The sequence below is a fragment of the Cajanus cajan genome, chromosome 9 (genome assembly GCF_000230855.2).
Source record: "Cajanus cajan strain Asha chromosome 9, NIPB_CcT2T_4, whole genome shotgun sequence".
In the NCBI taxonomy this organism is placed as follows: Eukaryota; Viridiplantae; Streptophyta; class Magnoliopsida; order Fabales; family Fabaceae; genus Cajanus; species Cajanus cajan.
This window is the reverse complement of record NC_138525.1, coordinates 22609972-22682060: the sequence shown is the minus strand read 5'-3', so window position 1 is coordinate 22682060 and position 72089 is coordinate 22609972. Positions and strand designations below refer to the sequence as shown.

At 32.0% G+C, this 72089-nt stretch overlaps 3 protein-coding genes across 6 annotated transcripts; 1 reads left to right on the top strand and 2 right to left on the bottom strand.

Annotated features, from left to right (window-relative positions):
• Positions 1-14361: 14361 nt before the first annotated feature.
• On the bottom strand, positions 14362-16407 carry LOC109816011 (nuclease). The gene has a single exon (XM_020380859.3). The coding sequence runs from the start codon at positions 16246-16248 to the stop codon at positions 14638-14640; it is 1611 nt and encodes a 536-aa protein (XP_020236448.1). The 5' UTR covers positions 16249-16407; the 3' UTR covers positions 14362-14637.
• A 12351-nt stretch (positions 16408-28758) lies between these two features.
• LOC109816012 (Cyclophilin-like peptidyl-prolyl cis-trans isomerase family protein) lies at positions 28759-36345 on the bottom strand. 3 transcript variants are annotated; one of them, XR_003805766.2, is made up of 11 exons: positions 36053-36345; positions 35346-35524; positions 35056-35154; positions 34845-34951; positions 34598-34739; positions 34112-34334; positions 32771-32813; positions 31847-32042; positions 31437-31577; positions 29501-29808; positions 28759-28867 (listed from the first exon to the last, which is right to left on the bottom strand). XR_003805766.2 is itself a non-coding variant. In XM_029274911.2 (10 exons), the coding sequence occupies exons 1-10, from the start codon at positions 36270-36272 to the stop codon at positions 29668-29670; spliced, it is 1491 nt and encodes a 496-aa protein (XP_029130744.1). In that variant the 5' UTR covers positions 36273-36345; the 3' UTR covers positions 29186-29667. The 3 variants fall into 3 exon arrangements, 2 of the variants coding, with proteins under 2 accessions (XP_029130744.1, XP_020236449.1); XM_029274911.2 differs by lacking the exon at positions 28759-28867 and having other exon boundaries at positions 29186-29808; XM_020380860.3 differs by lacking the exon at positions 28759-28867 and having other exon boundaries at positions 29186-29808; positions 32771-32810; positions 36053-36344.
• Positions 36346-56703: 20358 nt separating this feature from the next.
• Positions 56704-66067, top strand: LOC109816004 (U-box domain-containing protein 52). 2 transcript variants are annotated; one of them, XM_020380849.3, is made up of 8 exons: positions 56704-56934; positions 57464-57546; positions 57740-57894; positions 62585-62740; positions 62866-63097; positions 63455-63556; positions 64134-64562; positions 65049-66067. In XM_020380849.3, exons 1-8 carry the CDS (start codon positions 56775-56777, stop codon positions 65796-65798), a joined length of 2067 nt encoding a protein of 688 aa, XP_020236438.2. In that variant the 5' UTR covers positions 56704-56774; the 3' UTR covers positions 65799-66067. The 2 variants fall into 2 exon arrangements, with proteins under 2 accessions (XP_020236438.2, XP_029130742.1); XM_029274909.2 differs by having other exon boundaries at positions 56797-56938.
• The last annotated feature ends 6022 nt before the right edge of the window (positions 66068-72089 follow it).

The window sequence follows — 72089 nt, the reverse complement described above, 5'->3', positions numbered from 1 at the left end:
TTAACATGGAGTTTTCTCCAACAATCTTTAATGCGTCAGGGAGGGATATGTATAGTGGAAAATTAGAGCTGTCAACTCCAAAAACTCTAATGTCCCACTGCATCTGAATTAGTTTCTTCTTCAATCGTGGTAATATGGTTAGAAGCCTAAATATGGGATCATCCTCAGCTTCTGCCATATCAACATCATCAATAAAAGGTTCTCTCATTACCTCTTTACCACGATTGATAAAATCCTAAACAAATGATAAAAATTAGTTAAACAATAATAGAAATATAAGATTATAAAAGAACAATAATAGAATTATCTTTCCCCGTGTTGAAAGCGGCATCACCAAATGTCTTGGCCAAGCCAAGAATGTATCGGTTGCCTGCCCCACTAGTTGAACCTCTGTATTGGGCAAAGGCACTAGAGCAGCAACATCTTGAACATGGTCAACCACAACCCGTGTCTAGTCTGGCTCTAGAAGGACACCATGGATGGTTAAGCCACCCTCAAATACTCGATCAATAACCACTATCCGTGGGGGGTCATCCTCAACATATAACTCACACTATTTTGGTACATTAGTGTGAGTATGTTCCCCTGAGGGATCTGGAGCAGCACAACTCCCTTTAGTGCTGACTCGAACAACATCATTAGCAATTACATTCTGTTGTTGACAACGAGCCAGAATCTCAAACCTCTCTTCAAACTCTTGTCACATGTTATTCAATTTTTCTTGAAACTGCATCTTCATTCTCTACAAAGCCTCCTGATTGCAAGAGTCAACAGTATTGCTCCTCGGTGGTGGTGCACCAAAGTAATCTCGGAGACTCCAAGAACCACCAATACCACGCACACGGCCTCGGTGCTTTGGCCTTCTTATGGCCGTTTTGAGTATATCATCCCAACCATGGGGAACAAATGAGCCCTGGGTGGCCTGCTCAACTAAACCCTCCCGCAATATATTAACAACAAGTAAGTATACCCTAAACTACACTTATGAATTGAATGAGTTGAAATAGAGAGTGTTAGTATGTATATTTTAACTTACTATTTTATCAACAATGACCCTTGTAGACTCAGAAGTCATTTGCCCATCTGATTTTGTTTGAGTTGCTATCCACAACTCATAGCGGGGAGGTGGATCCACAAGGTCAGCAGACTCAACCCCTAATGCCTCTGCCCTAGCCTTCATGAGTTTCTTCTTTTTTAATTCATATCCCCCTCTTAACAATAGATGGGGTGCATCATTCTTGCTTTATCGTTCTTGGGTAGCTAGTCTTTTGGCCTGCAATAATGCAAATACGAAAATGAGATTAAAATATACCTTAAGTATTTGTGTTAATGTAAGAATTATCAATAACTAACCTGCCAAGAAGGGCCCAATCGAGTAGCACGAAATTGCATCCACTCCTCGTCATTAATCTAGTACTTTAGATAGGGAGTCTCATTTTTTCGCTTTCCAAATACATACTCCCATGTGAAGAAAGTCTTGAAGTCTCTCCACCTGGTGGCAAGGGCAGATAACATCTTCTTCCTCATGATTTCAGTGTTGGGAATGTCAAAATTTTTCTATCAAAATAACAACAAATAATAAATAACGTAATTAAGTTATATAATATTGAAGGGATGTGCAAGTATATACCTGAATATCCTGCCACATGAGGTTCTTGTCAGCCTTCTCAACGTCATCCCATGATGGAATGATAATAGAAACATGACGTCAAGCTATGACTCCCAACTAGCTCCTAAACTTGGCAGCATTTGGGCCTGACGCCTTGCCAGAATGAGGATTCACCTCAACCTATGTCCTCTCCTTGGCAATGTGTCCCGCTGTTAACCCAAACAATCGGGTGACAGATCTACCTTCCCTCCTGACACTATCAAACTCCAAATCTGCCATAACCTTGAAAAAATAACACTCTCATTATTAAAATAACGAATTAACTAAATAGACAAATAAAGTAAAAAATAAAGTTCATTGTCCGCAAATATAAAAATAAAGTATCTAATTAAAAATAAAGTAAATAGATAAATAAAGTTCAAGTAACTTAAGTGCAATATACTAATAAAACAACGAATAATACACAAACACAAAACCTATTAGGTTGGTATGTTTTCCCATTTTCCTTCATCATGATCACTTCGAATAACATGCATTTCGTCCACTTCATTATCCGTAATAGCACCAAATGATGTACTTGAGAAAGACGGTGTCTCATGCATATCTAGAGACTCGTCTTCGTGAGTTCGGTGCATGTTTCTTCCTTCGAGGACCACTGACAATTTGTAACGAGCATAAGGCTAAGGAGGGGAACCATCCCTCAAAAGCCAGCCCAAGAGGTTGGAGAACCTCCCGCCTTATAAGGCCTCCCTGGTAAGGAGACCTCCCCGATGTGGGACTTGTTACACAATTTCTCATTACACGAATCCCTGACATAAAAAATTTGCCTTGCTTGATATGCCATAATAAAAAGTTCATCCTTATAATCGACCTTGTTCAAATCAACCAAAGTAAACCCTAAATCATCTGTCCGCACACCCGTATTGCCATCAACCCATTTACACTTGAACACAGACACTCTAAACGTAATATAATCAATTTCCCATATGTCTCGTATGACTCCGAAATAACTCATGGATGTTGTAATGGGATTTTTATCTTTAAAACTAGCAAAGTGCACAGACTCAGCTTGAATTATAACCACACTATTTTGTACTCTACTTTTGTCATCTTCTATCTTTGTCTAGAAATAATATTTGTTAATGTCATACCCACTAAATGTAATGACATCGTTGTTAGGCCCACGAGCGAGTCTCAAAAGTGTATCTGAAGCATTAACCTCACCGTAAACCTTTTTCTTAAACCAAGCTAAGAAACTCTTGTTATGTTCATTCAATACTCATTTTTCATTCATTCGGAAGTGTGCTATCTTGATTTCATGTATGTGTTGCGATATGTAAGGAATTACTTCATCAATGTTGTTCAATATATACAAATGGGTTTGGTCAACTTCTGTTCGACTCACAGTTCTAATCTTTAAACTTCGAGTACCCCTACCAAAATTTTTCCCATCATGTTGAGTCTTAGGAATTCTTATTGGTTCTGATTTTGACATGTACTCGGAACAAAACTCAATGGCTTCTTTTGCAATGTACCCCTCTATAATAGAGGCTTCTGGCCGGTATTGATTCTTGACATATCCTTTTAAGATCTTCATGTATCTCTCAATAGGGTACATCTATCTAAGATAAACCGGCCCACACGATCGAATCTCCCTAACCAAATGAACTATCAAATGCACCATGATATCAAAAAATGAAGGTGGAAAATACATTTCCAATTGACATAAGATTGTGATTGCTTCATTTTCTAACTCATCTAACTTTAGAGGGTCAACTACTTTATTGCAAATGGAATTGAAGAATAAATATAATCTAGTAATAGCAACTCTAATAGATGATGGTAAAATGTTACGAATAGCCACAAGCAAAAGTTGTTGCATTAAGACATGACAATCGTGAGACTTTAAACCAATTAACTTCAAATCTTGAATAGACACGAGACTCTTAACATTTGAGGAGTACCCTTGTGGAACTTTCACACTACATAAGTACTCACAAAAGCTTTTCTTTTCTTTTTTTGATAGAGTATGACAAGCTGGAGGCAAGTAAGTGCGTTTTCCAATAAACTGATGATGTAACTCATAATGTATACCCATGTCTACCAAATCTTGTCGTGCTTTCACTCCATCTTTTGTCTTTCTTTTTATGTTTATCAATGTCCCAATTACACATCGCAAACATTTTTCTCCACATGCATCACATCTATACAGTGTCTAACATCTAACTTGCACCCATAAGGAAGATTAAAGAATATTGATCGTTTATTCCACATATTTTTCTCAGTTGACTTCTTTTGCGTCTTTTCGAACACAATGTTAATGTTCTTCACCCGCTCATATACTTGTTCACCATTGCGTGGTTTCGAGGCAATTTCATCCTCCTGACATCCATTGAATGTTTTCTTTAATCTACGATATGAATAACTACGAACTAGAAACTTGCGATGCCTAGTGTATGCAGTCTTTTGCCCATGTTTCAATTGGGTATAACTTGTGTTTTATTCACATATAGGGCATGCATAATGGCCTTTCACACTATAATCGCTCAAGTTACCATATGCTAGAAAATCATTTATTGTACAAAATAACATTGCACGCAAAGTAAATTTTTCTTCACGGTATACATCAAAGACCTCCACTCCTGTTTCCCACAACATTTTCAAGTCATCAATCAAGGGACTAAGATACACATCTATGTCATTTCCTGGTTGTCGGGGTTCTGAAATCATCATAGACAACATAATATATTTTCTCTTCATGCATAGTCAAGGAGGAAAATTGTAAATGACCAACAAAACTGGCCATGAATTGTGTTTACTACTTAAGTTCCCATAAGGATTCATGCCATCTGTAGCTAGACCAATTCTCAAGTTTCTTGACTCTGCACCAAATTCTAGAAATATTTTATCAATCATCTTCCATTGCGGAGAATCAGCTGGATGTCGATGAAATTTGTCACATTTTCTACCATTTTCATGCCATGTGAGGTTTTTTGCATCCTCTTTAATGGCAAACAATCTTTTAAACCTAGGTATTATTGGAAAATACCATAAAAACTTAGCAGGGAGACCCTCTATTTCTTCCTCACCACTACTTCCATCAGTTTTCTTTTTGAACCGCGACAATCCACATGTCGGACACACTTTCAATGTAGCAAAATCATTTGTATACAATACGCAATCATTAGGGCACGCGTGTATCTTCTTATACTCCAAACCCATTGGACATAGTATCTTTTTCGCCTCATAGTTGCAATTAGGTAATGTGTTATCTTCTAGAAGCATCTCCTTCAACAACTCCAACAATTCTGTGAAACTTTTATAAATCTAGCCATTTCTTGCTTTTAAACTAAACAATCTTAAAGTTATTGATAATTTTGTAAACATACTGCATCATGGATACAATGATTGCTCAAAATCAAACTTTAAGGTATCATACACATGTGCTCTTTCAAAATTTTCTTCACCAACATCATGTATCATCTTTTCTAAATTATTGTCCATCCCTTCAAAATTTTCAGTTGTTGACACCGTTGGAATGTCTAATATTTCTTCGTGCCATATCTATATTGTATAACTCTTCACAATACCAAATATAAATAGGTGATCACGTATTTTCCCAACTTCCTGACGTATCTGATTCAAACAACGAACGGATTGACAATAATATGCCCCTTTGATGAGTTTTCCATTTTCTCTTGCAAATTGCAAGAACTCTTCAACTCTGTTTCTGTACTCTTGACTAATGCGACGTGCATTCATCCAACTTCGATTCATTATCTATATATTAACACAAATTAACTATTGACTCAGTTATTCATAATTATTCTAACCTAAACTACAGACCTAAATAAAGGATATACAAAGGCAACGAGAAATAGCCTTGATGTAATCAAGATTTCAAGAGATACTAATTTCGGATAAAATCGATAGATACTTCTACTACTACGATGGTAAAATAAAGGCTAAATGCCTAATTTGGTCCCTCATAATAATTAAAAATTTTAATTTGGTCCCTCTTTATTTTTTGTTTCAATTTAGTCCCCAATAATTTAAAATAACATCAATGTGGGACTTCCGTCCAAATTCCACAAACGGTGTTAAATGTGGACGACTTGGATGCCACGTAGATGCATAGGTGGCAAGGTTTCCCCCTCCTTCTTTAATGCATCTGGAACGGTCCATTCTGAAACCAGAACAACCCGTTTTGCTTGCATATGTCATGTGTTAATTTTGCATCTGGAACAGCCCGTTCTCAAACCAGAACGGCTCGTTCCAGATGCACAATTAACACACAACGAGTGCAAGCAGAATGGACCATTCTGGTTTGAGAACGGGTCGTTCCAGATGCAAAATTAACACATGACATACGTATGTTTTCATTTAAAAAATATTCATAATATTAAATAATTTAAGTAATGATTTTATTTAATGATACAACGTGATAACTTTAGTTTTAGTACAACTTAAATTATTAATAGATCAATAAATACATTTATTTTCAACAAATTAGCTAATATATTAAGAAAGGATTTTCGAAACTAACCTCAAACGCATGCCCAATGCAATCGATCAGAAACTCAGGAACCACCCACTGATGTCCAAAAGCCGTTCGCCGAAAAGCACAGGCACCGGAAACGCCCAAACATAATCGAAGAACCCAATCGAAAATCGCATTGTTCTCTATTATGTACAAATATTGACGCGCGCGAAGAAGACGAAGTGGCGGGGGGAAATAAAAAGCTCTTTTACGTCGGACACAAGATACATCAGACGTAGATATGTTCAAATTTTACATCGGACCTCGTGGTATCCGACGTAAAAAACTTGATTATAATTTTAAAAATGCCACCGCATTTTTTTACGTCAGATTTTTATTTGTCCGACAAGAATACAGTAACGTAAATTCCATATTTTGTAGTAGTGATATGCATTTGACAAGTATACCAATTATCGTAGGTATTAAAGAGGACAAAAGTCCAAGTTATTGAATCTACAAGAACTTGAGTTTATAATTGTTTAATATAATTCTTACACTAAACAAATGTATAAAAGAAATTTTAAAATTTTTTAAATTGCAATACAAAATTTTATAGAAAACAATCTAACAAAGTGATTAAGAATTTTGAATTTAGATAGTAATAAGAGTAGTCATAGATTGATTTCACTAACCTTTCCTATGTAAATCCTCCCTAATTTTCATTTAATATTAGAAATTATATAATTAATTCAACTGTCTACAATTATATTAAACTCTAATTTCTTAAATGATAAATTCTATGTTGTTTAAAAGAAATCTCAATTCCGTGATAATTTTTATTAAACAATCTTGCATTAAGGTCAAGGATCAAAAGTTAATTCATAAGATTTATTCTAATTTCTTGGTAATAAATGTTAACATTTTACCTAGATCATAATTCTAAAAAGGTTTCTCATCCTGAATTAAAATTATAAAATCATGGATTAGTCAAAACACGCAGCAATTACAAAATAAAAGCAATTAGTTAATAAAAACAAAACAATATATTGAATAAGAACAGGGAAGTTACTTCAAGAATACATGATCTCCCTCTCACCAGATGCAAGCTCTTTCCTCCCAATGTTATGGTATCTTTTTTTGCCTTCTAAGAATAGTCTTTAGTTCTTTCTTAGTTTGGTCTTTACTAATCTCATCTATCAAACTTTTATATCTCTTTTTGGCATATCCCACTTAGGATGATCTAAGGGTTACTCACATGTCAGTTAAGGTTTCAAAATTTGTTCTAAAGGTTCAATTATCTAGCCATCAAGGTAGACACATTAAGGATTTTCTTAATTAAGATTCAAAATCATAATTCTTAAGAAACTCTATGTATCTCACTTGTAACACACTTAACTATTTTTTTTTTATCAAATGGTATATAAGATCATTACACTCACCAAAACTTTCGACTTATAATTTGAAAAACATTTATTCTAACCAACCAATTCATCCTACCTTAACAAGAAGTACTTACTTGTCATGTTTGCTAGCCTATCTAGCGGTAATCCATACTCATCTACCTTTTTCCACTATCAACATAACCACTTCAAAAGGTGACACACAAGTCCTAGCAACTATTTTGCTACAAGTTCTTCTATTTCTTCCTTTATGCTATATATATATATATATATATATATATATATATATATATATATATATATATATATATATATATATATATATATATGTATGTATGTATGTATCACTAGTAGAAAATAAGTATATTACGTCACCCCTTTTACGTCGAAAATACGAAAATCCGACGTAAAAAAAATGCGGTGGCATTTTTGTAATTTTTGCGAACTTTTTTACGTCGCACCTGGTAAGGTCCGACGTAAAAAGTCCAATCTACGTCGCACCTGGGAAGGTCTGACGTAAAAAGTCCAATTTACGTCGCACCCTACCAGGTCCGACGTAAAAAAGACGCAAATTTGAATAAGAGAGCGCGAGGCACACCGCGCGCATTCACTTTTCATACTTTTCATTTTTTTCTCTGTAAACCCTCTCCCTCTTCGTTGTGTAAATCCCTCCGCCTCCTACTCCTTCGGTCCTTCCTTCCTTATAATTTTTCTATCATTCAGTCTCCGTTCATACGACAAAAACAAGCAGTTTGCGTTCATACGACTAAATGTGTATTTTGAACTTATTATGTGTGTTTCTTTATATATTTTGAGTAGGAACAACCAGTGGCTGAAGCCAAGCCTGAGGAGAACAGAGAAGAGAAGCGATTCTGGGAAGAAAAGCGATTTCTGGGAGGAAAACCCAGAAGAAAAGCGATTTCTGGGAAGCAGAACGGGCCGTTCTGCTTGGAGAACGGCCCGTTCTCCAAGCAGTATGGGCCGTTCTCCAAACAGAATGCCCCGTTCTGCAAGTAGAACGGGCCGTTCTCCAAGGAGAACGGGCCGTGCTCCAAGCAGAACGGGCCGTTCTGTTGCATTCATTTTTCTTTTTTTTTTAGAAATTTTTCGATTTTTTACGTCGGACCTGGGTATGTCCGACGTAAATTTACGTCGGTTTTTGACCCCCGACGTAAATTTTACGTCTCCTGTAACGACGTCTGATGCTTTCCCGACGTAAATGGATTTAAATACCCGACGTAAAAAGGGTCTTTTGTACTAGTGTATGTATGTATGTATAAACATAGGTTACTATGTTATCCACTTAAAAAAGTAATTTTTCTAACTCATCCTAGAGGCACCACAAACACCAGAAGGTTTACTAAGATGGAAATTAAGATAAACATGGTATTCAACTTACTCTAAAAATTTTAGAAACTATGCTCACTTCTGACATCCCATGCAAGGACTTGACCTTTCTTTGTCCACTATAGAAACTCTATATCTCTCTTAAGTGATAACTAGATAGTTCTTCATTAAAAACACTTAGAAATCCTCTAAATAAAGGGATGTCACTCGTCTCTCTCATATTCTCAAGTTTCCAAGGAGAAAGATCGTGTATACTTGAACATTTCTTTTAAAGAAGTTTAACTTGGTTGACAATCATAACTTCACACTCTTACTCTTATCAAAAAAGGCATTTTATCAAGGCAGTTCAATATAGGTCGTGATTAAAGGATAATCAATTTATACAAAAGATCATGTTTAGTTAATTAAGAGATAACAAATCAAGTCAATTATAAAATTTCAACAAGTACTTGCAAAGGATATTATAAATAGGCAATAAAAATATAAACAAGACCACTAGTAGGAATTGCAACAATCAAATAATATTTTAAGGAAAAGAAAATAATTGAGTTTTGACAAACGAACGAGTGACATGGTCATGAATGAATAAGCTGCACAAAAATCAAATAGTACAACTAAAGGTTTTTTTTCTTCATGAAACAACTATCTTGGATTAAAATGTCAAACTTAAGAGGTTCAACATCACATGAATAAGGATTTTTTTATAGTCTCCAAAAGATCAGCATGCAAATGTTGTCCACCACTATTTGCACCCATGCTAGTAAGGTGAGTGATACCACCAACAACTACTACTTTTTAGGTAAGCAAGAAGTAACCAAACAAAGAAATCAAGACAAACAAACATACCACAACACAACCAATTACAAATCAAAACACACAATGATCACAACACACAACACATAGTTCGGTTTTGACACATTTTACCTCACATGCTAATATTCATAATATATAATTTTACAAATCATCATTATTTAAATTAAATCATACTTAATTATATAAAGAGTATACTTATTTATTTCCAAAAGCCTCTATATTATATTATTTCTAAAACCCATTTTATTTATTAAAAACATTTTATTAATTTTTATGAAAATTTACGGGGTTAGAAACAAAAATAGAGAGATTATTGAATCACTCAAATTATATTATTAGAAACAAAGTGATTTTTACAACAACTTTATCATAAAGAGAGAATACATCTATCATGTCTTTAAAAAAATATAACAATATTTGTTTTGTGGGGGTATTCCTTACCTCATTTGATTTGTTTGCTTTATGTTATTTTTACTAATATACTATTTACCCTTTTTTAATCATCCTATTTGCTTTGTTTTCATCTTATTTAATCCATTTTATTACGGTAGTTCTTGTTACATTATTCTATATTTTTTAAAACATAATAATAATAATGATAATAATAATAATAGTTTTATTACAATAAATCAAATAAGGTTTAATATTCATTAATTATTCATATTTTTTATGTGTGTCAGCAAATTATTATTGTTAGCATTTAATCATATGTATGTATAAATAAATTAACAAATACGAGCAGGTTAATTATGATAAAGATTTAAATATATGATTTCAATAAGGACACAGTCTAGGTTATTTTAATTTTAGAGATTTAAATAAATATATATTTGATTAAGTGGGAAACTCTCATGTATGTATTGATGATAATAAAACACATTTTTTTCTTGACTAATCACTACTCATATGCATAAATAATCATAAATTAAAATTATGCATATGTTTTTATATATGTTTGTATGGTTATATATTGTTTTTTAAAATGTCTCATGATATATGACCTCATTCTTCTTGTTTCTTTTGCTTGAAAAAAAAAAAGTTAACTAAAATATATAGATGCAAAATCCTGAACCTTTCATGGCTTTAATACATACCATCCTTTAGGGTATGCAATAGATAGGATACACAAAATATCAGTGACTTTCAAGGACAAGGATCCTGCGTCATAGCTCTTCCTCTACAGTCCCATGCTCGTTACTTTGAGCCTTTCACCAATTAACTATCTCATTTCGCTTAACAACATAGTTTCCTCTCATGTAAAAAATGAAAAATGACTATAAGAAAAGGATTGTATAAAAACACTTTTTTTTTTTTTTTCCTTTTCTTTTAACTGAGTAGTTGAAATAGAAAAGTAAGAGTGACTTTTGTTAGATTATGATAAATTATAGGTAGTTTGTAAATATTAAATTCATTTATTTTACTTGTGGGAAAGTAATTTAGTAAGAAATGAAAAAAAAATATCAAAGAATTAAAAAAAAAACGTGTTTAAAAGAGATAATTTAAGTAAATTTGTGAAAAAAGTGTGATGAGAGTCATATGAATTTAATTTCACTCTCTTGAGGGTGAATTTGTGTGAAATTTTTCTTAAAAATTACATGAACAAGAATATCCTTAAACTATTGTCTAAATAGTTAATTAATAAAGAATAAAACTATAATTATTTAAATAATATATTTTTACATTAAAAATCTAACTTTTATAAAATACACTATTAAAATATTAATTTATTATTATTATAATTTCACAGTATGTTTTAACTTATTTTTTTTTATTAAATCAATCCTTACATTTTCTCATTCATTCCCTCAAATTTTCCCCCCTCATTAGTATTTCAGTATTATCGAATCAATCAATAACGATTATTCATAATGTATAGCAAGACAATACATTTTTTAAAGAAAGGTTAATCTCAGGTCAATACATTTCCTTCATAGCAAAGTATTATCTGTATGGGTAAATATGATATCCTACTCAAATTAACTTGAACAAGTGTTATTCGCTTATTCTTATTAATTACTTAAAATTTTATGTAGCTACTGCAAATAAGAAAATAATAATAAATATCATATTAAGAAATTGAAAATAAAGTTAACATAAATGAGAATAGTGATTGTACTTTTTAATTTGTTTGTTATTTCATAAAGTGAAAAGAAAAATCTTCATTCTTAATAATCAAGAGAAAATAGTCTATGCACAATAGTATAAAAAAAATTTACCGTCATCCAGTAAAAAATTGTTTTGTATGGCCAATTTATTATTTTTATAAAAAATATTTAAAAGTCATACACACCCATAATTTATGATTATGCATATACATTAAGCTCTTATTCAAATACCAAGAAACTTGATTTTTTTTTTTAAATAAAACCTCAAATTAAAATCTTGTAAAAAAAACATGGAGAGGGTTAAAAACCCTTAAATAAATAGTTGAGGTCCAAATAATTTCTAGAATTTTGCAAAAAAAAAAAATATATTATTGTTGATGCTTGGACCGACCTAAAGCTTCTTTAATGTGAACAACAGTTCCGACAATAGCGGTGACTTGGCCTATGGACCAAAGACCAATAAATTTCTGAAGAAAACGTGTTAATACCTCTGTTGTTCAACCCTTCAACTACACATTAGATTTGGAAAGCATTTCTCTTTTTCTTTTCAGGTCTTGTATGTCCATTTTTTTTTGTCTAAATTTCATGCAGATGCATTGAAATGCGAGTGTTTCGAACTAAATTTTTCTTTTTTTGTTGAAAGAGTAATATGTTAATACAATATATACATTAAAAGAAGGGAATGAGACTCTTTATGTAGGAGTTGGGGTATCAAATGACAAAACAAATACATAATACCATTTTTTATTTTTTAATATTGTATTAGAATTCAAGTGTCATTATGCTTGTCCAAATGAAAACTATGTCTTATAATTACAGATTAACTTTTAGTTTGTCAATTTTAAGATATTGTGTCAACCATTTACATGAATTAAAAAAAATGTGTCACAGGTAATAAAAGTTAAATTAACATAAGTAACTATAACAAAACCCTGATTTTCATTTATATGGTAAGATGAAGCTCTATGAAAAATGAATGAATATGACATGAACGTGGATAGGTGTGCTTCTCTTATTTACTATTATTTCTAGTTATAATAATTATAAGAAACAAGTTAGATTTTTCTTTAACTCTAATTATAAATAACAATCAATATAATAGTTTTTAAAGTTATTCAAGATTAAATTTCTTTTATATCTTAATTATTATTAATTTTATTTTCTATGTATTTACTTAAAACTAACATTAAATACAACTAGAGTAAAAGAATATATTTAAAATAGAAGTTAAATTTATGATAAAATTAATTGAAAGTAATCATATTAATTACTTAATTAACCTTGATAATTTGTACTGGATTGTTTGTAGTTTTATACAGAGCCAAGTCATTGATCAAACAGGCAACAGAATATAAGCTTCATTTTTTAAAGTCAAGCTACACAGAAGCACAGAAATTTGGATGGTGCTAGATTTGAAGCACTCAACTCTCAATCTCAACCTCATCCGTCAAAAAGAATTGCTATAAAAGTCATCCTCCCTGTATTGAGATCAGAACGGAGAAAGTTTATTAAGTCATGCTGGTCAACAATTTAAACTAAACTGTTCCCAAGAATGAGTTGAACTATCAAATAACAATAATGCTATTCACACATCTTTTTTATAACATATTTTACAACTCATTTTTTCTTTTTATTTCTCTCTACTGCATCACCCTTCTTGTATCACACTTTTCTCTCTCCTTATTTTAAAAAGTATTGTGGAAAAGACATGAGTGAGACTAGCATTACTCATGAAATAAATATATACTAAAACCATAATTTGAAAATGAAAGATGCAGAAGTGGTGTCAATAAGATTAAGAATCAGCATCAATCACTTGACAAAACCACAATCTGTTATTATACCATTTTCTTACACTTAAATGATACGATCTCAGTCAATAATTAATCACCGTTGACTTTAATTACAAGATTACATTGGAAAGCTAGTTCTAGAATGATTCTATTTTAGTGTAGGTCCATCAACAATGCATTTTCCTGGCTAACAGACAAGAACTGAAGAAAGACATTGCACTAGACAGATACATCATTCAAGCTCCTCAACATCACAGGATTCCTGTAGTGTGTTATTTATAATGATGTAATTCACTCTTCCATAGGAAGGTTGCGTCATTTCTCTGTCAAGAGGTGTGCTTCAACAAACTGATGCAAGTGAGTTATATTAATTAATCTTCAGATAATGATGGATAGGATAAAAAACTATGAAGGGTGCTTTTAGACAAACAACTTAATTAAGTACTTATTGAATAAGTGTTTATCAATTGTCATAATAAACACATGTCTATAAGTTATTTCTATAGTCGAAGAGGAAATACGGTTAAATTGTTTCCATATAGGTTTCAAGTTGTTATCATAAGTTATTTTCATAAGCTCTGTCAAATACTTACACTAATGCTTATGCTTAGGTCATGGATTCAAATCCAGAAAACAGTCTCTCTGCTTGGGAAGGTAAGGTTGACATCTACCCTTTAAGAATACCAGCTTCCAATTATTGTAACTGGTGTGTAAGAATCCACAAACTTTGTATATAAGCATAAAAACAACATAGGTCAAGAATATGATATTACAAAATCACAAGTTACCAACAGAGTCCAAGGAAGAAAAGAAATGCTACAAAAGAATGTCCTAATTTTACTATTCAATCTCTTATTTGGCAATTGAAGTATGGAATTGGGTTTACAAATTCAGGATCTAACCCTGTGCAGACTATCATCACATATCTGTTGAAAGGGCCAATACATCTTTTACATACAAAGCCCCTTCAACAAACAATGACCTATGACTTCAATAAACACCATGTAATTGTAAACAAGCAAAAGAATCATGACCTCAAGAAGCAAAATGGTATACATACACCATTAGCTATCAAACACAACCTTTTCAGTTAAACAAAAGAAGTTCCAGCCAAGCCATGATGCAGAAGATTATGAGCAATTGCATCCCTAGCCTTCATGGAGCTCATTGACCTCAAAACAACCTCAGGCACCATCTCATCATCCACCAAATCAACCTTCAGCTCAGGGTCCATCTTCTCCCCCTTCAACTCACAAATATTATGCAACACACAACAAGCCCCTAGCACAACAGGCAAGTCCTGCAGCTTCACCTCGGTCCTCTTCTGCAAACAACACCACCTCCCTTTCAACCTTGCAAAAGCCTCCCTAGCCACCCTCTGAACCTCCCCAATCTTCTCATTGAAAGCATGCTGAGTCCAAGTGAGATTCTGCTGACTATAAGGCACCAAAACCCAATCCATCAAAGGGTACCCTGAACTCCCCACAATCCACAAACCCTTCAGAAGCCCCCCATTAGCCCTTTGAAAAAGGGCACTCTTTTCCAACACCTGATCATCAGGCATTGAGCCAGGCCAACCAATGCACACATCAGTGAACACCCCTCTATGATCCACCACCCCCTGAACAGTTATACTATAAGAAGTCTTCTGGTTCCTCTCAGTGTGCCTCTTGTTGAAATAAGCAGCCACACTAATCTTAGGAGCAATAATAGGCACATGAGAAGTATACATAGACCCCACCACATTTGGAATCCCTGAAACACCCTCAAACTCACTCTTCACCCTCCTCAATGCACCCTCATCAGGCCACTGCAAGTACTTAGGCATAAGCACAGTTTTAATAGCAGTGCAAACCTCAAGAACAAGTTTATGACAAGTTGATATCCCCAAACCAAACCTCTTTGACACAATCCTAAGAGGGTCACCAGTGGCCAACCTCCACAAACAAACCGCCACCCTTTGCCTCACAGGAATAGCATTCCTCAAAGTGGTGTCTTCCTTCACAATAGCAGAATTCAACTCCTCACATATCATGTCAAAAGTTTCCCTTCCCATCCTAAAAGCCTTCCTAAACTCTTCCTCGGGAAAACCCTCTTTGTTACACTCATCCCACCACGCCCCTGAACGGTCCTTCACCCACAACCTTCTCTGCGAACCCCCCACACCCGATTTCACCCCTTCAACCGCACCCTCCCCCTCCCTCTCACACGCCGCAACCGCCACCGCACGTGCCATGCCACGTGACTTCTTTCTCTTCACCCTCTCGGACTCCTCCACGTGGCTGTAGTACTCGTCCAGATTCTCATAATACTGAAGCATGGCCTTGGTTTTCTTCCTGTGATTCGTCTCCAACGAAAACTTCTCCTCCTCAGAGACCTTGTTGTTGTGTTGCTGCTCCATCTTCTCTTGCTCATCCAACAACAGAATCGAAGTGAGGATACCCTTTAGTTCCTCCTTCTTCTTCTTGCTCCTCTTGGTGTTGCTTCCTTGTTCCTCTTGGTTGTTGGATGAACCATCATCCTCATCGTCATCATCGTCTTGGTTTTTTCTGCGGCGCTTTCTGCCGGTGGTGGAAGCAGCGTTGTTGTTGCTGTTGTTGTTATCACTGTTGGGGTGGTTCATTTGATCGAAGGAAGATTGGAGCAAGGTGTAAAGGTAAGAGAGGGATTCAGGGTCTGCAAACGTTGTTGGGAGTTTCATAAAGACAAAACGAAACACGAAGAGAGAAAGAAATTGTGGTTGTGAGGGAACACAACACAATTTGGCAAGTACACCAAGTCTTAGGAGGCTTGTGTTGTGTTATGTTGTTATTGTGTCTCTTTGCGTTGAGTTTTGGTTTGGTGTGAATTAGTATTTTATTTTATACTATGATGATATTATATATGTTTTGAGGTGTGAACGCGTGGTATGGTGTGAACGCGTGGTATGGTGTGAACGCGTAGATTGAAGTTTGAGGAAAATAATGAGTGAGGAGATGCCACTGTTGTTTAACTCATTAAATAATCGATTATTAGCGTAAGACGGGGCTTTGGACTTTCCGGTTTTCCTTGCATTTGTTTAATTCACGGATCCATTAAAGTATATACAAATGAAATCAAAAGCTTGTGTCTAAAACTTAATCACCCTAAATTTTATTATTATTTTTAGGTGGTGCTTGTTTTATTTCATAAACTTTAGGATTTCTCTTACAATATAAAAACAATTATTGAAAACAAAAGTAAATTAAGCCCAATTTTTTGTCTGTAAAATTGTCAGATGAACTTAGAGAAACCCAAAAATACCCTAAAAATAAAGTGGTTGAAAGATTTTATTAAATAGAATTAATATTTTTTAAAAATAATATGATTTTAACACATGGATAAAAAATATCCATTGATTGACATCTAATAGGATTGTATAAGTGTATCTTTCTTTAAAGTTTATCATCCATTTTACTCTTAACTTTTATGTAATTTCTTTTTTATCTTCCTGCATAACTCTAATGATATTATTTAGAGTAATATAGAAATAATTTTCTATAAAAATGGTCACACTAGTGTTAAAACTTACCTTCACACTCCCGAAGTAGTTTAACCAACCATGATTATTAAGATAAAATATATACTATAATTATAAAAATAAAAAAAATAAAAAAACTCTGGTATTATATATATATATATTTTTTTTTGTCCTATTCATAAATATTTTCTATTGTGTATTTGAATACAAGATAAAAAGTTGAAAACAAAATGAATTCAATCAAAATGCATTAATGTTGTGAATTTTTTTCAGTTAATACATTAAGCTGATTAGAAATTGTCGTATATAAGAAAATATTGTTGACTTTTGTGACAGTCCTTTTAAATGACAAACCTAAGAAAAAAATTTAGTTAGTTGGAGATGTAAAAAAAGTACAAGTGTTTACACTACAATCTATCATAATTATAATTATAATTATGATTATAAGAAGTATTTATATATGTTTGAATACTTTTATATTATGTTTGAATGAATATACAATAAATATCTCTATTAGTATTTGTATGTTTAATCACTATCAACATTAATGGAAGGAAAGGAAATAGATGTTGTGAAATAATTATAGATTTTTTTTTTAAATAAAAAAGATTACAAAAATAATTACAATAAAGATTGAATCTAGATCTTTATATTTTTAACTATTCTAATCCTTTTTTATTCAATTAATCCTGTAGTCGAAATAATTATAGATGATAACCTTAGTAATGAGAAATGATTAATTTGAAGAAAAGAGGAACAACGAAGGATGACGTAAGAACAAGGTAACGGTGCTAGTGTGAACACGATTTAGGATTGGAATTTTTCGAGATTGGATTTGGCGGTGTCAGGTATAGGACAGACGCACCCTTGGAATTTTCCTAATTTATGTTCTGATTCTTCCCACTTTCCCAATTATCAAACTTTCATTAGTTGCATATGGGATTCTCATTATCTCAATTAATAATAAATAAGCCTAAGCACCCTAGTTAATTTTTTTTTTTCATTCTCAAATAATTATCTTTTTGATTCACTTAGTATCAAACACATGGATCTTTAAAAAAAAAATGGAAAAGGGTCAAAAATATTGCACTAGTTTTAGTTAATTCTTAAAATATTTTTTTTTATCCAAAGGTCATTTGTTTAAATAATATTGGATTTAGTTCTCATTAACAAATGATTACTGATCGATAAAAATTAATAATATTTTAAAAAATTATTAAAAGATATATTATTTTATTTATTTTTGGGTACTCACGGGATCTTGTGGGCCTGATGCCTCGATGATGCTAATGGAATATAAGGCGTGGCCGCGTGGAGACTGTGAGACCCAATCACGAACATATCCATAGCAAAAAATGTGGGGTAAGACCACTGATTGAAGATAATGGTACAGAAATAATTTTACTTTTTTTTTTTGTAAATTATATAAATCTTGTAGAGGATAAGATCTTGATCTACTTGTGATGATGCTGGATTAAGTTTATTTTAATATATACCATTAATCAAAATGCTTCTTGGTTTAAAGTATTTATTTTCAGAAAACTAGTGTTTGAATTTTTTTTCTCTCTCAAAACATACCATAACTTCGTACATATTATTACTCATGCCATTATTTGCTTAGGATTATAAATATCCTCCCTAGAAGAGAATCCTACTTAACAGATTTTATTTATTTATTTTTTTTTGCATAAAATTAGATCTCTACATTATTTGAAACAAACCAAATGAATATAATCTTTATCCTAAAAAAACATATAATCCTTAATCAATCATCGATATGTACCACATATATAATTCTTATCCTAAAAAAGTACATAACCCTTGAATCAATCTTCAATATGTTACTTTTTCTAGCAAATGCAAGATATTATAAATTTAATGTACGTTCAAAATTATATCATTACCAAACTTCACCTAATTGTACATAGAGTTATACAACTTTTCTCTATAATATTTTTTATTAGATGAAAATAACGTAATCTAAAATATTAAAAAAATTAAAATTGAAAATTGTTAATATAAATTATTCGATACTTGTATTCTTTAATTGAGAACTATAGATCGATAAGGATTAGAGATACTTTTACATGAACTGAATCAGTAGATAAAAATTATAAAATAAAAAAAGTTGAAAATTATCTGTTAATTTTGAAGAAGATGCGCGGCATCATGACAGCTAAATTCCGTTCTCATCTTGTGTTTGTGCTGAATTTATGAATACATTAGTGGCATTTATTAGGTAGGCAGTTAGTTTAACGTTTTGCCAAAAAATGTGTTTGTTGAGATTAGGCATTCTTTTCTAAGAAGGCATGAACATGGAAGACTTTGACATTGAGCATGCATGTTCATACTTCAGATTTCCCTACCCCACCCTCTTGCAGCATGATATCATGATTCAACAATATACGCTACTTTTGACCTTTTGTCTCTAACCATGGCCGGGGTAGCAAGTAAACGAATGTGCTTAAAGTTGTGGATGTGCTAACTCAATTTGCATTCTATGAGTGCAAAGTATCATATCTTGTGCATGTACAAAAATCATAGATACTCAAATTAAAAGTCTCTTCATAAAAGCCTTGTTTCATAACGTAAAGGTGTTTGTTTTAAATAATTTCGGTTTAGTGTAAAAACAAATTAATGATTCACGAAAAAAATCTCAACCACCCTTCCTATGTTTTTATATGCTTTTTTTTTTAATAGACTATTTATACAAGAAATTCTCCTAAATTCTCTAAGAAATATCTTATTCACTCATGTATATATAGTTAATCATCTATACATTGCTAGTAAAACTGGAAACCAATCATATCTTTTAAAGTTATTTATTTTATTATTATTTCATTAAATAAGTAACTGACATGTCACTATTAAAAGATATGATTGGTTATTAGTGTAAAAAAACTTTACACTAACAGTGTATAGTTGATTAACTTTTATATATATATATATATATATATATATATATATATATATATATATATATATATATATATATCGTATCTTATAAATTTAAGAGATTTTGGTATGGTTAATTTTTATTTTTTCAAATCTTATTATTTTTGTCTCTTTTCTTATTCAATAAATGATCATTGATGACAATATGCATGGATCAGCAAGTGTCATGAAAGCAACCAAAAATCTTATGAAACAACAATAGTTGTAATTAATGTATAAAATTAATTATAGAGAAAAAAGTAAGATGTTGAGTTGTCTTTGTAACATCCCTCGAATTTGACATCTAAACGGTTTCCACGATACTTTACATAACTCCTTGTTGGTCAAAACCTTTCATCAGACAAAACTCTCCATAAGTAATCCTTTGTGAGATATCCATCCGCCTCTAGAATCAACAACTGGCCCCACAAACCAACACAAGAATTTTTAGCATATTTTGTCATCACTTGCACTTTCTAGAAAATTTCACAAAAGATCATTTATCCCTAAATTGTTCCAAGTCAAACACGCTTAATTGTGAAGTTCTTATATGATGAGATACCGAAAAGTAAATGCATCTTGTTGGTATAGGTAATAAAAATTAATTCTCTTAAGTCATTCTCAACTATACAATCTTTGGATCCCTCTCATTTCGATGTGTCCTAGCTATAACAAGCCTACCAACTTCCCCTTTAGTTCGTCCCCAAATCACACCGTACTAGGAGAGATGACCTGCTTTGGTACCATTTGTAACACTCCTCAAATTTAACTTCTCAATGATTTCACTCCTCAACACTTCACACGGTGATATTTTACATAACACTTTGTTGGTCAAAATTCTTCACTGGTCAATACCCTCCATGGTAGCCCTTTTTGATATCCTCGTCCACCTTTTCTTATTCAATAAATGATCATTGATGAAAATATGCATGGATCAGCGAGTGACATGAAAGCAACCAAAAATCTTACGAAACAATAGTTGTAATTAATGTATAAAATTAATTATAGAGAAAAAAGTAAGATGTTGAGTTATCTTTGTAACACCCCTCGGATTTCACGTCTCAACGGTGTCCACGATACTTCACATAACTCCTCATTGATCAAAACCTTTCATCGGACAAAACCCTCCATAGGTAACTCTTTGTGAGATGTCCATCCGTCTTTAGAATCAACGACTGGCCTCACAAACCAACACAAGAATTTTTAGCATATTTTGTCATCACTTGCACACTTTCTAGAAAATTTCACAAAAGATCATTTATCCCTAAATTGTTCCAAGTCAAACACGCTCAATTGTGAAGTTCTTATATGATGAGCTACCGAAAAGTAAATGCATCTTGTTGGTATAGGTAATAAAAATTAATTCTCTTAAGTCATTCTCAACTATACAATCCTTGGATCCCTCTCATTTTGATGTGTCCTAGCTATAACAAGCCTGCCAACTTCCCCTTTAGTTCGTCCCCAAATCACACCGTACTAGGAGAGATGACCTGCTTTGGTACCATTTGTAACACTCCTCAAATTTAACTTCTCAATGATTTCACTCCTCAACACTTCACACGATGATATTTTACATAACTCTTTGTTGGTCAAAATCCTTCACTGGTCAAAACCCTCCATGGATAGCCCTTTTTGATATCCTCATCCACCTTTTCTTATTCAATAAATGATCATTGATGACAATATGCATGGATCAGCGAGTGACATGAAAGCAACCAAAAATCTTACGAAACAACAATAGTTGTAATTAATGTATAAAATTAATTATAGAGAAAAAAGTAAGATGTTGAGTTGTCTTTGTAACACCCCTCGGATTTGACATCTCAACGGTTTCCATGATACTTCACATAACTCCTCATTGGTCAAAACCTTTCATCGGAAAAAACCCTCCATAGGTAACCCTTTGTGAGATGTCCATTCGCCTCTAGAATCAACAACTGACCCCACAAATCAACACAAGACTTTTTAGCATGTTTTGTCATCACTTGCACACTTTCTAGAAAATTTCACAAAAGATCATTTATCCCTAAATTGTTCCAAGTCAAACACGCTTAATTGTGAAGTTCTCATGTGATGAACTACCGAAAAGTAAATGCATCTTGTTGGTATAGGTAATAAAAATTAATTCTCTTAATTCATTCTCAACTATATAATCACTGGATCCCTCTCATTTCGATGTGTCATAGCTATAACAAGCCCACCAACTTCCCCTTTAGTTCGTCCCCAAATCACACCGTACTAGGAGAGATGACCTGCTTTGGTACCATTTGTAACACTCCTCAAATTTAACGTCTCAATGATTCCACTCCTCAACACTTCACACAGTGATATTTTACATAACTCTTCGTTGGTCAAAATCCTTCACTGGTCAAAATCCTCCATGGATAGCCCTTTTTGATATCCTCGTCCACCTTTAGAATCAATGACTAACCCCACAAACCAATACAAGGCTTTTGTCTATTTTGTTTTCACTCGCACACTTTTTAGGAAATTTTTAAGAAGGTCACCCATCCCTAAATTGTTTCATGTCAAGTACGCTTAATTATAGAGTTCTTATATGATGAACTACCGAAAAGTAGATGCATCTAATTGGTATAGGTAGTACAAATTAATTTCCTTAAGTCATCCTCTACTATACAATCTTGGGATTCCTCTAATTTCAATGTGTCCAGGCTATTATAGTTTTCAAGAGGTGTTAGCATTTTGGAGGTGATCAGAGAAGGAAATTAATGTAGGTATAATGATCTTGCGGTGGTAAAGCTATCACTACTAACCCAATTCATGTTTGTATTCTTATGTGCAGACAAGTTTAGTTATCATGTGTCACATAATAACACAATCACTTGGTCTTGAGCACATATATAATTAAGTTCTCAAATTGTCATTAGTCAAATTAAACCTAAATTTTATATATATATATATATATATATATATATATATATAAAGGTTATGATATGCAGACATCATTATAAGATAAAAACATCCCAACAACATCGACACCTCCACCTCCAAACCTACCAATCATTTTCCAACCATGAGAATATTATTAAAAAGCAAAAAGAAAAGGAGCAAAAGTACAATGGGACTAGGTCAAAACTCACAAGAAAAATCAACAAAACTTATAGGAGGACAATCTACATTGCTTGCACACAAAAAATTCATGCAAGAAAAAATAGGTAAAACATCCCACCAAACATAGTCTAAATGACTAGCAAGACCATAACCCACTAGTTTATCCACACTTTGATTCCCTTCTTTAAAAATGTGCACCGTAAGAAGATGCATATATGAGTTGAGATGAATACATTTTTGCCAATGTTTACGAATGTCCCAAGGAACCAAACTAGTCTCCTGGAAAGTAGCTAAAGCTAATTTAGAATCACACTCCACCTTCAAGTTATTCCATCCTACATCATGCGCATGTTCAGTGGTCATCATGATCACAACAAGCTCAACTTAAAGAGTTGTTGTAATGCCAATATAAGAGGAAAAATGATGTGGACATAAAAGCCCAAACTCAAGAGGCCCATGATCAGAAGGCCCAAGTCCACGACGAAGAGGATAAAGATCAAGATCCAATTCAAATCTTAGGTGGGCCTATGACTAGAGGGATGCTTAAAAAAAACCCAAGAGGCATTGCAGCACAAAGTGGCCCATTTGCTAGAGACCCAACAATCGACTCAACACATGGAGGAGGCTAGACTTATTACATGCATAGCTTGCTTGGAGAGCTAGGAGGCCAACTGGAAGATTTAGTTTTTATTTTATTATTATTATCTTTTTGTCTTAAGTTTTAAAGTTGTGTTAATTTTGTTTAGTTTTTATTTTATTATTATTATCTTTTTATGTTTTAAGTTTTAAAGTTGTGTTAGTTTTTTTTTGTAAAAGGAAGTATTAAAAATAATAAACTGCTACATTTCAAGATTTGAAACCAAGACCTTAAGCTTATAATGTTTTCATCAAACCACTTGGGCATATTAGCTTCTGTTGGGATATTAGTATTTTAATTTTCTTTATTTACTTCCAGATGAGGCAAACTCAAACTAAAGTTGTATTAAACATTTTGGGAATTGAGAAAAGGGACAGATTATTCAGATTATATTTTTTTTGTGAGTTTTAGCTCTACTAGGGTTCTTCCTTGCATCAACTGATCTTATCAAGAATTCTCCAATTCTTGTGGCGATCTTTCTTGGCTTATCAAATAATCGTATTTGTGGTGCCTTCCTTATAATCGATTGATTCATATCATTTGGTATCAGAGCTTCAGCTCTGGGTTTGGAATGGAAATGGAAATTTACTATACAAGATGTTTGGTTGACGACTCTCTGTTCTTGGTCGCAGTAGATGAATTCAATTTCAGAAATGTCATGAGCAGCAGGGCGGTTGAGAAATTATGTCTGCCCACTACAAATGTACAAGTAACGATTAAATTCTCTATTGAAAAATATGAAGATGAAGTTCTTTGTGATATTGCCCCCATGGAGACATGCCATATGTTATTAGGGAGGTCATGGCTGTATAATAAAATTACAAATCCTGAACGACTTTCTATTTTTTTTGTGCATGGTGGACGAAGGATTAAGTTGATATGTCTATCATCCGACACTGTACATGAGGATCAACTGAAATTGAAAATAAAGATAGAAAAAGAAAGAGAAGAGAAGAGGAGAGCAGAAGATGAGATACATAGAGAGGAAGATGACAACTCTAACATTACATTTTCTTCTTTTGATGTGTCAAATTTTCAGGAACAGGAGGGCAAGTTTTCTTGTTTGAAGAAGCATGTCAACATCATTCCTAATGCACCTTTATACATTCAGTCCACCTTTCAAAATAAAATTCAAGAGACCTTGCACTTGAAAAATGGAGTTGATTTGTTGTTTGAAGTTACTATTTTCCAAAGTTGCCACTTGAATGGGATTCAATTCCTATTCATTGAGTACGTTTGTGGTTATGAGTTTGAAGAGATTTTATTTGTTTCGTTGATGATTAATAACTTACCAACAGGTGAAGCTAGAAATGGATACAAGCGAGATGTCTTCGACCCAGGAGGAAGGAAAAAAAATGAATTATTCATAATTTGGATATTTTTCCAATTGAGAGAATTTTCTCTCTCTAAATTCTTAGGAATTACTTTTGATTCTTATCCTTGAATTTCCTAATTCAAAGTGACGAATCTTCCTCAACTTATCAATCTTTAGGGATTGTGGCGTTGTTCTTCCATTTCTTACCTCAATCCATATTTTTTTCTTTTAATTTCTTAATTATGAACTTTCCAACCTAGATAGATCCGTAAAAAGAATTCATCCCTCTGGGTTCATATCAAAAAACCTCATAAGAAAGTGCTAATAATATCCCAAAATATGCCACCCACCACACGTAGCATGCCTGGGGGAGCCCTTTGCACCACCAGTTGTGTTGCATTTGATGAAGCCACGAGAAGCATATGCCAATCAACTTGCTTCATAACAAGCAGCTTGGGCAAGTGAATAAGAGCAAAAAAAAATGCTTCAAAATTAGAATATCATCCCAGAAGAGAGATGTTACCACTAGACGTAGAGCTTAATAAAGAAACTATCGCAATGATTGAAGAAATAACTTAAGGGAGAGGAGTCATTAGCTCCTTAAAACATGCATTGTTTCTACTAGACCATATTACCTAGATTATGTGTAGTAAGGCTAAGGTGAGTGTGTCCTTGAGTTGACTACTCCAACTTTGCTCTAGGATCGAGAGTAGGCAAGTAGGTGATGGTAAATCAATGGGTTGTTGTAGCACATCTTAAAGTCATGTTCACAACGACCTAGCAAAAGGGCACTGAAAGAAAAGGTGGTCAAACGTCTCCACCTTTGCACAATATAAATTAAGCCTAAAATTAATGATTGTCACTTCAAAATAATTTATGTTAGGAATGTTCACAATCCAGTTTCAGTCAGCTTGAATACATTATCAAATTAATCTGATCTTTCGTAATTTAAATAGGATTGATTATTCGATTTTTTCTTCTACTAGAATGTACACATGCAATTGTCAATCAGTCAATTAGATAGCTAGTTATTTTGAACTCAAGTTACTCACTTTATTTGACATAGTATAAATATTATTATTGTTACTCAATTGAATGAATACACACTTTAAACAATTCTATTTCTCTCAATTGTAAGAGTTTTTCTTTCTAATGCCTGAAATTATGTTTGACTCAAGTTCAACTATGGCTACTCTGATTGCTCTACCATCGTCGACAACGACATCGGTTACTTTTACACTCTTTGTCCATCCAATTAGATGACAAGAACTTCCTTCCATGGAATCAACACGTTTAAGCCATAACCACCACACACAAAATTCATCAATTTATTGTAAATCCATTGGTTGTAATTAAATACGCATCTAAAATAAATGGCGATTTTCATATCATGATTGAAGATTACCAAAGTTGGTTAATGTAGGACAAATGTTGTTCACATGGCTACAATAAGATTATCGAGGAGACATAACTTTCTTCAAAGCAACAATCACACAAGATTTGATTAAGTTTGAATGGGAAATGGTCAATGTCTCTCTATATCTTCATTGGAACCTCTAAGTTTGTGTCCGCCTAATCGAAAAATAATAGGGTGCAAATGTGTCTTTCGTGTGAAAGAAAACCCTGATGGCAATGTTAACAAATACAAAGTCCAACTTGTTGTCAAAGGCATTCATCAACAAGGCTTTAATGTCATAGAGACATTTTCACTAATTGTGAAGTTGGTAACTATTTGAATTATATTAACACTTGCTCATACCTATGGATGGAACATACATAAAGATTGATATAAATAATATTTTCCTTAATAGATATTTGCATAAAGAGATATTCATGGTACAATCTCAAGCTTTATGCACCAATCCTGTATTTTTGCTAAATAAAGCACTTTATGGTCTTAAACAAGCTCCTATGTCTTGGTAATGATGGTCTTACTCCCACTTTTTCTGCAATATGCCAAAAAATGTGATTCTTCTCTGCTCACTAACAATTACAACAATATTTCTACATATGTATTAATCTACGTTGATGATATCCTTATCACTGGCTCGTCAAGTACATATGTAACTTGGCTTATTTACAAGTTGAATGCTAATTTTGCTCTAAAACAATTTGGGAATCTTAATTACTATCTTGGCATTGAAGTGAAACATTTGACCTTTGGTGATCTTTATCTCACTCAGTCAAAATACATTTGTGAGTTGTCATGCCAGGCTAATATGTTGGATTCAATAAAGATCTCTTCCCTTATGTTAAGCTATTGCAAGCTTAGCAAATTTGCCACTAATATTCTTTCTAGTGTAGAACTATATAGATTAGTTGTTGGTGCATTACAATATGCTAACATTACTCATCCTGATAATGCCTATTGTGTGAACTATTTTTTTACCAGTTCATGAGTAATCCTCTAGACAACCATTGGAAAGCTATTAAGTGCACACTTATATATCTTAAAAAGAGTAAACAACATAGATTATTATTGCAATCAGTTACCTCTGCTACGAATTTCTCTTTACAAGCCTTTTGTGATGTAGATTGAACCAATGATCATGACAATCATCGATCCACCTCTAATTATTGTGTCTTCTTTGGGCCTAACTTGGTATCTTGGTGTTCAAAGAAACAAGTCATTGTTGCATAGTCCATTACTAAGTTGAGTATAAAAATATGGCTCATGCCATGGCTGAAATTCTATGGATTTAGTTTACCTTGTTGACAAAATTTTAGATTACCTTCAATACCTATTTACTTAGTGTGATAATTTGAGGGCAATCTCTTTGTCCCATAATCCAATGGAACTTGACATTCACTTTGTGCATGAGAAAGTTGGTTCTAAAAATCTTTTGGTTCAACATGTTATAGTTATTGATCAACTAGTTGATATACATAAATTCAACAATGTGTGCAACAAATTGTCAATTCTCTTGATGATAGGGGTGATCACGAGATGAGTATGTTAGGTTAAAGGAAAATTTCAATTCAATCAATGAAAAATAGTTCGGGTATGGATTAGCAAAACTCAACTTTTTATTAAAAGAGAAGATATTTAGTGTATAAAAAATAAAAAGTAATTTATCATTTAATCAATCTCCTTTGGTTGTAAGAATTACCTTGGGATATAAGATGATTGACATGGTCCCACAACACGTTCATAGGCTAAAAAAAATATTATTTATTAATTACATTAATAACATGTGTTTAATCTTTCTCAACTAACGTCTTCAAGACATCCTCGGTCAAATTCCAATTTATTTAATTATAATATTACTTTATGCAAGGTACTATGAATAAGAAGGCCATTAATAAAATTTGAAAAGGTCTTGTATAGGACACTGTGATGTGGGGAACCATAGGGACCAGAACATGTCAACGGAATTAAAAAAAAAAATCAACGTGAGAAATAATTTTAGAAGCATCCTGAAGCGATAAATAATTTTAAAAGCATCCCCGAGAGATAAATAATTTCCAAAATAACCCATATTTGCTCAAGTAGCCTAATATCCATTGAATTGAAATTCGAAAAAGTTAGGTCCAACTCCATACCAGTTAAGAGGATAAGTGGTGAATTGCTCAAATTTTTCTTCAACAAAAAGCCACAAAGATCCCACAAAAACGTTACATTTATATTTTAAAAAGTTCAATTAATTTGGAATTCATATATTAATTGAGATATTTTAATTTGACACGCATGTTGTATGAGTTTGTAACTTAGTTTTGAAAATTTTCTATTTAAGCCAATCCGTTAAAACATTACCTTACTGTTAAAGCACCGTTAGGACCACGTTACGCCATAGCACCAACTGCCAACAACGCCATAGCAAGATTTCAACCTTTCACCATCAAACACTAGCACTGATTTCCATCTGTGTGCAAATGAAAGGCTCGCATTAGTGTAAGGGCACAATAGTGTAACATCCACATCTTAAAGTACTTCGAGATTCATCAATAATTTGTATCATAACTTGTTGAAGTGACATTAAAGTAAATATTCGATTTTCCAGCAAGACTCATATCATCTAGAAAAACACATCTTTGCAAGTGTTAATTTTTAATGTGACACGACAGCTTTACATATTAACTGTTGATTTGAATACCCATGAAATGATAGATGGTGCCAATATAATTAGTTTTCAGCTTAGTTCCCAAGAAAAGAAAATTCGTATTTATATGAAAGCTCAGTATACATATCCCCCAAAATGTGTTGTCATTCAAGTAACGTCTTCATCTGCGAAAATCGTTAGTTCCACAATAATACAACACTCGTCCCGAATCCTAATTTTAAAACATAACAATTAGGTTTGTTTAAAGCTACATGATACATCTGTTGACATTGGCCCAAAAATACTAATAACTCACAGTAGGTCCTTCCACTAAGGCATAATGAATGAGAAGTTTCTTTCATGAGTTCCACAATTTTCGGTTTTAATTCAAGGTAGGGAATTATCTAAGATGCGGTATGGACTAACACTTGCAAGGTAACCCCACATCTCACTCACCAATATCAGTGTCCTTGCCTACCATGTCTTCTAAACTCCTCAATGCAACAACTTTCTCCTCAGTTCATATTAGAGCAAGTTTCCTTTTTCAGTAGTGCAGTGACATGTTAGCCTTCAAAACCAATCAGCTTCGTATATTTACATAGGCCATGTTGGCACATGTAAGGTCAAGTAAGGGATCTCCCAGCCCACTCTCGTTCTCGTCTCTTTTGTTTGGCTACCATCCTATTAAACTTCTCTTTTCCCTTCTCCAAAAGAGGGTCGTGCACAACATAGTCGTTTGGGTCCTCATTGCGAGACATGCGGTCCTGCACATGCACAAGAAAATTACAGGCAAAACTTTAAGTGGTAAGAAAGGATTGACGTGGTTAGATATGAAGCACCAACTCTAATTTCGACATTGGACATGCTATGGGCAACGAGCAAACACACACACATATATATATATATATATATATGAGAAGAGAGCCGTTTATTCCAGGAGTAAATTTACATAAACTTACTTTGTTCAATAACTTATGTTCTACATCAAATTTCAACGATCCAACCATTGAATTTAAAGGTTTCAATACATAAATCAAATCTATAAATTTAAAAAAAATTAAAAATCATTTGATACTTCATTTCATTAATTCAAATCAATGTATAAAATGATTTTATTATTATCTGTCAATTTGAATTAATGAAATGAAGTATCAAATAATTTTTAATTTTTTTTAAAAATTTGTAGACTTGATCTATACATTAAGAACTTTAAATTCAACAATTAGATCGTTAAAATTTGATGTAAAACATGAATTATTGAACGGAATAAGGCTAGGTAGACTTTATTTTGAAGTAAATAGATCCCTCCTCTATATATATACATACATACATACATACATACATACATATATATATATATATATATATATATAAGTAAATGCTAACTATAAGATTAACTAACTACAAATGTCTGATTTACATTTTGGTATGCATGAGCATGATCCTTGAGAGAATATCAAAATATTCAAGGTCAAATCTATGAAATTTAATATATGTTGCAAGTTATTAAATAAAATAATTCTACCAAGAGTTATTCTTGGAAACTTGATATCTCTCTCTCTCTCTCTCTCTGTGTGTATATATCATTGAAAATTGAATTAATAATTATATATTCACCTTCTGAAAGTAAAATTGTTACTGCTTACAATTTTTACATGATAATAACCCTCACAAAAATAATACTGGTATAGAATGAGATCATTTCACAATGCAATCCTTACAAAAAAAAATATCACAAGATAAGAAAATGAATCATATCTCTCTTAAAACTAGTCAAGTCCTATAATAACGAGCCTCTCAAAAAAGATGCTAAAAGGCATCATCATTTTCGTTCAAATGTCTATTACTCTCGTGAATGCTTTTAATTTTTAAATAATATTTATAACTTGATATAAAGTGACTTCTATTATGGTAGGAGCGTCTCTAGCCAAGAATAAGTGTCAGCTCTCTGACTTGGCCTATGTCTGAGATGTCTCTGAGTCGATATGAAAATATTTTTTAATTCAGACACAGGTCACACAGCGGAGGAGTGTCCGGCATGTGTCCAAGAAGCGGCAGGCATGTGTTGGTGCCTGAAAAGTGTCGGACATGGGACATGCCCTTGAGTTTCCGTGTTGGTGCTTCCTAGGGCTAGAACTCAAAGGAATTATTTCAAATTATAAAATTAATGTATATATCTTAGCACATGAGAACATATATTTCAATAGAAGTGTCTAGATTAAATGATTTTCTGCATGTATTGATAAGCATTGTTTCATATTGTTTTCTCTGAGACTATGACAAGTGAAAATGAAACGATGGGCAAGACACATGAAGTGGATGGAAAATAAAATGATTTCATATCTACAGTTTATACAGCCACGTTGAGACGGAATGCAAAAAGATAACTCACCTTGCCAGACTCGGGGGCAAATTTTAACGTGACATCTCTCCAGTCAGATAATTCCTCATTTTTAACATCTTCAGATTCATCAGTGGGGGGTGTCGCCTTTGCTGATAAAGAACTCTTAAATTTTTCAAGTTTTGCCAGAACCTAAAGATATAGATAGAAAAGGAACAACTTTACTCATGAATCTGAAAGTTGTCAGACATCAACAAACTTCAAATTAGCTGTCGATCATTTCTTCAGTTATCTAGAAATTTCCAGCCAACTACTCTTAACATGTCACATATCATATCAGATTATCAGTCAAGCTATCATTCCCTGAGTGACAATCATATTTCTTGAAGGTCTAGAACACAAACCAAAAGAAAGCAAACAAAGGTAAGAAGAGAACTGAACATATAACGTTTAAAACATACTTCATCTTCACGCCCTTGAAGTCGGCGTTTCTTCTGCTTCTGCAATTGTCTTCCCCTCTCAGCTTTGTTCAATAGCTGCAAATCTGCATCTGCATTAGCCATTCGTTCGGATCTTGCTTCAGATCCAACTCCCTTTTTCTTCAAGGACAACTTTTCCACCTTTGGTTGGTCATCATCAACACTTGAAGCATTGGACCTGACATGACATTTAATCATTTACTGAAGTTTAGACAGTAATTACAAACTGCTTGGATAATCATAAAAGCCACAGAACAAGCTTGCATATGTAGGAAATCCAATAGATATAAAAACTCTATAATTGGAATTCTCAAGGTTCTAACAATCTCCAATATAGAGAGAAGATCCGAACTGAGGTAAGAATCACAACGCAATGCTCTGATAGCTGAGATGATTCAAGTAGTTCAGCCCACTCCCGATTCCCTTTTACAAAAGTGATACCCCTCCTTTAGTATCTCAGCCTATCTATTTACTCAGCCCTCCTATGTCCTAACAAACTACTTCTGTTTTGGGTAGTTAGTCAGGAGTACAATAACACAATCTATCTAATTGTAATCCTCAAGGGATTGATTCACTATAACTCTCTTTTGTCTCTCATATACCTTCCCTATGCCTTGGATCCTCGGCCACAAGTTCAAATACTATGTTCCCAACTGCAGTAGGGAAACATGGAGCAAGTACTAGCCACAGGCTACCCATAATGAGCCTAATCATAGAACATTCTTGTTTCACAACCATGTTATACATATCAAAAAAGCTAAATTTGTTTATCATATTATAATTATAATATAAACCATCAACATTCAAATGTCCACATTGACAATTTGACACTTTGTGGCAACAACTTGAAGATTCATGTTCTAAATGTGAAAGTCATAACAGAATTTCAAACATTGATATTTTTACCTGGCTGCTGACGCCTCATGGTTCTCTGGACTGGACCTTCCTGCTTATCAAAATGATAAAGCAAGGCTTATTACCAAAAGTATTTTGAATAAGAAAAAAACAATACTTATATATACGAAAGGGATATTATAAGCTTTTCAAAGGAACCAACAGTTAAAGTGTTGGTAAGTTTAATTATTACAGCATTCACAAATAAGACAAACTTCTCTGCCATAGATTTTATAAAATAAAATACATACTAAATCCCACTAATCCTTAATTCATTATGTTAGGAATCTCTTCTTGTGAAAGGAGAATAGAATCCTAACAAAGAACCGCACACTCACACAATGAGATTGAACAACTACATAACTTCTGTATTGATTATGAACAAAATTCTTAAAAGAACCAAGCTATACAAGCATACCCCCAAAAGGAGCACTCTCCTTTTCACATTGGAAACTTCCAGTTTATAAAAATTTTACAAAAAACTCCCTCAATTAAACAATAGAGGTCTTACTTAAAGGATTTACAATAGATTTAACCAACACTCTTGACCCAATCAGCTAACATTTACAATATGCCCCTTTCCCTTTTTCTTTCTATAATAAACTTGCAGAGCTTTCAGCTGCTCTCTAACATCATTCCTAACACATTTGACATTACCACTGTAATTACATTCACTTCATCTTTGCATGTAGTCATTTACATTTGCTCTTGTAAGCGGAAAAATGTAGTAAACGTTTCCCTAGAATGTTGGGAAAGAAAAATGACATTTTATAATTTACTCTCAACTTAAAGATCAAAAATATACTATAAGCAGTTGTTGATGTCTCAATTAATTGTTCATAAGTAACATTAACATCTTCTAACCATTTTATCCTATGTTAATACTACGAATTTTATGCTGTACATATGTCATTATATGATTCCATTTATCAGGTGGCAGATGACATTTCTGTAACTTGATTCTACCACAGCTGGTGCCTTTCATAATTTTTCTTATTCTATTTTCAAATGTTCACTATTACTATATATTTTTTGCCTCCATACTGGTGCAACAAGCATCACCAAAAGAGTGTTTTAATTTCATCATGTTGATACTTCAGAAGTGCCTCATCCCTATGTTTAGTTCCAAGTTTACAGATAGGATTAGGAAGTAGGAAGTGGCCTCAATAATTTCTAGAAGAATTATCTTCTGTTGGGGATACAGAGGGAATAAACATGGCAGTCTGACAGTAATTCTGATAGCTAAATGTCACAATTATAAAGATCATTTAAACTTGCATAGAAACACTTCCTAAATCAAAGGTCGAGATGTTACAAACTACTATATATAATATTAAAGCCAATTTGATGTACCATTTTGCGACTTTGGCTTGGCAGGGATATCACCCAACTCCTTCCGCTTTTTGAGTATTTGCATGCGCATTCTTGCATCAAAATCTGCTTCATCATCATCACTGGAATCAAGATGAGCCATGTTACCAGCTTCAGAATCTCTCTGAGGCTCTTCTTTCTTTGAGTTAAGTGCTTCCCTTACAGATAATTGTCGATCTCTTCTTGCTTTACCATCAGATAAACTCTGCAAAATAAAAAAAAGCAATCTTAAGTTTGCAGCCATTTGATGTAACACTTGCATTGTTAGTTTTCATTTAAATATGAACTTTCCGGGTGAAATTTTGAATGACTTTGTAATACTGGGACTCTCGGAGTGGTAAGCCCAAAACTGCTACCACAAATTATTAACAGATAATGTACTAAAAAATTGCAATTACTACATACAAGTTGCCAAGTAAGAGTTCAACTTAAGAATCAGAAGAAATACTATCAAAAAGGCTTTATTACCAGTTCATCATTGAGAGTTTCTTCCTTTAGAAGACGAGGATCGTTCAAGACATCATGACTACTCTTAATCTTTTGCTTCACTGATGCCAATACCTTTTCCTCTTCTTCAGCTTCTTCCCCAAATGAAAGCAAGTTCAATTTTCTGTAATTTGAATTTACAAATAAATAAGCACCATGCTGCTTGGAAAGTAAACATTCTGCATTAGTTCTAAGAAGACATTTTTCTTCGATAGGAGATTGAACTTACTTTATGCCTTTCTTCCTTGACTCTTTATTTTCTGTATCAGCTTTAGCTTCAATCTGAGATTTCTGAAGTGTTCTTGGAACAATATCTTCAAATGGATTCCATAACACCTAGAACAAGCATATTAAGAAGATATTGGGGGGATTAAATTCTCCATTCACTGGACACAAACTTCAATGATCTTTCAGCAATGTCAATCAAAAGCACAACGAACCTCAACTGATAAGATCTTTGGTGGGTCTAAAGGTCGGTCATTCTTATCGGTTTCAAGTTCGCCCAGTCTCAAAAGATTATACATCGTATCTCCGGTCACCTGAAGTCGAATAACAGAGAGAACAATCAACGCATCACTAACAAATTACAAAAATAAAAGTTCTGCTACAACATAATCACTTTCTACTTTACTAGTTTCCCGTTCAACTTTGAAAACATCAAACAAACCCAAAATAATGTAAATTCAAATGTGAAAACAGAAAACGTTTTCTCAATCCAAATAGCCATTACCTTCCCGAAAATGGTATGCTTGCGATCAAGCCAGTCACAACGATCAAGAGTGACAAAAAACTGACTTCCATTGGAATTCGGTGTTCCAGCATTGGCCATTGCAACTATTCCTCTGTGCTTGAATTTCAGACGTGAATGAAACTCGTCAGCAAAAACACCACCATAAATACTCTCCCCTCCTATAACAACAACAACAAAAAAAAAAAAAAAAAAAATTAGTTCATAGAAGTGTTCTAAATTGGTGTTGCAGCCGCAATATTGCCGTTTCCGTACTACCCACAACCGCAACAAGCCGCAATTGCGGTGTGAACTTCAATCACAGGAAATACCACAACAGAGCTACAACACCATTCTACTCCACTTTTTTAGTCAAAAAATAAATAAAGATTTAGAATTCAATCTTCTATTTCACATGATACATTCCAGGTAAGGGGAAAGGGAGTCCACTCCAGAGTGAAAAATTGTGAAAGAATGGTTTGTTTAATTTTTATTATTATACAATAATAACTGTTTCTTTTTTTTTTTTTACTTTTTTATGTTTGGTACTACCATATAACAATTTCAGAACGCTATCATCAGCCGAACCCTAAACCCTATAATCACACATCCGAACACAAATCAATTCAGCGAAACAATTGAATTAAAAATCGATTACGAAACGCAAACGGTGAGTGAGTGGAGGGCACATTTAGAGGAAATAGGGTTACCGGTGCCGGAGGCGGTGGGGTCGCCACCTTGGATGAGGAAGTCCTTGATGATGCGGTGGAAGATGGTGTTGTCGTAATAGTTTTCGAGGCAGAGCTGAACGAAGTTCCGCACCGCCTTGGGAGCCTCCTTCGGCCACAGCTCAATGTCCAGAGGGCCGCGCGTGGTGTTCACCACCACTTTCCCCTTCGTCGGAGGTTCTAGAACGTACACCGTCGACATCTTCTTCTTCTTCTACTCCGATCCCACTCTCTCACAGGCTTTTCTTTTCTTTCTATGGGTACCACGAAATTTTGATGCCTATTATATTTCAATTTCAACTCAGACATTAAAAATACAATATAATAATATTCATCTTAGGCATAGTTAATATCATTTTTAACATAATACATTAATGTTATATTTTAAATTAAAAATAACATAAATATAAATTTAAGCTAAATTATATTTATAATATATATGTTTTAAAAATAATAAATAATCCCTTCAAAAAAATAAATAATAAAATTACATTTCAAATAATTTTTCATAAAAATTTGAATTAAATGGTATTTTTAAATTTTAGAAATAATCATATTCAAATTCAAGAGGCTCAAAATTACATAGGTCTGACTCACTTTTTAAAAAAACTTAATTTTTTAAATTCAAATATTTTCTATTAATTATAAAATAAATTTATTAGAATTTAATAAATTGAATTATGTTAATTAAATTTAAATAATTTCTCATAAAAAAATTAAATATCATTAAAAAATTACATATAATAGTAAAATGATGGTTAATTTTAATTCTTTTTTTATATAATTGAACATTTAAATTCAAATTTAGAATTTATATCTATAATTATTATATAAAAGATACTCTATTCTTATTTTCATAAGTATCATGCCAAATTTCATCAATCAAATCATTTTTTTGAGAAATACGAGCTATGTAAGTCATACAAGTAAAACAATTTATTCCTTGATAAAAAAAAACGTGAATGGTAATTAGATTGATGATAAAATAGATTTAGGATATCAAACAGTAATTCTATTGATGATAAAAATAAAAATAAAGAGAGGGAGAGAGAATTATGGACTATTTTATCTTTAAATTTTTAAATAATAAAAAATAATATTCAAAATTAATTAAATCCAAGATTGAGGTTCAAAGGCTAAGCACAATATCACTTAATTCAACAAACATTAATAATTCTTAAACACCTTTAAATAAATATAGAGACATAAAATATCTCGATCTCACTAGCATTATTAAAGATAGAATAATTTTTTTTAAAAAGAATTATGCATATTATTAAAAGACAAAATAGTTTTCTAAAAATAATTTTTCTCAAAACTACATAGCTTTGACCCATTTTTCTATAAAAAAAAATTATTAGCATTTAATAAATTGAATTACGTTAATTAAATACAAAAAATATTTCATAAAAATTTTAAAATATAATAGTGAAATGATGGTTATTTTAATTTTTTAAATTTAGTTGTACATTCAAATTTAAATTTAGAATCTATTTATATGCATCTAAATCTATACATATTATTAAAGGTAAAATAGTCCTCAAAACCACCTATCTTTGACCATTTTTTTTTTCCAAAAATATTTTAGCTTTTTAAAATTCAAAATTACATAAACTTAGTTATGTATGTTGAAGTCATGGTAAACTCATACCCAGATTATTTTATTCTTGATACTAATATTGAACTTTTCTAATATAAGTGACCAAATTTGATAAACATGTCACTTGTTGTTTCTAGTCACCATGTCAGTCATTGTTTTTTATTTTTATATCAATCGTTATGGTTTGATAGGGTCTAGTTACTTAGGTTATTCATCTCAGTTGTAAAAGAGTTGATATGAGTGATTATGCATCAGTTGTTTGAGTTGTTCATTTGTATTTGAAGTTGCTAAGTTGTCTTAGTTGTTCATTTGAATGTTGTTAAAGTTTTTTCTAGTTGTCTATGTTAAAGCTATTGTTTTTGTTTTTGTTATGTTTTTAAGTTGAAAAGCTAACTAGTTACTAGAATTTTATAAGTTGTTTACTTCTTGTATTTGATGTTATGATGTTTTCTTTCACAAATTTATTCTTGCTTTATCATATTGTTTGAATGCAATGATCATATTTGTTATGGGAGTAGAGTAAGATTAGATGGAGGGCACGCTTGATGGAGGGTCATTGTTGAAAATGACCTTGTTTTGTTAAGTTATTCTGATACAACATGTGTGTATAGAGGCGTTTGACCGATGCTAGGTCTTTATATTATAGGTATTTCTTACTATATATATATATATATATAGTTTATTTGTAAACCTATAAGAAAATTTATGTTTTCAAGTTAAAATTGTTAGAAATTATTTTATTATTTTTATACTCTATACATGTATTTATTGCATAAATATTATTAGATGATAACTCTAGTTATAATTGAATCATTTATATTGTTCATTGAATCACTTATATTTTTCATTAAATAGTTGTTGTCCTGTAATATGTTACAATCATACATATTCATTTTAATCTTGTCCTTATTGATTTAGAAAAAAAAATATTTATTTAAATATTCATATTGATAAACAAATAATTCAAAATATTATCAACACAATTGTACATAATTTTTTTAATATATGTCAATATAATATTACAAAAATCATTCATTAAATATTTTAATAGAAGTTTGAAAATATTATTTAATCAAATTCATGTGATGCACGTATTTAGTATTTTTTTTTAAATGTGTAACTTATATAAAATAAATATTTTTATTAACTTTAATGGTTAGTGACGTAGTATATTTTCAAAAGTAAAAACGAATAATAGTAATACTATAAAATTGTCAAACCCAAGATCAGGTCATCGATTTTGCATTACACCAAATGTCTGGAGGTCAACATGAAACATCATTTGAAAACAATATGAATCTTACCCCATCGAAAATGAACATATATAAGTTACGTTGGAGAATTATATTATAATTTAAATTTTGATTAAATATTTTATTTAATTACTTTTTCTCTTACGTAATATTTTATTAAACTAGTTTGTATTTTAATATTTCTTAATCAACATTTTAATACCATTAAAACAATTATGCTTTTAATTGATTTTATTAACTAGCTATACATAGTTGTCATTACTCTATATATATATGATTTTAAGGAAAATTATAAGAAAGTGAACAACATGGATACAATATATTGAAAAATATTTTTCTACTTCTATGAGATATATTATTATTATAAAAATATTATGTGCTTTAAAATGATTTTTTTTGAATTGAAGATTTTGCGCTACACACGATTGATCTGACGGGTTGTTGTATCTTAAAAAAGGAGTGCATTACATATTAATTTACGAGTGCAATTGAGTGTTTTTTCTTAAGTATAACACTTATCGTGCTTCAATTTAAACTTCTCTAAATATCCTAAATTAAAATTCTTTTTAATAAAAAAAATATTTATCATGAAAATAAAAATATTACTTTAAATGTCAATGATTGATGAATTTTGTTTTGATGGATAAAGAACAAACATCAGATAATGATGATATAATGAGAATAAATTTTCTTGAGAAGCTAATAAATTGCAATCACATGGATCGTGAAAACGTGGAAATGAGGGTACAAAATGACAATCTAATAGATGTTACTAGTCATATGGTTCTATAGTGATGAGAAATCATGAAATTTAAATTAAATATTTTATTATTTGATTTTTTTATCTTTTAATTCAAAAATTTGTTGCATCTTTTTTAGTTCTTTAACTATGTTGATTTTTTTGCATAATTGGTTGCGGTGACCAAAATTTAACATAACTATGATGGTCGAAATTGAGATGAATAGTGGGTAGCATAATTGCAACACACCCATGACATGACCTTGAGACAACACTAGTGCTTCTATAATCTTTAGTTGTCATAAGAAAACTCAACAATAAAATTAAAAAACATATACATTTTATTGGATTCATCGGAAAGAGGAAAATATTTGCACAATCTTTTTGGAAAAATAAGAGAATGTTGGATAAATTAATTAATTTTACTAATTATTATTATTATTTATTCTCTAATATCTCATGAATTTTGATTTTTAAATTAATATATTTAAGTGCATACATCTTTAGAGGCCTTCTTATCAAAGTTGTGACTTGAGATTGGACAAAAATTGTTTGATGAAGAGTGGAATTATTTCTCAAAGAAATTTTTTCGAATTCTCTTATAAAGAAAGAAAGAAAAATTCGTGTCAACACATACTAAAGCATCGAGGAAAATAGGATTACAACACATTAATTAGTCACAACGACGACATCCAACTCTATGTGAATGGTGGTGATCCATGAATGAAGTTCAATGGCTAACAACATAATTGTTTCTTGGTTGAAGTACACCAAAATAATATTTATTATACAAAGTCATTCCAATTCCTATTTTGATGAAATTGCATATTTTTAAATAACGATAATCATAAGGTTGAGATATTTAAAAGACATCTCAATGAACCCGACAACTTTAATTGTCAGAGTGAGGGTCACATGTCATCCTTTGAAAGGTTCACCCACTAAGTATGGTAGTGGAGCCACCATTGTGAGATTTAGGCTAGTCTTTAAGTAACACTCACGAAATAAGATACCTTTACAAGGTTGCGGTGCGCACCATGATTAGAACTATAAAATGAGCTCTTATATTATTTGTGTTATGTTCCAAAGCCGGTTTAATGATAATATGACTCAAGACAAACAAGTTTTTTTGTATTTTTCTCAAGTAGAAATTCATCGCAATATATATAAGGCTTAAACTCGAAAGACTCATTATACTAAAAAAATAACATGTCATGCTCCATTGAAAATTATTTTTTAAAAGTTTTCATATATTTTGATCATTTATTTAAATTTTAAATTAGTGAGAAATTGTTGAAAGATTTTATTATAATTTAAATTTTAATTAAATATTCTATTTAATTACTTTTTTTTGTAACGTAATATTTTATTAAATTAATTTATATTTTAATATTTTTTAGTTACTTTTAATTAGCATTTTAATACCATTAAAACAATTATGTTATTAATTAATCTTATTGACCGGTTACGCATAGTAGTTGAAAGGGTTGCACATAGTTGCCATCACTTTTTATATATATTTATGTTCCTTAAGGAAAGCTAAGAGAAAGTGAACATTACATATATGTAATATATTGAAAAATATTTTTCTCCTTCTATATATATATTTTTTATTATTAGAAAAGTATTTTATGTTTTGGATTGGTATCCTTTGGTTCAAAGATATATCTCAAGGGGAAAAATATATCTCATACTAATAAATAAGAGGGGTATTTTCTAATATATCTCATTAATAAATAAATATTAAAAAATAAGAGTACATTGATCTACCAATATAGTAGTGTTTTCTCTTCAAAGATAATATCTAGCATATTTCAACTTAAATTTCACTAAACCTTCTTATTTATTTTAGTCCTCATTATTTTAATTGTTTATTTTAATAAAATTTTAGTGATAAATAATATATCTTATTTTCTATTTCCATAGTTACAACTAGTTAATGTATATGAAAAAATATTCTACTAGAAATAGCAATGCATTGTACTTCTTATATGACATTAACAAATTCTATTCACATTTCACAAAAATAACTTGAACCGATTTTCTCACACAAAGGAAAAATATTAAATTACTATTTGACTATATCCTTTTGTCATGGTTGCCGACTCTTTAAAGACAATAGAGCTCACATTCGATAATGGACCTCGCAGTGGCAGAATTTGGATAAAAAATTTGGAGGTACCAAATTAATTTTTTTATATAAATTAAATTTTTTACTAATTAAAAAAATAACAGAATTCCTCATTTTCTCTACTCAAAATAAACATGTATAATAATGAAATCTAAGAAAAGTATTATCATTCACTAGTCATTTCATAAAAGACTGTCATTAAATGCCAAAGGTTACCTGGAATAAAGCAAACTAAAGTAGTTGAAGTAAACTCTAAGATAAGTTGTACACTTGTCTCCTATGAGATCCAAAATAATATATTTAACATAGTCCAAGTTACTTGTATTGTATAGTATCACTTGCACATGGCATACCCAAAATTGTGCAATGCAAGTCAAGCAAAAAGAATCATTCAAAAGCCAATAATTACTTTTAGGTGGGCCAAAATTCAGGAGCAACTGCATAAATTAAATATTAACATTATTATATACATATAAAATTTTAAATGCAAGCCTAACATAAAGTTTAAAATAATATAAACATAAGTAGAAATTACCTTTAGTTAAAGTGCTGCTCTTCGCTATTTCAATGACTTAAAATGTTCAATAATTGAGTCAGAACTAAAACTTGTTGCAATATCCCTTTCAATATAAACGATCATACTATCTGCTAAAAAGTCAGCTTCCATCTTATTTCTCAACCTAGTCTTGATTATTTTCATTGCAGAAAAAGATCTTTCAGTTGTAGCTGTTGAAATTGGAAGAGTCATGATAAGACGAAGTAATCTATCAATCAAGTAGTAAACTTTTGACTTTTTCGTTGTTGCCAAAACATGTACACAACTCTTGCATTGTTGATAAATTTTTCAAATTTGAATCTTGACGAGCATCAACAATGAAATGTTGAAGTTGGAAATGCAAATTAATTTTCTCCTGCTCACTGAAACCCATGGGATAATATTTGTCTACAAGAGTGCAAATGTTTTAAATATTGAAAGCTTTGTAAGCATCCTTAGGAACCAATGTCAAGCTTAGAGTTAATAACTCCATTGCTTGGTCATTAAATCTACAATTAAACTCTTGTAATTGCTTATCAATTGTAACAAAGAATATTTCAACTCTCAAATAATGCTCCACTATAATATGATCTTTTTGGTGACGAGAGCGCCCTTGCCTTGCTACATAAGAAACACTAAATTGAGGAACCTTAATATCATGTTTTTCACAAAAAGATGTCACATTTTTTAATAACTTATCCCAACCTTCTTCTCTCAAGTTTTGGATAAGTGCTTTTGTAGAACGAACTAAATGCATAGCATTAACTACATCCTGAGATTGTTGTTGTAAAGCTTGATAAAGAACATCTGTTATCCCCATAATTTCTCTCATCAAATGAAAGATCAATATAAACTCAAATGAGGTCAAGCTTTTGTAAGCATTATCGGCATCCCCACATTGAGAATAAGTAGATCCATCAACAATATTTTTTTCTAGAACAGAACAAGTTGCATCATACATATTTATCAAGCTACAAATAGAAGAGAAATGGGAGCTCCAACAAGTATCCCCAGCTCATTTCAAAGTACAAATTTGATTTTCCCTTTTACCAGTTTCAAGGTCATCAATCTCTAACAAATATGCAATTTCATCTAACTTGGCAGCTTGTAACTCATCATGCCGCTTACTAGAAGAGCAAACAATATTCACAATAAAAGTCAATTTTGAAAAGAATTGATGAATTAGAATAACTTCTCTTGATGCAGCAACCAAGGCAAGTTGTAACCGATGAGCAAAACAATGAACATAATATGCATAAGGACAATCATTTAAGAATAATGTCTGTAATGCATTCCATTCTCCTCTCATATTATTAGCACCATCATACCCTTGACCACGAATATTATAAACATTAAGATTAGGTCGAGAAAGTACAACACATAATTCATTCTTCATAGTTAATGTCGTAGTGTCTTTAACATGCACAATATCAAAAAATCGCTCTTGTATAAAACCATTTTTATCAACAAATCTCAAAATAAGAGCCATTTGTTCCTTTTTTTTTATTCATCATGAGCTTCATCAATAATTATACAAAACTTAGAATCTCCAACTTCCTCACGAATATGATTTTTCACTTTACTAGAAAGAATATTCAATATCTCTTTTTGAATTTTATAGGAAGTATATTTGGAATTATATGGAGCATTTTCCAACACAACTTTTGCAACCTCATCATTGTATGATGCTATGATTTTTATCATCTCAAGAAAATTACCTTGGTTCCTTGATTCACTAGTTTCATCATGACCTCTAAAAGCACAAGCTTGAAGTGATAAATAACGAACCGTATCAATTGAAGTCTTGAGACACAAACGATTCTTCATAATTTGATCTAAGCTTTGCACATGAAAAACATTCCTAATATGACAATTTTGATTCAACAAGTCTTGACAAGCTCTCACTGCATTATTGTATGGTGAGAAAGGATCCTTCCCAATGTGTTTAAGAAAAGAAAAATTCTTTCCATTATTAACTTTCCTCCAACTTTTAAAAATTGTAGGAAAAATAATCAACAAAGTTAAAACTTGTTGATGATAATCAACTCATTACCAATTCAAATTCAAATTCAATCACCTGTAGCAATGAAAACATTTGAACCAAGGTGTCCGCTTGGTTTTTTACTAAAAAGATAGCAAGGCAAGCAATATGCATGAATGAAATATGCTAAACCAAGTGTATTGAAATCTCCTTGGATGATCTTCTTTACCAGACAAAGGATAATTTTCTAAATGCATTTGATATGGACCCCATTTTAGATAAGCCCTTCGTACGTCATCCATTTGATTTGGTGGCTATTGCCAAATTTGAGGGCGTTTCTCCGGATCATGTTCCAAAGAATTTTCAAATTCATTATATGTAACTCTAGGAACCTTTGAGATTTGTTTATCATTTTCTTCAATTCTTGGATTCTTGGGAAACTTCTCAAGTTCACTTGACGTAGAAGTTGCATTTTTTCCATCTTTATCACAAGTCTTCCTCTTGAAAAAAGAATCAATTCTTTTACTCTTTATCATAAATTTTCTAATATATATTTATCACCTTTCACCTATATAAAAAAGGAAAAAATTATCTTCACAATTATCACAATGCAAGACATACAAAAACTCATACCAATATACTACTATAATTAAATACAACACTATATATTCCTCAAGCTAGCTATGCAAAACTTTGAGCAAATTCAATTTTCTAAAATTCTTAATAAGCACATGAACAAACTACTAGTTTACTTCAACCAAAGTTTTCAACATTTTCAACAAGTAATTCATATAAGTAGGCAAAATTACTAGTTTACTTAACAGAGGAATGAAATTAATATTCTAATCGATTTGATAATTAATGCAATTTTTAAAATTATGAATCAAGCATTCGTTCATCATTCACATTCACCAAAACTGCAAACGAGGGAATCAGGGGAAGCTCCACACGGTTTTCCTCAGGGAGGCGTATCGGAAGGGCGAGTTGGTTGAGTCGAATGAGTTATATTTGGCATGGAGGAAGCTGGCACCTGGCTGAGCTTGTCCTGTTGAGCCCCCGGAAAGCTAAGGTTGATAGGGAGTTGGTTGGGTACCGGAGAAATAGGTTCGAGGATGAAATGGGGTAGGTGACGAGGGCATATGTCGAGAATGCTTGTTTGAGAAGCTAACTGGGAGAGAGAAAATAAATTATACTTTCAAGTTTTTTAATTTTACTATAATTAATAATATAATAATATATAAATATAATATTAAAATATATATGAATATATATAAAAATAAATAAATAAATAAAAGTTTTGGAGGAGTCGTGGCTCCCCCTGTCACTTCAAAGTTCCGCTCCTGGGACCTCGCATTCATGAGTGCTAGTTATCAAACATGGTGTACTTGAGCTTAATTTTATATCATCAAATAAAATAATTAAAATTCAAAATCAAAACACTTCAAAATGTTTGCAAAAAAGGTCACAATTGAGGTGAAAGAATAATCCACTAGAATAATACAATTGAGACGCCATAATTTCTTTGGAGCTATTCCCATAGCAACATAGTTCAGAAGAAATCTCAAGGACCTTATGAAAATGGTCAAAGCAAAATCCATGATCATTCCATCTCTAGTTTATAGTTTTATATCATATGTGTAACTATGTTTTGTAATTTTTTTTTGTCTTGTACAACATGACAAAGTAAAAAATATACCGTAGCAAAACATGGAAATAACATAACGAATACAATAAAGTAGGTATGATTAAGTCTTAATTTAACATATTTTCTCATCTATAATCTAAAACAAAGTTTTGTCAATATTCTTAAATCTTGAGAGTTTCATAAAAAAAATAGTGATGTGATCTAGAGTGACAGAAGTATCAATTTAGTTGAGATTTTTATTGTTATTATGATGCCTACAATAAAAGAGACTGCTAATATAATATTTGATATAAAAAAGAGAAATAAATTAAACTTTAGAAGCAAGAATGAAATAAAATTAAAAACTCTATTATTATAGCTTATAAAGGTCAACCTCACATTCAAATAATAAGTTTTACATAAATATAAGATATAGGGAACAATTTTATTTTTAAATTAAAAATTGTTGGCTAAAAATAAACTTTTGTTGAAAGTACCCAAACCAAAAAGAACCAAGTTTTTCTATGATATTGAAAAAAAATATATTCTTCTCGTCAGTCTTAAAAAAAATACTCGTCCTCATTCACCATTTACAAAAAAAAAAAACAATGATGTAATATAATTGTAAAACTGAATCAACCTATAATTGAGCTAATATCTATACACCAAAGGCTAATTTTATGTACCAAATCATAAATAATCCAACGATGTTTCGCAATCAAGTAATCAATAATATACACTAAAAACGCTAGTATGATAAAGGATAAAAGAATCTAATTTAATAAATTTATATAATTCACAAACCACAAAAATGGAAGTTGGTAAAATAGGATCCCGTTGACCCCAAAAGAAAATGCTTACAGCATATAAGAACCACATAAGAGGTAAAAGGTAATTTTTTAAAAACCAAAAAAAGGAAGAAAAAAAAAAGGAAAAAGAATATTGATTGTAACGACCCGTCAGGTCTCACATAGTCTATAGCATCAGTGGACTATGTATGGAGAACACGATCCATACCAAATATCATGCATAAAAATATAATATTTACAACTAACAGTTATATCATATTGAGAATCTACAACTATTGATCTCAAATACATATATAATTATGAGTGAAATAAATATCGTATACAAAATATCTAGTAGCCATCTGCAAAATACAACAAAGTATACTTCTTGCAACTAACTCAACCAAAAACAACTCACCCGCTACAGAGTCCCATACTCCTGATCTGCTCGCATACCGAGATATGGTCATTACAGTTCCAACCATAAGGAAACAATCAGGGTGAGCTCACAACAATAATCATCATAAAACAACATTCAACGTAGAATGAACAACAATAGGGTACATCAATATAACAATTCAATTCAACTTTTATGTAACAAAATACACATCAATAATAAAACAATAGTACAACATCAACTAATGCGTCATCACGCATATACAACTAGGAGATCTCCAACAACTAAGGTTGAGTAGTCTAAGTGGCATAAAATCTACCGAATCCAACGTTTGACCTATCTCAATCAGGTCAGGTATATGACATCGTTAGGAACTCTGAAAAGAACCAGGTATAGACAACATTAGGTGATTGCTCAAGTGTGTCACTCAAACTCGGAGGTCCAATACTACTGTCATGACAGAATGGTTTAGGTATGGGCCTATCACGGCCTTAGCTTGCATCACCAATCCACATGTGGAGTTAGCCCACCCGCTACCCTCCAAGTATCACGCACCCTCCAATACCTAGTCAAAGACTACATCTCTAACTAGATACTTTACTCAAATTGGTCATTCAACCAAGACATGGATCGACTACTTCCATGCTGCCCACATAATACTAAGGGATTCAACTTTAGAAAATAACTATCAGTAATCACCTTAGTACTATGTATCTTAACTTTAGAACATATATCTCAACCATATGTTCCCAACTTTACTCCCAACAATAAAAATCTTAACAACTTTACAACAATAGATATTTTTACAACAATAGGCAACATAATTACAACTTGACTGAACTACTTGAGCAACTATAGGCACCATTCATTTCTACTTCAACAACTTTAAACAATTAACAACATTAAGCAACTTGCAACTATAGGCATCATATAATCAACCTTACAATAATAAACAACTTAACAACTTCACACCACTTAATAGCCTTTAAACAACTTAATGCAACATGTACGACTCACAACTTATTCATCTCAACATCATTATAACATCACCAACTTTGAACAATATGTAAACAACTTAAAACATTAATGTACAACTCATCATCATCATACAACTCGTTCCCGACGTAGCCGAGGCTGTGCCTAGTGTCCAAGAAATAGGGTATATTCTTTAGTGTTTATGCGCTTGACATAGATAACCATATGCCCGATGCGCTCCAAGACAGGGACTCCTTTGGGAGTCCCGTGCCCGACGCACCACAACCCGCGTCCAATGCTGGTAAGTCAGAGACTTCCCCTCTAAATTACGCCCAACGAAATTAGAATTTCACCCGGCGTGATGCAACCCGAGACTCTCTGCCAAGGCTGCGCCCAACGCATTCCTCTCTACGCCTGACGTGACCCTAACAAGGAATCCCCCTTCATCCTCTACTGATATTGCACCTGGTGTGCCTTATCCCGTGCTCGACGCGCTTCATCTAGAGCCTCAAACCCAGATTCACGCCTAGCGCAACCGTACTCACGCTCAACATGAACGAGAGATTGACTCTCTATCAAAGGCTTACCCAACGCCATGAACGCGCGCCTGGCGTGTGCTCAGAAACCAGCACAAACCCAACTTTGATTTTCATCAAAACCTACACTTAGAAGAATCCCAAGGCATGCAACATGTATTCCATCCAATTACAATAATACAAAGTAACTAAAACACCCTAAAACATCAACATGCAAACCAAAACAAGATCAAACCAAGAAAATTCCTCATTTGGCCCGAAAACCCCGAAACGAAAAGATTTATCAACATCATCTATTCAATCCATCATTCATGCTTCCACAAACCAAGAATTGATTCAAAATGCAGAAGTGTGAAGCTCCACTAACCTTGATTGAAGTTCTATGAAAGATGAGAAGCACGGAGAATAGAGGAGAAGGAGAAACTGACCCCGAAGCTGGAGTTTTCCTTTCTCTATGGAGGCTCAGTTGGGAAAAAAGAGAGAAAATAGACTTTAGGAAGATTGAGAAAGTGAAGGGAAAAGAGAAAGAGGGAGACTTGCGAGGGGGGGGGGGGGGGGGGGGCGTTACAAAATTGACTAATAGGTTAGGTTAGATTTTAAAAAGAATAGTTCAAGCATATAGAAAAGGTCTATGATAGATAATAGATCAAGTTTAAACTTTAATTTTGAAAAATAAGTTCAGTTTATATATTCAAAGTTTGGTCTAACATGACTTATTTCCATCCCTATCAAAGAGATGGTTTAGATGTTTAAATTTGAATTTAATTATAGAAAATATCAAATTATATTGTATAATTTTTATTTATTAATTCATTGTAAATAACTTTATATTATGTCAAAATGAGTAATAATAAAAATAATTTAACTATTTATATATATATATATATACTAATCTATAAAAGGATACTTTTTTAATAACCACCTTATTCTCCATATTTTGCTGACTATTATACCTTTTTATTTTAAAAAATTAAAAGAATAATATTTTTAATCAAATTCAAGAATTTAAAATTAATGATAATTATAATAGCAGTTAGATTAATATATTTTTATTTATTTTTATTTTATCTTTAATAAAGACACAAAGTGACTCGACTATATTAGTATATATAATTTTAATTTAATATTATAACTAATATATATATATATATATATATATATATATATAGGGAGTATATCAAGTGAGAGAGAATTTATTATGAGAGATGAGAGGGTTAAAATATAACCCTTAAATTAATTTCCTTGATTAAATCCCAAATTTTCTCTCACTTGATTAATCTAAAAGTTATATTTTAACTATCTCATCTTTCATAATAAATTTTCTTTCACTTGATTTACTCTCTATATATATATTGATATATATATATATATATATCAATAGTGATTTTATGTATCATCGGGTATATAATTGGGTACGAACTATTATGTCGGCCATAAAATATTTTTTATTTTTAATAAGCGGATTACATTTTTCTCACTTTTATAAGTAAAATTAAAACATTTTTGTCATAATTAAATGTAAATGAAATTTATTTAACATGTTTTAATTGACTGTGAACAGAATATTATTAAAAATATAATAATAATAATAATAACTGTTTATTTTTTAAAAATTTCTAACAATTTTCTTGATTATTTTGTTTACAAAATGTTTTAATTGAAAATGAAAATTTTATTATATAATTCATTACTCAATATTTAATCATGAATATACGATCCTATCTGTCTAAATATACATCCTGATTTTGTGTTTTGTTTGGGATGCAAGGCATAACCAAGATGCTCAAAGAAAGTAAAAGGCTTCATAAACACAAATACTTTTTACCCTAATCACAAACGCTTTATAATAATCAACCACAATCATGTCAATTTTTTTTTTATAATTTTTATAACCGATCACTATTTTACTGATATTTACGTTAATGTGTAAATGTTTTCATTATAAGATCTAGAAAAATGTTCTTTGATGGAGTATATGCTTAAATAATATCATATAATGATTAACTTTTATAGTGAATACTTTGAGTCCACGCACTATAGAAAATTTAATTTTATGTTGTAGATAATTATAAAGTAATACTATTAATTTTATAATAAATATTTTAAAAATTATATATATAGTGATTATAAATTAATTGATAGTATAAATTAAAATGTTTACACTAATCAATCTCATATGTTAATCTTAAGTAAATCGAATTGTGTTTGATTTTCTCATTGTGTTTGATTTTCTCATTGTTTCTCAGGTGGCAAATTTTAAATTAATTTGATTTTTGATGAGCATTAATTACTTCTGTGTGGTCTTAGTGTCTTACAGAAATAATTTAATTATCTTTCCAATTTTATAAAAATAAAAAAAAGGAAGAAAAAAAAAATATAATACACTCCGAATTTCGTTTTGCAATGTTGTTTTGGAAAGCAAACCAAAAGAAGAAAAAACTTATATAAAAAATACTTTTACATTTACCTTAATTGAGAGTAAAGAGTTTACTAAAGAATGAAGTAGTTATGTCATCTAAATTTAAATTTAATTTAATGATAATTAAACTTATATATCATATTAATTAATAAAAAATTTGTTTTTAAAATTTATTATTATCTTGAAGTTATTAATATATATATATATATATATATATATATATATATATATATATATGTGTGAGTTTACATTTATTATTAAAATATAAAGCATCCTATCACACTGTTATGTTCATTTTTTTTCCTTCGGTAGATTAATATTTTTTTGTCTTTCTAGTCTATATATGTTAGTTGTACAAATTATTGTAAGTATATCTTTTCCTATCATTTTGTATCCAAAACAAAAAGAAAAAAGTAAAGTAAAACCTAAAAAGAATAAATGAAAAGAATTTTATTTTTATTTTTAACTATGATAATTAGGATCCACCTCACCGAGAGATAAGAATAAAATGAGTAAATTTCTTAAAGAGGAGAAATTCGTTTATTCCAAGAGTAAATCTATCTAAACTTATTCCGTTCAATAACTCATATTCTACATCAAATTTCAACGATTCAATCGTTGAATTTAAAATTCTTAATGCATAGATCAAGTTTGCAAATTTTTAGAAAATTTAAAAATCATTTGATACTTCATTTCGTTAATTCAAATTGAGGTTAAGCAACATTTATAACTCTAAACTTCTTCGGAACTTAGTGCACATGGATAATTAATGATTATAAATACAAGTGTCTACATTTTAGAGGTTCATCCAAAGAATAGGGATATTATCTTTTTGCACTCTTAATTTTACCTTCTTTCACATTTATTTTACAATTAATAGAAAATATTTAAATTTTAAAAGGGTAAAAAAATTAGAAAAAATGAGTTTGAGCGAAAAAAAAAGTTTGAACTTAAAAACGATTAAAATATTATTAAATATTTTTTTTTACTTTTGTCTAAATATGTAAGACCGCAAGCCTCTTTCCCTCTCTTTTTCCCATTTTCTTCTCCTAAACCTCATTCATTTTCTTGTTGATTCTTAAGGTTGTTAAGCAATTGGTGTGCTAGGGAGCTTTGAAGCCCAGAGGCGAATTCCCATTCCATTTTCTTCTTCTTCTTCTTTAACCTTGGAGTAGCTCGGAGTTCATCGTTCACTCTGTTTCGAGGTAAGGGAAGCTAGAACTCAAATTTGTTGTACATTTTGGGTTGCATGTAGTTGGAATCATCTAGGATGTGATTTGGGGGCTGAGTAGTTGGGTTGGGTGGATTGCATGTTGTTGGAGCTGTGGTGTTCTTGAATGAGTTGGGTAAAAATGAGTGATCATGAAGTTTGATACATGCATGTCAAAATTTTCGTGGTTTCTAGATTGCTTGAACGAGTGTAGTAGTAATCATGGGTGTAGATCATATTTAGAAGAAAGATTAGTGAAGGGAAGGAGATGATCAAAGGTGAAATCCATGAAATTGTAGAAAATTCTGAGATCTACAACCAGTGACGGATCCAGAAATTTTAGACAGTGAGGGCAATACTTATTCATATATTTGTAATATTAAAAATTTTATATATAACTTTTAAAGGCATAAATATATATCATAATTATTTTTTACAAGTTTTTATATCTACGATTATAATTAAAGATGAAAATAAATTAGGTCAGATTAAATTTTATTATAATTTAGTAGGTTTGAACCTAACAATCTTTAAAAATATATATCATAAGTATGACTTATCTATCTATCATAGATATTTTTTAAATGTTTGGTTAAAACTACAATCCTAAATACTCACTTTATAATAATTTAACACTAGTAAAAGTATAAAAATAAATATGTTAAATTTTATAAAGATCAAGTTTAATTTATTTATGATATAAACATGTTTTTAATATCTAATATATATTTTTAAATGATAATTTATTTTAAAATATATTTTATAATAATAATTCTAAATAAAACATAAATCTTCTAAGTTTTCTTATTTTGATTTTTTTAATCAACACATACAATTTTACTGTTTTGATTTTTTTTAAACAATGTATACAATAAATAGAAAATACAAAAGCTAAACATGCATACTGCAAATTTTATTTTATCAAAAATTGATTTTTTAATATATTACATTATATATGTGAGTATTAAGATATATATATTAAAAAATTTTAAAAAATTAATTCATTATTAAGGAGTATTCTTTATCACATAAGAGAATTAGTCTCCTTCAAAAGTTTGATAAAAATCAAATAAATAAAAATCTTCTATGAATCTATATTTTATACATATGATGATTTAAAAATATATAATTATGTTATTAGAATATAATTTTTATCTTTTAAAATATATTATTTTTTAGATAAAAAATTATGTATTTGTCAAATAGTAGTGGGGGCAAGTGCCCTCACTCTTCAAAACGTGGATCTGTCCCTATCTGCAACCATGGTCGTGGTTCATGGCCATAACCATGGGGTAAAAAATGAAGTGGCATATACTTGTAGCCATGATCGTGGTTCATGGCCATGGCCGTGGTTCATGGCCATAGCCATGGGGTAAAAAAAATGTGATAGAGACTTGCAGCCAGGGTCGTGGTTCATGGTGATAGTCGTGGGGGTAAAAATGTAGTGGTAGAGACCTACAACTATGGTCATGGTTCATGGCCATAACATGTGAGATGGAAACTAAGTTGGCAGAAATCCAGCGCTAAATCCCTGATTTGAGCGCTATAGCGGTGAGGGTAGATGACTGAATTTGGTCTTTAGGTCTTCATAAAAGTTGTATCCTTGGATGTTAGATTTCCAATGGATCTGGAATCACCCAAAAAGGAGGTTTAGAACTCCAATTATGACCTTTTTAGTGAGCAAAGGTTAAGCTGACAGGATTTAGGCTAAGTGTTGTGGTTTTTAAAATTTTTAACAAGGTAGATGATGGAATTATGACTTTATGTCTTCGTGAGATTTGTAGGAAATCTTCTTATCTTTCATATGAGATAAGGATGAGCATGATAGGAGTAGTATAAATTCATATATGTTATTTTCTGTGAAGATTGCCATTTCACAATAAGTGATTTGGTTAAGTTGAAAGTTGTTTTGGGTGCTTAGGTTGATTTATGTTGTTTATGTGTGTAAGTTGGCATGATAAATGAGTTGTAAATATGTATTGAGTTGTATTATGTGATGAAAATGTTGTGTGCTGATATAGAATGATAAAATGTTGAATAATAATGATTGTTGTAGTATGATGAGAAAACATAGTTGTGAGTTGAGAGTTGCATGTTGAACCCTAGTTGTGTAGATGTATAGAGATGGTATCTAAGTTGTTGAGTTGACTATGTTGTTTAAAGTTGAAATGAGTTGATAGTTGAGCTGATAAGATGATAATTGTGTTGTTGTGTCGTGATGATGAGTTATTGATCACTAGGACTAGAGGAGATGTTTTCAAAATTGTTCATCTCATTATGTTGATTGAGATAGTTGCGGTGCTCTAAGAGTCCAATTTGTTGGGTGGGATACCCTCCTTCGAAAGTTGTCCCTTGGAGTGGATGATGTGTTATTCTCCTCTAGAACTTAGTTGATCCCGTGTGTGGGTAAGGTCGAGGCACACGTGTATGAAGCGACCACGATATAGGGCCTAGGTGGAGCTATACCGATTACAAGCGACTAATTCGAGTAAAGTACAAAGTCAGGAACTAAGTTCCTAATCAATTATTAGAGAGTTGTAGTATTTGGAGGATAATTAGTAGAATAATCTCATATAAGACTTAGTTGAGCTAGCTAATGTCGTGGTAGGCCTAAACCCAGTTGTCATATCTTGACAAAGTACTATACTTCCTTGTTTAAGTGACAAAGTCTGAGAAACCGTTATCTTCTTGTGGATTTTTATCCAAATTTGTTGTTTACCTAGCAAGCCCAAAAAGATTCTATGTTGTTGGTTCGATAGGACCTAGCCACTTAGACTACTCACTCTATGTTGTAGAAGATCTCTAAGTTGAAATGTATGACAATGCATATGTGTTGATAAATTGTATGTGTTGATATGTTGTGAAGTTGTTATAAAGTTGTGTGTTGTCTATATGTTATGTGTTGCATGATGAATAAGTTGTTATTGTTGATAGTGATGTTGTGTTGTATGTTGCTTTTATATTCATATGTTGTTTAAGTATTATGTGTTGTATGTTGAACAAGTTGATGAAGCTGGTGACAGTGATGCTACGTTGCCTGTGTTGTATATTTCATTTATATGAGCTGTTTATTTTCACTAGCTTACCCTTGCATGTTTCCATGTAAGAGTGGGGTATGGATAGGTTGGTGTTTGCCGTGGAGGCCACCTAGATGACAAGAGCTGGAGTAGATGATTCTATTTTATTTTGTAGACTACTTTAGTTAGAATAATATTTTTGGTTGGCATTGTATATATTTTATGGCCTATTGAGCCATTACTATTGGATGATTGTAATTTTACTTGTGTGGTTAATATAATACTATTTAGTATATATATATATATATATATATATATATATATATATATATATATATATATATATATATATATATATATATTTTCAGTTGCTCCTTAATGATGTGATGGTTAAGGCGGATCATTACAAAATATCCTAAAATTTTATTTTAAATTAATCTGACTCGATAAAAATAATTAAAGCTAGATTAAATTACAAATTATTAAAAATCTTTATTTTTTTTAATTAATATTACTACTAATAATCTTTTAATTTCACAAAATTATAAAAATTTAATAACTATAACACAAATATTAATATCTTTTAATAATAAAATTATATCATAACATAAAGTAATACACATCATAAATTATAAAATAAATAAAATTAATATTTAATTAAACAAGTTATTGGGACCTTGACCAGACATTTAGCTCGGTGAACATGCATACTAGGAAAAATAAGCCAAACAACGCCAATTTTTTTCCAAGCTGATGAGCCGGCAACAAGTCACAGAAAGTTTGGATATTTTTAATATATACTAATATATAAAAGAATATTCTTTTTAATAATTATTTTACTCTTTATATTTAATAAATTATTATATATTTTTATTATTAAAAAAGTTAAAAATAATGATATTTTTTTTATCAAATTCAATTTTTTAAAATTAAAAAGTTATTTATATTGGATCAACAAAATTTTATCACTTGATTTTAATTAAAGATACGAAGTGACTCAATTTATTAATTATTATGATTTTTTTCATATGACAGTCGAGATATTTTTTTTATATAATAATTAAATAAATAACTAATGATTAATAATATTTTAAAGATTTTAAATTTGAATCTTGAGATTGATAAATGTATTATTTTTAAATAATAAAAATATGATAATGTATTAAATATTATTAATAAAAGAAGTATCTCGTATAGATTAATTATTTTAATCATAGTCTATTATTTAAAATGAGAACAGAAACGTGGAAAGAAAAAGGATAAATTATAAAGAGTTAAACTGTCCGTTATTGGGTCAGGCCGAGTCAAAGCGCCTAAAAAACGAAAGGATGAGGTTGAAACCTTAGTTGTGTCCGTATGTTTGAGTCACGACCTTCGATGAGGTTTGCATGGGTTGTTCCATTTTCCATCTTTCCGATCATCGCAAGAGAAAGGAACCAACCATTGCCAAGCTTCTCTTCTCCTCCTCCTTCTCGCGGTGGAGCAGGAGGTGGTAGAAAATGTCTTCCCATGGCGCTGCCACCACGCCACCCTTGAACGTCACCATGGTCGCCGTTGACAAAGACAAGAACAGTGTCCACGCCTTCAAATGGACCACTAAACATATCGACAACCCCATCATCATTGCGGTCCATGTCAAGCACAAAAACCTTCCTCATCGTAGGTACCCTCATATTTTTTTACATGCACGTACTTACTCTTCTTCGATTTTCACCTTCCTTTTACTTTTATGGGGTTTGGAAATCCATTAGAATGACGTTGAGTACAAGTTTTGCGTTATCCAATACAAAAGCAAACTAAAACAAGTCAATGGTTGAAAGTAAAGGATTTTCAAGTTTGTTGGCATCCTTTAAATATTGTCTATTTTGATTTTGACAATAGATGTTTTAGTTTCGACTTCGACCCTTAAACCATGTGAAATTATCCCTTGTACCATTATAATAACAGTTTATTGCTGCCAAAATGATTTTGCATGGTTTTATTTTTATATCACGAGATAGTTTTGGCTTATGTTTACGTATAAGGACCAAAGTTTAATTTGCATGCATGTTACATAGTTTTTTTGAATGCAGACTAAAACTTAAAATGGAGAAAATGGGAACAAATATTCGATTAAACTTATTTTTACGTGACATTCTGTGGTGATATAATCATTTGTGTTACTTATTGTTTATGATTATTCATGCAGAGGGCACCAATGTTTTTCCTCCCGAAGAAGAGGATATAGCCCATGTTTTCAACCCCTTGCGTCAACTGTGTCAGCCCAACGTCGTATGTAATTGATACTTGAGTTCAAGTTAATTTATAGTTTAATTTGTTTAGTAGATTATGAAGAAGATTTTAATTAGAATACCTCTTATCAAATCATAAATTGTTTGAAGCACTTCCTTTTTTGTTGCATTCAACCAAATGGTGTTGGTGATACTTGCAACTTCCAAACTAATGATTTTGCACGTTAACTCAGGTTAAGTTGAAAGAAGCCGTAATCGATGATAGTGATATTGTAAGAGGAATTGTGGAATATGCACAAAGAAATCGTGTCAGTACTATAGTGGTTGGTGCACCCTGCACGAGCAAGAATACTTTGGCAAGGACTCTGAACCTGAGGAGCGGAAGCAAGTTAAGTGTCAGGACATTACATATCATTTTTTGCAAAATTCAATTTTAATTCTTCAGTATAACTTAGTCCTCTTAAAATTAGCAGAAATTGATAAGTGATCATCATGGTCACGCTATAATCTCTACATGTCAGTTTTTTATCAGCAATGAAAATTACGATATAGTAAGATCAAATCCAAATCCTAGTGCATCAACTCCTATCTCTAGATTGACTCTAGTGATTTACATGACATACGATTAAAGTTATTGTTATTATATGATAATTGTCAAGGAAATAGTTGGTAGAATAATAAAAACTTATTTGTATTTAGAAAGTAGTAGTATTAATGGTAATTGTTGTTGTTATAATGAAGTCCCAATTTGCCTATTTATAGGCATGGTGTTCCATCTCTAGCTGATGGTGGGATTATCTAGAATTTTCTAGACTCTTCAAGTCTCTACACTCTTTTAGTTTTTTCTAGAGACTTATACATCTTTTCTTATATTTCTAGAATTTTCTTTTTCTTTCTTATATCTTATCTTATGATTCTAGAATTTTCTTTTTCTTACCTAGAATTTGCATCATAATTTAACACTCCTCCTTGATGCAAATTTCGGTAATTCCAAGCATACTCCGTAGTTGTTCAAACTTTGCTCTTGGTAGTGCCTTTGTAAATATGTCTGCAACTTGATCTTCTGTTGAGCAGTATTCAAGTTGAATTTGCTTAGTTGTCTCTACTTCTCTAATGAAGTGATATTTGATGGCTATGTGTTTCGTTCTTTGATGATGAACTGGATTCTTTGCCATTGCTATTGTTGATCTGTTGTCACAGTATATAACAGTTGGTCCATCTTATTGTTCACTCATTTCTTCAAGTATTCTCCGTGGCCATATTGCTTGACTTGTAGTTTCAGCAACTGCTATATACTCTGCTTCTGCTGTTGATTGTGCAACTGTTGCTTACTTCTTTGACGCCCAAGAGAAAAATCCAGATCCTAGTGAGAAGGCATATCTTGATGTACTCTTCATGTCGTCTATTGATCCTGCCCAATCACTGTCGATATAGCTAATCATCCTTGATTTGGTCATGGTTTTATACCATATACCAAACTCCCTTGTCCCTTGTAGGTATCTCAATATTCTTTTTCCTGTTCCATAGTGAATTTGACTTGGCTTTTGCATGAATCTTGATAGAAGACTTATGGCATACATAATGTCTAGTCTTGTGGCTGTGAGATATAGAAGACTTCCGACTAGACTCCTGTATTGGGATGCATCAGCTTCTGGTGCTCCGTCCACCTTTTGTAGTTTCTCATTCATCACTAGCGGTGTACTTACAGGTTTGCATCCGTACATCTTAAATTTCTTCAGTAAAACTTTTGTATATTTCTTTTGTGAGATGAATATTCCATCATTTCTCTGACTTACCTCTATACCAAGGAAGTAACTCATCAAACCAAGATCAGTCATCTCAAAGGTCTTCATCATGTCTTCTTTAAACTCCATCATCATATTTGTAGGTTCCAGTATAAATAAGATCATCTACATATAAAGAGAGTAAGAGAGTATGCTGACCTTGAGTCTTGATGTATAGTGTAGGCTCACTCTTACTCCTCCTGAATCCATGATCAGTGAAGTACTAGTCGATCTTGCTATACCATGCTCGAGGAGCTTGCTTCAGGCTATATAAAGCTTTCTTCAATCTCAACACTTTGCCTTCATGGCCTTTAATCACGAATCCTGGTGGTTGCTCCACATAGATCTCTTCTTCGAGTACGTCATTGAGGAATGTAGACTTGACATCTAGTTGATAGATGTTCCATCCTTTATATGCTGCAAGAGCTATTAAAGCTCTTATTGTGTCTAGGTGTGCGATTGGAGCAAATGTCTCATTGTAGTCCACTCTTGGTTGTTGTGAGTATCCCTTAGCGACTAATTTTGCTTTGTGCTTTTGTATAATTCCATCAGGATTAAGCTTTGTTTTATATACCTATTTTACTCCAATGATATCTTTTCCATGAGGGCAATCTACGAGCTCCATGTATTATTCTTCTCAATCATTTTAATCTCTTCTTCCATAGCCTTGACCCATACTTCTTGGTTTGCTGTCTCTTCAAAGCTTCTTGTTTCAAGTATGGCCAAGTTGCAAGTTTCATATATATCTACCAGTGATCTAACTCGTCTCGGAGTAGACTCAGGTGATGATTCTTCTTGTTGTGGAACTATTCTTGGAGATTCTAGAGAGATAACAATGTCTTGATTGTTATCTTCCAAACTTGATGTAGTTGGTTGATTGATGGGCATGTATATAGTCTTCTTCTCAATTTGCTCTTCTTCCTAGTTCCAAGTAGCATTTTCATCTACTTCAATATCTCTACTGATTGTTAGCTTCTTTGTCTAAAGATTGTAGACTTGGTAGCCTTTTGATTGTGAACTGTATCCCAAGAATATGCCTCGTACAGTCTTGTCTTCTAACTTATGCCTTTTTTCATCTGGCACATGAATGTAGCAGATAGATCCAAAGACCCTTAGGTGCTTAGCTGATGGCTTCTTCCCACTCCAAGCTTCTATTGGAGTCTTGTCCTGAACGGCCTTAATAGGACATCTGTTGAATAGGTAGACTGCTGTGTAGACTGCTTCAGCCTAGAATGTATTCAGCAGTCCTTTCTCCTTCAACATCGATCTCGCCATCTCCATGACTATGTGATTCTTTCTCTCTGACACACCATTTTGTTGTGGAGTATATGTGACTGTAAGTTGTCGCTCTATGCCGTCATCTTCGCAAAATTTATCAAACTCGCGAGATGTATACTCCTTGCCACGATCACTTCTAAAGTACTTTTATTTGTTTTCCACTTTGATTTTCGACAAGGGCCTTGAATTTCTTAAATATTCCAAAGACTTCTACTTTGCCTTCAGAAAATAGACCCACGTCATTCTAGAAAAGTCATCAATGAAGAGGATGAAATACCTGTTGTTGGTGTGTGATGGTGTCCTCATCGGTCCACAAATATATATGAATTAGCTCCAACAAGTCCTTGGCTCTCAATGCTTTGCTTGTCGAGAACGACAATCGGTGTTACTTTCTGAGAAGACATCCTTTACAAGCTTCATTATTTTCCTTTAGGTTGGGTAGATCTCTCATCATACCTTTCTGATGTAGAAGCTTTAAGGCATGAATATTGAAATGGCCAAATCTCCGATGCTAGAGCCATGAGTCATCAACTTCTACCTTCATGGCAATATTTGTGCCACGGTTGAAGCTTAGAGGAAAGCTTCTATTTCTCTTCTCCATTGTTACTTGGCCAATCTCTACCCTTTTACTATCATAAATTTTGCATATATCTCTTTCAAAATGAAGAGAATACCCATTTTCCATCATTTGGCCAATGCTTAAAAGATTTTCTTTAAGATTGGGGACTAGTAACACGTCCTTGATGAATCTCGTACCTTTCTTTGTCTCCACCATCACAGTGCCTTTGCCTTGAGACTCCATCATGGTGTCGTTTCCCAGTCGAACTTTGACTTTGACGGAGTTATCAATGTCTACAAAGATGCTTTGATCCTTAGCCATGTGATTGCTGCATCCATTATCCAAGTACCAGCTTCCATCTCCACTGTCACAAGATTCTTTGTTAGCATAAAACAGATGTTGCTCTTGATTATGCTCTTCGGCAAAATTTGCTTGATGTTTATTTTTGTTACGACAGTACTTCTCCACGTGACCGGATTTATTGCAATAGTGACATATTGGCTTTCTTCATTGCCTTCAAATTCTTCTTCCAAAATATCCCATGCCTTTTTTGCAGTATCGGCGTCCATGATCCTTCTAGCGATAATTTCTCCCACAGCTTGTTAAAGAACAAACAGTGCTTGGGCATCCTTTTGTTCACAATCTTCTAACTTCTTTTGCTCCTCCTTAGACAAAGTGATAGTATTATCTGGTTTTGTATAACCAGATTGAACGATATCCCATAGTTTTTGTGAGATAAAATATGTCTTTAGTTTGAGCTTCCAAAGATCAAAATTTTCACCAGTAAAAACTGGTAAAGGGACAGATGAAAAATTAATGGTATTGGAGGCCATAGATCAAAGAAAAATGTTTATAAGTATAGAAGGAAATTTTAGAAGTAGTTGGGTGATTTTTCTACACCCAGTAGATGACCGAACGTAGCTCTGATACCACTATTAGTATATGATAGTGTCAAGGAAATAGTTGGTGGAATAATAGAAACTTATTTGTATTTAGAGAGTAGCAGTAGTAGTAGTAGTAATTGTTGTTGTTGTTACAATGAAGTTCCAATTTGTCTATTTATAGACATGGTGTTCTATCTCTAGATGATGGTAGAATTATCTAGAATTTTCTAGACTCTTCAAGTCTCTATACTCTTTTAGTTTTTTCTAGAGACTTATACATATTTTCTTATATTTCTATAATTTTCGTTTTCTTTCTTATATATCTTATCTTATGCTTCTAGAATTTTCTTTTTTTTTTCTTTCTAGAATTTGTATCATAATTTAACAGTTATTAATTCATATTCGTAAATTGAAAAAAAAAAATGAATAACTATCATGTTGATCAGGATCATGAACATGCTGCACTACCTAATAAATTCTCCAAAATTAGGACTTTCCATCGCGGCAATTTTTTGTTTCAAATCTGGTTGTACATAGATTATGTAATGTTTCTTAACGTGGTGGATGTCACAGAAAATTTAAAGGCCACGATATTTCAACAGGCGTAATGAGATCAGCCCCAGATTACAGTTCAGTGTACGTAATTTCAAAAGGGAAGATAGTTGGAGCTAGACCAGCAATACGCCCAATGATAAACGTGGTTGCTGCACCAAAAGAAAATGGAGTAAGGTGCCACACAATGAAACTCATCAGTAGCTTTCAAATAGCCATATTATATATATGCCATGATGTGACATGTAAGTTAAAGGGTATTAAACTTTTTTCATATTTTGGATTGGCAACAATGCAAACAGGTCACATTCACATAGAAGAGGGAGCACCAATGGAAGATCAGAAAGATCACCTACACCTGAAATGTCAAGGTCTTCTTCAGCTGGTCAGTCAATGGACAAGAGGTCACTATATAACCTCCGCAACTCAAGCTCGGGTGGAAGTGACTCTGAAGGGTCACATCGAGTTGGGTCAGTGGATCATAGAACTAAACAAGATTGTGATTCAGGCTCTGCATCAGATTCCCAATTCTCAGTATGTGTCCAAAAAGATAAAAGTTTCTCATGGCTTATGGTGGATCATAAATTGGATGAGGAATGCTAGCAATACTCTCCTTATTATTGGTTGAAATTTAAGAAATTACAAATTCTGTGGTTTAGCATCTTATTTAATGAATCTCTTGTGATTTAGTAGTAGAGCTTACCAAAATTTGTGATTTTCAACCAATAATAAATAATATTAGTAAGAAAGTGCTAAAGAGAGTGTTGTTAGCAATTTTTCTAAATTGAATTGTCATTGTTGTTGAACTAGAATAAACCCATTATGTGGCCAAATTAATATGGTGTGATTAAGCGGTAAACATTGGAGTATTTATATTTTACTTCATTCCAGGCTGAAATGGAAGCTGAGATGAAAAAATTGAGGCTCAAACTGAAGCAAACTATGGACATGTACAACTCAGCTTGCAAAGAAGCAATCACAGCCCAAAACAAGGTGATATAAATCGAGTGGTGATCTATGGACACCTAATAAGTTCAAGTACCTAGTTGACACTCATTTATTTCTATCTATCTCTTCTGATACGTGACATCACCAGTCATATCAGTTACTTGTCTCTTCTTTTTTCCTATTTCTCTCTTGATGTCTACCAAGAGAGATATGTCAAGCATCTTTATTTGGTGTAAATTATGCGGTCAGTATAAGAAACCACCTCTCGAGTACTTCATTCGCGACAACATATATAGCAGGGCATTGCCATTAAAGTGATTTACATATAGTGATGCAAGTGGCCTCACCTAATACTCTTCTATAATACTAAGAGTATATTTGGATACAAATTTCTATTAGTTTTTTAGAGTTTCTCTATTAAAAATAAAGAGTTCTTTCTAATAGAAAAATTCTCAAAAACACTTTAACTTGTATCTAATCAAACTCTAAAATAAAATGTGAATGATAAGTACTATTTATTATGAATAATAAGATAAGGGTAGTGATTAATGAGCTTGAATCTTATAGTTTGGAGAAATAAAATAAAATGAAATAACAAAGGGTGTTCTGTCTATATTGCCAGGCTATAGAGCTTAACCAACGGAAACTGAATGAGGAACGTATGGCTGAGGAAGCTAAGTTGTCTAAAGAGGCAGCTATTGCAATGGCAGAAAAGGAGAAGGCTAAAGCCAAAGCTGCCTTGGAAGCAGCTGAAGAAGCCATTAAGATGGTTGAAAAGGAAGCACATAGAAGATTTCATGCAGAGATGAAGGCCAGGAGAGAGGCACAAGAAAAGGATCGGGCATTAAATCAGTTGGCTTGCAAGGATGTTCGATATAGAAAATACACTATAACTGATATTGAAGACGCCACTCAAAAGTTCAACCCATCACTGAAAATAGGTGAAGGTGGATATGGACCTGTGTTTAAAGGCCAACTTGATCACACCCAGGTCGCAATCAAACTTTTAAACCCTGATGCTTCCCATGGAAGGAGGCAGTTCCAACAAGAGGTATGATACATTGCACTACTGTCTTTCAAGATTCTGGTATGTGAGATATGCAAAATCACATTAGGGTGAATTCCTTATTAGTTGTCGATGTAACTGACAATGCATGACAAATAAACTATTTTTGTTAACTTGCTTACTTCAAAATGTCTTCTAATCTATCATGCATGCATACTCCATGAAGCCAATATGTAACTAAACATATTCCAACCATTATGCTTTACATCATTACATGTAAAATTCCAAGTGCCTCTCCTTAGAAGAATGACCTGTATAATTACTGACTTTTCTTTCTCAAAATACTGTTTGTTTTTCAATACTTCTGTTAGAAACTTACTAGTCATGTATAACTACTATGCCTCAAACTAATGACATGTATAATTACTATGCATATTCTAACCATTATGCTTTACATGTAAAATTTCAAGTGCCTCTCCTTAGAAGATCATGTTTCTGCAATTCTGACACTATTTTCCTTCTCACTTGTAGGTTGAGGTATTATGCAGCATAAGGCATCCTAACATGGTCCTCCTCCTTGGCGCGTGTCCCGAGTACGGATGCTTAGTGTACGAGTACTTGGAAAATGGTAGTTTAGAAGATAGATTATTGTTGAAAAATGATAGCCCTCCTATTCCATGGTGGAAACGTTTTGAAATAGCTGCTGAGATTGCAACCGCACTCCTTTTCCTTCACCAAACAAAGCCAGAGCCAATTGTGCACCGGGACCTTAAACCCGCCAACATCCTCTTGGACAAGAACTTTGTGAGCAAAATAAGTGATGTTGGTCTTTCAAGACTAGTGCCACCTTCTGTGGCTGATTCTGTCACACAATATCACTTAACCGCAGCTGCTGGAACCTTTTGTTACATTGACCCAGAGTACCAACAAAGTGGGATGCTAACAACAAAGTCAGACATATATTCTTTGGGGATAATGCTACTACAAATCATCACAGCCAAGCCTCCAATGGGGCTTGCACACCATGTTAGGAGGGCAATTGAAAATGGAACATTTTCAGATATGCTTGATCCTGATGTCCCTGGTTGGCCAGTTGAAGAGGCTCTAGCATTTGCTAAACTCTCATTGGCTTGTGCAGAGCTCAGTAAAAAGGACAGGCCTGATCTTGCATCAGTGGTAGTGCCAGAGCTTAGCCGCTTAAGGGAATTTGGATACACAGCATCGAAAGCTCAGAATCGCCCCAATGCCTACACCAAGGCCAGGAACAAACACATAAAATAGGTTCCATGTTGGTATGTTGGCTTACCTGCCATGTTTTGTGTAGAATCATTTACCCAATTAACTTCTTCACGCATTGTTGTGTTGTGAATGCAAGTTTCCAACAGTTTTCTTGTAATGGAAGAGTTCCTTCAATCTAATTAGATGCTTGGTAGTCCAAGATTGGAAAGTAAAATTGTTATGCATAAGCATAACTTGTAAACAACATTATTGTATTATCAGTGTAAAAAAATTTGCTATACCAATCAGAAATCATGATATGACTTTTAAGATGGTTATTGTAAAAGTTAACAAAATTAGCAAACATGAAAACTTGTAATTGAATAACGGTATAAAACCCCATTAATGCATAAACTCTTCAAAAGTTCAACTTATATGTGGTAGTATTGACTTGAGTCGTAACATAAGATTTTAACCAACACAGTGCCTCAAAATTGAAATGAAATAGTGAAGAGATATTATCAGCGAACTTAGAGAATATTTTGTGATACTAAAATGGTGGAATGCTTTGATACTGCTTGTAATGACAATAATAGACACAATCTGTCATAGTTATTCGCAACAAGTCATGTTTCATTCATGTGGTGTAGCCGTTGTGTCGTAGCTTCCATCACACTAAATTATTATTAATTTATTATAATTGTGGCAAGAATTTGCCGAAAAACTCACAAGTGAAGAGGCTGCTCAGAATCCTAGGTTGCAAAGTAAAGTATAAAACTCATCAGCATATGAAGTAATACTTTGAAACAAGAATTGAACCATGTAAAGATGGATTGCGTTTGGAGAAAGGTATGGAGAAAAGAATAAGATTGTAAAAAGAAGCTTTGCTTTGGACCATGAAAATGAACTGCATATCTACAATATCCAAAATTCAAGGAAATAATAATGTTAGTAATAATAACTGGTACCTGGTCTTCTGTTCTTACATTATCCTGTGGTTACGGGTCCCCTAATTCTATCATCAGATTATATACTTATCAAAATAACTCCAAGTTGTAAAAAGAAGGTCCGATATGAAGGGAAGATTACTTAAAATATTTTAACATAATATGTTTTCTTTGTGGGAGAAGATTAAAACATGTACACTATCAGATAATATATATATATATATATATATATATATATATATATATATATAAAATATAATATAATATAATATAATCACGGTAATTTCTATGGGGAATAATTCTCTTCAGGTCCGAAAAGCCATTATGAATGGTAAAACCCTTTCTTTTTAAGTATTTCACATGGCTGCATGTTCATAACTTGAACTTAAAATTATCAGTTAAATTAGAATAATTTTAAACTAGTTAATTTATATGTACTTTCATATTATATAGTGAAATTACCTCATTATCCTCTGCAACACTAGTTCTAAATTTTATTTAACTGAACTAATTAATCAAGTAAATGACATTGGCTTAAGTTTCAAATCTTATTACTGTTTTGTAATTTTTACGAATAAAAAAAAAATACTTTAGCAAGTGACAATATAGGGGTATAAATATGATAAACTATGTTATAGGCCAAAATAAAGTTGGGGAATTAATACTTTTCCACCACGCACCACACCCCGTCCTTAAGGAAGCATCAAAGAATATAACTCAAACTTCTAAGTTCCAAAAGGCCAAAAACACGCTACAAAGGAGAATTCACCTGGTTGTCCCATTATTTCTATCTATATAATCACCCATCCAAGCCCAACTTTCTGACATGTTTCACTGCCACATGCACATGCTTCCCTTGCTTCTCCAAGCTCAAATGGGTCACAGCAAGAATCCAGGATCAACACAAAAAAGTTGGTCTCCATGGACATCAAAAGTTGGATTCATGGTGTTGGCTTTGTGTGCATGCATGGTGACATCAGAGGAGAAAATTGAAGACCCTTTAAGTGGTTCATTGTGCATAAGTGAATGTGCCTCATGTCCTACAATATGTTCACCACCCCCTCCTTCACTTGCATCATCATATTCAAACCATCCACCCCCTTCACCTCTTACACCACAACCACACCTTACACCTCCTCCACAACACCCTACAACACCATCATTGTCATATCCACCCCCTCCTCCTCTCTTAACATCATACCCTTCCCCTCCTCCACTATTAACATCAAATCCACCACCTCCTCCACTTCTAACATCATTTCCACCACCATCACTCTTAACATCATATCCACCCCCTCCACCACTTCTAACATTTCCTCCACCATCACTAGTGCTACCACCTCCAGAAAAGCATTCACAACCTCCTCCATCAACCCCTTCATCAGGAACTACTCCTCCTCCACCACCTTTGAAGTCTAACAATCCCCCCTCAGGTTCAGGACAACCTACAGTAGTTTCTGGACCTCATGACTATCCCTATCCTTATTACTACTATTATACCTCATCTGCATCTTCTTTTTCTCTTCATGTTATGCCTTTCTTCCTCTTAGTGTCCTTCCTTCATGGGGTGTTCTTTTGATGGTGAGCGATAAAGATTCTATTCCGGTAAGTTTCTTCATAAGCATTTCTAAAAGAGGAAAATATAGGAAGAAAAGTAGGTTTCTTCATAAGCTAATGTAAAGAAGTTTTTTTAAATTAATTTCTTCAAAATCTTATTTTTAACTCATGTATAAGTTAATTTTAGTTTATGGAGAAGTTTATTATGATTTTTCTTCTTATTTTTTCTCTCTTAGAAATGCATATGCAGACACTTATCCAAACATGTCCAAACAAGTATTTGTTTATAGTGTACAGCAATGTTTTATGAAAATGCTGGATTATTTGTTGGGAAAATGCAGTCATGCAGAGTATCATATATGTGATTACTAGCAGTTAGGATATTTTCTTTGTGAATTGTGTCAAATTCAAGTTTATAAATGATTGATTATTTTTCTTTATGTTATATACAAAGGCTTGTATTTTTTTTTTTTTACCCAAGCTATGAGAGTTCTGTACAGAAAGCAAGCACCTTATGTTAAGAAATAGTTGTTCGTTTCGTTTAAACATGCAAAGTGAAAACAAATATAACGCTATTGATCTATAAATTTGTTGTCAATTTAATTCACCACAATACTTGAAATTCATAAAATTTGGGTCTGTAAAATTCATAAGCCAAACTCATGCTAATTGTTATTCAAGTTGATCATAACCTTGCCCTTTTATGCTCAACTAGCGTTTATCACGGGTTGCTAGTAATTTTTTTCCTGTTTATTTTGAAGTGTTATTATATTAGGTTTATTGAGAATTGCTTTTCTTTTCAACAAAGAGAAGAATATACTTTTATTGTGATAAACCTATTCGCCTAGAACTGATAAAAAAAAAACACTATATATGTCTATAAAACACTAACAAATGAACATAATATAAACCAACAAATTCAATGAAAGTATATGGAAATCCAGTAAATCAACAAAAAGGTTAACATCCCATCTCGTAATTGAATAAAAATGACAAATATCGATTCACTAAAAGCTTAATTAAAAATATATGCTGCCCACTCAAGATTTCACTTAAAAAAAGTGTGAATATGGTATGTACAATTCCAATATTAATCTACACAGCAACACCATCAGGGAGTTTCTACATCCAAGATTATCACTTTCCTCCCCGTATCATTATTTTTGTTACTGATGTGAGAGTTTGAACAGTATTGATCTATATATGAAACTAATTAAGAAAGAGAACATAAAGAAAATAAACTTAGATCCAAAAGCCTATATCATACGTTTGTTACCTAAACGTCTTTCCTTCGATTTCGCACGTAAGTTTGACAAAATAACCATTGAGAGCAGCACCTTATTAGTGCTTTGAGAAATGTTTAGCTGATTTCGAAATAACATATTCTTCTAATCTACCATTTTAACTGTACTAAATAAGTTATAGTATTCATTATCGTCATCTCACGTTTCATACATTTTTATACAATTATGCTGATTTCCTTTGAAGTTAATGTTAATCACACTTGCATACGACAAGTCGTTGCAACTTGCATATCTAAAATTCACACTACTAGAATTTCTTTTATTACATGCGATTTTTCTTGCAAATTTTTCATATAAGTTCGCAGGAAACGTTCTTACAAAATTTTTTGCAAAATTTTATTTCTAGATAATACCTTCGTGGATAATGTTTCTGCAAATTTTAAAATTTGCAAGAATCTTTCCTGCGAAAAAAATTCGTAGGAAATTTTCTTGTGAAAAAAATTAGCAGGAAATTTTTTCGAAAAAAATTTGTAGGAAAGTTTCATGTGAAATTTCCTGCGAATTTTTTTGCAAAAAAAAATTAAAAAATTACTATTCGAGGGTAATTTTTGTACAATTTCTATTAATAATTCTTCAACTTTTAAATGCTTACAATGAATTTAATTCATCTGAAGCATGTAAATTGTAGGTCTAACACTCAACCATACAAAATCAACTTATAAGGTGAGTGTTGCCCCAACTTATATACTCTTTAATTGATTTCTAATCGATGTGTGATCTCGAGGTAATTAAGTCTTTTAATTCTTACACTTATAAATTTATATATATATATATATATATATATATATATATATATATATTTTTTTTTTTCCTGTGAGTTAAAATTGGCAGAAAAATCTATAAGAAAAGTTACCTACGAAATTTTTCTACCATTTAGTAAACATTACTTGCAAATTTATTTTTACAAGAAAATCCACAAGAAACAAGATAAAATTCTTACAACATTTTCTACAAATTTTTACCATGGAACAAAATTTCTATGATCATTAAAATTGTAGCAAAGTTTTCACAAAAAAAAATTGTGGATTATTTTTCATAAAAAAATTTTGTAAGAAATTTCTGTGAATTATTTTTTGCAAATAAATTTGCAAAATTTTTTGTAAAAATATTATTGCAAGAAAATTCGCAAAAAAAATCTACGAATATTTTTTATAGAAAAATTAGCAGGAAAATAACACTTCTAGTAATGAAAACTGAAAATAAATATTAGAAAAAAATCTTTTTTTTATCATTAAAATAACAATGATGACATTGGAGATCAAATCTAAGACTCATTGAAAATTTTTAATTTTCAAAACTTTTAAAAACTTAAAACTCCTAGCGGGCATAGTATGTTTGTGAATTTCAAGTGTTGTGGTGAATTAAATTGAGAAAAAAATTTTAAAACTGAAAATAAATATAAAAGAAAACTGATTTTTATCATCAAAATTATAATGATGACACTGAATTTAAACCTAAGATCCATTGAAAATGACTTAATTTTTAAAAATTTAAAAACTTATAACTGCAAGTGGGCCTAGTATTTAAAAAGTACTCGAGAAGTAATCTTATTAATATAGAGAATAAAGTGATCACATATTTATTTTTTAAATGTTTAATGATTCAAATTTAATTATAATTAAATTTTTGAAAATTAAACAAAATATCTGTAATTAGAATTTCTCCTTTTTATGAGAGTATTGTCATCGTTACTACCACCAACATTGTTGCACCATTATTATTGTTGTTGTTGTTACAACTATCTCCTACAACTACCTTTGTCTATTACTATCATTGTCATCGTCACCACCACTATCATCGTCGCCTCCATAATCACTATCATTGTCGTAACCATCATTGCATCACTACTACTATTGTCACCTTTGTCGCCACCACTATCGATAGTGGTGGTAGAAACAATGATAATAACAACGGTAGTGATGATAATGATAATGATAATGACATGACAACAACAATAGTGATGATTATAATGGTGGTGTTAGTGTGGTGGTGATAGCAACGAGATGGTGATGGCGATGGTATGATGATAAGTGCTATGATTTCATTAAGTTTATGGCCTAGTTTGAAGCACTTATATCAATTTCCCTTGCTTTAGACTTTGTTTTTAACTCAAAACATATCTAAATTGTTAGGTGATCACATTTTGTTTTTGAATCATGTTTTTAGGTAACTTACAAGTATTTGGTTGTTGTTTTGTAGTTTAGGAGAAAGCTAGGAAAGAAGGAAGGAAGTCAAGCACAAAGTGGTGAATTTGAAGTTGAAGGAATTTTTGGTTAAGTTCCCAGGCTAAGCCCCAGATCCACGCTTAGCCTCAACATGGCAGAGAATCCCTAGAACAGATTTTGATCCCCACGCTGAGCGTGGAACTGAGGCTTAGCGTGGATTGTGCTGACATGTCATTATTCACATAAGACAAAAGCTTTTATGACCTAAAAGTGGGATTTTCGAGGAGAGAAGCAAGGAGGATCATTCTTGGACTTTGTGTGGCGGCTGGAGAGCTCTGGAACCTTCAAGATCAAGCTTCTTCCTTTCTTCATCATTTGTAG

Excerpts from the sequence above, each read along its gene's own strand:
- LOC109816011 (XM_020380859.3), bottom strand. The coding sequence starts at position 16,248 with ATGAAACTCCCAACAACGTTTGCAGACCCTGAATCCCTCTCTTACCTT.
- LOC109816012 (XM_029274911.2), bottom strand. The coding sequence starts at position 36,272 with ATGTCGACGGTGTACGTTCTAGAACCTCCGACGAAGGGGAAAGTGGTG. Across the intron at positions 34,952-35,055 it reads CAAAGATCTTATCAGTTGAG|GTGTTATGGAATCCATTTGA; the intron begins GTTCGTTGTGCT and ends TGCTTGTTCTAG. Across the intron at positions 34,740-34,844 it reads TCAAGGAAGAAAGGCATAAA|AAAATTGAACTTGCTTTCAT; the intron begins GTAAGTTCAATC and ends TTCAAATTACAG.
- LOC109816004 (XM_020380849.3), top strand. The coding sequence starts at position 56,775 with ATGTCTTCCCATGGCGCTGCCACCACGCCACCCTTGAACGTCACCATG. Across the intron at positions 63,098-63,454 it reads CATCAGATTCCCAATTCTCA|GCTGAAATGGAAGCTGAGAT; the intron begins GTATGTGTCCAA and ends ACTTCATTCCAG. Across the intron at positions 63,557-64,133 it reads CAATCACAGCCCAAAACAAG|GCTATAGAGCTTAACCAACG; the intron begins GTGATATAAATC and ends CTATATTGCCAG.